Here is a 60,948-nt window from a genome sequence, read left to right as displayed (position 1 = left end):
CCTACTTTTATTTTCTTAGTGTAAAGTCTTTCATACTTTTGTTCCAAGTTTAAATCAACTTAAACCCATCTTAATCATGCTTTTAGCAAGTTTAAGCCCAAAACATCTTATTAATCCACTTAAACTCAAAACTTATATAATCTTTAATGGACCTAATTGTGTGAATATCTACAATGGCAATACACATGTAACACATCTGACCCAAAAAAGTCAATGGGAATGTTACAACAAGCCAGTTAATAAGTTCTTTTAAGATTTTAAACAGTTAAGACTTTTCAAATTGTCATCATCCCAACTATATTACAGACAATCACACAGATGAATTTCATAAACACAGTGTAGCTAACTAGGACTCACCTAACCGACCCGAAACCATAACTGTACTACGCAAATATGAACAGGGCGGTTAACGAAAATATACAGATACCTGAGGGATATCAATGTCATTCTCCTCCTCATCTTCACATGCGACCACCAAATCCACGTGGCGACGATACGGCGGTATCTCAACCTTCGCCACCTCACGCACCAAATCCACTACTTTCTTATCCAACCGGTCTTTATACTTAGGAATCATATTATTATACAACATAGAACTTCCATATGTAACACTATACGCATTAAGTCCCTTGTCTGCAAGCCAGTTAATAAGTTCTTGTAGCGTAGGGTTGCCTTTGATTGACCACCGGTCCCAAACGGTCCAGCTCATGTCGTGGTGCTTGATGACTTTTGGTGGGACCGGCTCGGCCATGGAGAAAAGAGGGAGTGCCAGGTTGGCAAATGTGTTGCGGTAGAGTTCAACCGTGTGGGCCCCATCGATGACCTTGTAGAGTTCTAGACAGACTAAACCGGTTGCCATTGCGGTTGATGTGGCGATTGCAGGGATGATTCTTCCGGCTATGAATTTAGCTCGTAGTTTGTCGACTTCGGGTATGCTGTAATTTCTTGCTCTCATGTTGGCTAGCCCGGCTATGAAATTCATGTGGTAGTTGGTATCATCATCCTACAAAATACAAATCGCGTTTTTATATGTTTGTGTATTTATATATGCATACATATAAGAGGTGAACTTATCTAAAATACGGGTCGGTGGTGTCCATCCATGGAACCGAAAAAACGACACCTAAACAAAAATCGACGGTTTGGCTTTATGTTTTTTTAAAAACCGAACTTTCGGTCCAGTAGGAATGTGAAAGAAAACCGGAAAACTGGAAAACCGAACCGTATCTGTAACAGGAAAATCTGAACCACATTGTGAGTTCAGTTTTCGATTCGGTTACCGGTTCCACAGATCTTGTTTAATTGGATAATCGAACCGAATTTAATAGATTAAACTGAATAATAACCGGTTTATCAGATAACTGAATAAATCAGTTTAATCGGTTGAATTCGATTCGGTTAGACACATTTCTAATCGAATCGGTTCGGTTTTGTATGTACTTAATACCAAATCAGATAAACTGTGATCAACACTGAAAAACCAAGCCGAACCAAACTTATGGATTTTCATTTTTAATTTATTTAAAGTAATTTATAGTAATTTAACACATAGCGTTACCTAGATATTTTTAACCCAAATGTATACTGGTTTATCAATTCATTATTTTGACCCAATTTTTTTCAGCTCAAAATTTTGAAGTCCAAATGGTAAAACCAAAAAACCTAAACCGAACTGAACCCAAACCAAAAACCAAAAAAAGCGAAACAGACAGTTTTCAAAAACTCAAACCGAAATATAGGTTTTTGGTTCGGTTTGAACCCAAAGCTGGCCCACCCACAGTGGGTCGAGTTGTGTTGGGCTGACCCGCACACTTTTTTTTTTGTCAACTTCAAAACGGATCATTTAAAAAGAAGTGTTCTCTTGTTACAACTCAAAACGGGTCAGGTAAGTTTGGCTAATCAGCAACCACTTTACTGCGCGTTTTTTTTAAATAATCGCAACCCATATTGACCCATTCAAAAGTAAATCGGTCAAAATTGGCACCACTAATGAAACAAGTAAACAAGAAAAAAAAAAGGTGAAAACCTTCTCAAATTGAATAGGTTTCATGGCAAACCCCGAAGGAAGTCTCTTTCTGCGTTGTTCTAACTTTTTGATTAGTTCATCAATAACTGCAGCGTCATCAATAGATGCAGAAGATAAACTGGTAGCATTTTCATCAGTCTCAATTTTGACACCCTGTTTTGGTTGAAAGTCGGGAACATTGACCCGGTTAACAGCTTCAGCTAGTTTCTTGGGGTTTTTGGCCCAATCGGGAACCGGGATGCCAAATGTTTCCGCCCGGAGGATGGAACCGGCCAGTACAAAGTTAAGGTGGGTCGGGTCGGAAACAGAGAATTCTAGTGGGTGTGGAAAACGCTTCGGGGCTGACCAAAATGGAGCACCGGTACTGGTTAATGCGTCTTCAGGGAATGTGTAAATGAGTTGCTTCATACGGTTAGAGAAGTAATCTTCAAACCTGAGAATAGATTTATAAGAGTAGAATAAACATAAGAACACAGGCATTATACAGTATGAATGATACGTGTCAGAAACACATTATTGTACACTTGTAGAATATAAATTATTAACAAGTAAATTTTATAAAAACAAAGTTTTTACAGTAACAGTAGAAATCTTTGAATAAAATTACTTAGAAGGTTCTAAAGTTTCATGACTTCCAACCTGTTTGATCTGTTCTTTTAGCTGTACAAAAATAATCTTACCCAATCATGATCCAACCCAAGTCAACCCGCTATGCCGCTATGGGTCAAAAACACCACCTCTCACACACTTTGTTTCAATCATGTTTGTGTGACTAAATTTTTATAAACATTTTAAGAACTTCAACAACTTCTAACAACCAATTATTTATTTATTTATTTATTTATTTATTTTAATAATATTTTAGGGTACTTTTGTCATTTTCTATAAGTAATTTTGTGATTACATATGAGAAACCACAAGTTTACATATGTGTAAAGTGTAATAACCAAATTACATACATGTGTAATAACCAATTTACATATATGTAATCATTCAAATATATATGAAAAATGACAAAACTACCCTCAAATAATATTAAATATATCAAAAGGGGAGGGATCATGAGAAAACTCTTTTTCGTGAGAGAACTAACAAAATCCATTCTAGATATATGCATATATGTAGTATGGTGTTCTTTAGTTTTCTCACAAAAAATGAGCTTTATCATGATCTTGGCACTATCAATATGCATACACATACACATATACACCACGCACACGCATATATAATGCAACAAATGAATGTAAAACCAAGGGGAAAGGGGTACTACTTTAGACGAGCCCAAGCAATGCAATCTTGAAATGTTTCACATCTTTCCTTGTCAAGACACTCAAGAACCCGCTCTAAATTATCCCGAGCCTGAGCATCACCAGAGTTCCTCATTGCAGCTGTATACTCACTTGGGTTTGACAGATAGGCGTTGACTTCTGATGGAGTTTTCTCAAGCAACCCTTCGAACTCAGACCGAGCCCAAGTCAAACAATGGTCAATGTTATGTGGAAACGAATGAACAGTGCACATGGGTGCTTGTTTCTCTGGCGGGTCTCTAGAAGCACCATAGTTTTCAGTCAAATGAGGAATAACCATCTGCGTGTTGCACTTAGCACCTAATGTACCAGATTCCAAAAGTGGCTTTTGGAAATATACGCATCTTTGGTCAACATAAAGCCTCGCATTGACATTATCCAAAGCATTAATGACAACACTTAGATTCTCCCAGAACGTATCATCAAATACGTTTTCGGTCTCCGGGCCCATGCGGTTTTGTAAAGCTTCGATGTTAAGATGAGGGTTAATCAATGCAGCTGCAGAAGCAGCGACAGTTGATTTAGCCTGACCGATATTCCAGTCATGAAACAAGAATTGTCTGCTAAGGTTGCTTTTCTCAATGACATCATCATCAGTGACGGTTAATTTCCCTTGGGCCCCACATGAAACACCCATTAAAGCTAAGTTTTTTAAGAATTCGCATCCCAATGCACCGGACCCTACAACAAAAGACCGGGTATTTTCCAGTTTCTTCTGGAATTTAGCTCCAAATACTGAAATTTGGGCGTCATAACGGGTGTTTAATGGTTGGTAGTCGTTTGGATCCAATGGTTCAGTAGGAAGTGACTCAACCGAATCAAAGTAAAAGAACTGTAGAAACATAACTAAAATAATCAGGCTAAATCGGGAATAACGTACTCATAAGCCTGTAATTCTGTAAACGAACGGAACGTTTAGTGAACGTTCGGTGGGAAGTTCATTTATCTACTAAACGGAAAAAGAACACGGACAAGACTTTTTGTTCATGTAGTTAAACAAACGAGCATGAACTCATGTCTCGTTCGTTCATATACATTCGTTTATGTTCATTAGTTTATGTTTGTTTTAGTTCGTTCGTATATATGCTCATTAAAATGTTTTAGGTGCATTACAATTTAGTCTAGTTTTAAGAAACTAAAATATCACCCATTACTATTTAGTCTAGTTTTATTAATTCTTTAAGCCCGGCAGATTTATGTTAACATTTACTTTTAATTGGTGTTCACTCAATCTCCAATTATCTTAGTTCGTTTAAGTTTATGAACTGTTCGTTTGTACTGTTAACGAACAAACATAAACAAACATTTTCTTTAACAGACGAGCACAAACAAGAAAACTCCGTTAGTTTAATTGTTCGTGTTCAATCATTTGTTGGGTTAAAGTTAAACGAACGAATACGAACATGCACCGTTCATTGTATGTTTAAAGTTTAAACCAAAGAAAGATAAGTGAACACTAACCTGAACAAGTGGATGGAACTTTCCAGAACACGCCTTGACAACTTCTTGACCAACTATGCCACCAAACATTGCAGCCATGGGATTAAGCACGGCACGGGCCCCATAAGCAAATACCCGTAAAAGTTTCAGATTCAAATCTTCCAATTTTGCATCTCCCGAGCTCTCGTTCATGGTTGTTGCAATAGAAATCAGCTTTTGTGCATCATCTTCTGACCCCGCAACAGGAAACCGCCCCAGTTCACATGTGAACTTATCAAGTGCTTGAAACGCCAGATGCAAAAGAGGCGGTCGGTCAAACTTAGAGAAATCACTTAACAGAAACTCGCCTGGAGATTTAATCGCTTCTTTCAAAGACTTGAAATTCAAGACCTTTGCTTGTTTGACTTGAGTCACCATCCCACCTTTCTCATAAGTCCCAAATTTGGTGGTGTCTTCTTCAAGAAAGAATGAATACGGTCTGCAGCTTTTGACTTTTCTTGGTTTTCCATCATTAAGTTCTGTCATCCCGTGAATTTCAGAAAATATTACAAGATCGCCATCTTGGAATTCTAAACGTTCATCATCAACACATGTTACAAGTGCAGGGTTATCGTTGCTGATTGATGCAATGATGCCAGTATGCGGTTCTTCCCCGTCAACATCGGTTACAGTAAACTCAGGGCCAAAATCACAGAAAATGTTACCAAAAAGTCCCCTGACTTCGGTTTTGATGAAAGCAATAGGAGGTTGATGGTTGTGACAGTAATTGTCAAACTCGATAGCTGTTTCTAAGTTGATGTCGGTAAAGACCACAGCCTGGAGCATTACATAAAAAAAAGTCAGAAAATTATGCAATAAATCTGATTACCAAACAGAAACAGATCCAACATGACCAAACCTGATTAACTACATGTTTCCTATCATAAAGTGAACAGATTAGTTTAGTTGTAGGATACTTATAGTTATAGTATATAGTGTACGGATCTGTAATAATGTTAAAGATTATCGTTCTTATTATTGATCAAGGTGAATCACTATCGCTTTGATTGCTTCTTGTTGCTTAATTACTTTCGTTTCATTAACAAACAACCCAATTGATTGATAAAGCAAGAGCAATGATCCAACATAATATTAAGAATATAAAAAGACTGAATTGATATTTCATGCGATAAACGATTACAATATATATAGAGATCATAAAGAACCCTAGAAACCTAAACCGGATCCGTGGCCTAATACTGATAACTCTAAATAATAATACATATCTATGATATGAAACATTTTATGTATATTGTGAAGAAGAATTGTAGTTTTCACTAAGCATTTATTGCAAACAGTGCATGTGAGGGTAGCAAGCCCAAGAGTGTTAAAGAAGATGCGAAAAATAGTTGGGACAATATATAGTTAAAAAAATTGAAAGAAAGAATACACTAATAATACACTTTTAAGTACATATAGATTTATTTACAAGTGTAGACATTGTCAAAAAACAATACACTAAATGTTAGTAACTCCATATGAGTTATTCTTTAATACAATAGTTTTTGTACAAATATATTTGTATCTGTGATCTATGAATGGAACTTTTATGGTTAATGTTTCCACTATAACTTGTACTTGTGATGTATAAATTTATATATGCCAACAAAGTATCGTGTACGTGAGCAAACAAAGTAAACAGCTACCTGAAAGTTAGAAAGTTGTTCTTTGGTTAACTGTGTAGGCAAGGCAGAAACCAGTACAGCATTGTTAAGCTCCTGCAACTTCTGAACAGAAGCTAGGGCTCTATTCTTGCCTACATCTTTCTCTGAAAAGATAAAGTTGCTGGATAGATCCCATAGTTCAACCAACCCTTCATCATGTAATGTCACAGACTTTACACCAGCAAGTATAAGATTCTTTGCTGCAAGAAATGTGAAAAATTGAAGCCATTTCAAAAAAGCCAACAGATAACCTCTACAATAATAAAGTAATATTTGATTGAAAGCAGCTATAATGCATTTGAATCAGTAACCATCATGTAACTAATAAAGAGGTTATAATAACAATTTTCTTAACAGGACAAAACTTGCAACTCAAGAAACACGAAACTTAAACAAGACTCCTCAAACTAATTGCAATCACAGAGAACTGAAGTCATATAAAGTAATGAGTAATCATCATTTTTACCTATTTCTGCACCAAGTCCTTGCATTCCAGAAATCAACACATTAGATGCAAACAACCGCCTCATAGTCTCACGACCATAAACAGCAAGCTGCCTGCTATGAAGATCCTCATCAATATCCTGCATATTCGTATCTTCTAATCCCATATCCGTCAAGGACGGTTCCACAACAGTACTGCTGGCACTACTATTAGCTTCCTCACCACCACCATTCCTCTTCCCGCCACAATCACCTATCCCAGTGGCGGTTGTTCTGGAGGTTATCAATGAAACAACAAGAAGATGTCTATTAGACAGATTATTGTATAGTGTGTGGCTGTGTGCAGGATTGCAAATGAACCAAACCTTCAGTGAACCGTTCAGCAAAAAGGTTTTCATTTAATTAGCGCATGAACATGAACAATTTTTTTAATTCATTTAGTCAAATGAACTCATGTCTTGCTCCTCATTTATGCTCATTTATGTTTGTTCGTTTATATATTCATTTAAAATATCTAGGCTCATTACAATGCAGTTTAGTTTCATGAAATTAAAAAATCACCTCTTACAACTTAGTCTAGTTTTATTATACTTTTAGGCCCAACATATTGATGTTCACATTTACTCTTAACTGGTACTCAATCAGCCATGTTCGTCCATCTATGTTCAGTTATGCTTGTTCGTTTACGTTCGTGAACCGTCCGTTTATGCTATTAACAAACAAACACAAGCAAACTCGAACACAACTCATTTTCTTACATAACAAACACAAACAAGAAAACCTCGTTCGTTTAGCTGTTCGTGTTCGTTCAGTTCATTTACAAGCCTAAGTATGTGTGTGCAGGGGCATTTCTGTCTTTTCATCATTTATACAGTTATTGATTATTTGATTATGAGGATTACATACCTTACAAGTTCCTTCAAGCTCAAACAACCGACCCGCGGCTTTTTACGCGAACCATCCGTACTATTATCACTACTGCTGTCTTTGTCAAGTTTCGCGACGTCAGCAGGTCGTTTCTTAGGTAACATATGGTGTAAAAAGCTGGTGAAAGCGCCAAAAAGCCCCATGGAAATCAAAATCAACGAAACAATGTGAAAAAACTCGAAGAAACACCCTACGGCTATAACGCAAGTTAAACGAAACCCTAACCCTAGGTATTTGTGTTGCTTGGTGGATAAAATTGGCATTGAATGATTCGATTTGATTAGAGAAGTTGAATTGCAAGTAAAGAAAGAGATATTGTAAGGAAACTTACGGATTGAAGGTATCTTTGAGCTGTATATTCTTCAGAAATGAATGCTATTTGTATGTTCTTTGCTTTGCTTTATGGAGTTGTTATGGAGAATTATGAAGAGTTGAGAAGATTCCGTTGGGTTTTCCGGTTGGGAATAATAATAATATTGTGTAGAAGGAGGCAGATTGAGGGTAGTATGGTAAATTGGATGTAACTTTATTTAAACGAACTGAACGAACGTGAAGAATGACATGTTTGTGTTAGTTTACTTGATTTTAAATGAATATAAACACTTGATTGAAATATTGGTGTTCATCTTCGTTTATTTAGAAATGAACATGGTCGTATTTGTTCTTTAAACTAAGAGTTCACGAATATAATTGAACAAAAGATAAATGAACATAAATAGACATATATGAACAACGTAAATGGACACAAGCAAATATAAATGACCATATTTATATGAACACAAAAAAAACGTTAAACAAATGATTCATCCAAAGTTTCATTAAAAATGAACATATATGAACCAAAGTAGACGAACATCCACAAACATAAATAAACGAAATATGTGTTCATGTTCGTTAGTTTAATGAAATGAACATAAACTTTTTGGTCATGTTTGTTTATTAAGTGAATGGAAATAAACGAACTTTCCACCAAACAGTTCACTAAACGTATGGTTTATTTACAACTATTTACAACAAAAACAACCAGCTTTTAAGTTCTACGGCTTTACAAACAAATAAGGTGATTTTTTGGTATGGTAAAATTTTATGGGGGTGATTCTATCACCACCGGTTATCAATCACTTTTGATGTTTTGATGTTATATGATTATACAAGGGTGTATGATTAGGTTATGTGTGTGTATAGGATTTTGTACGAAATTTTCACACACATAGTGCTTTTATATGCATGTACAGAGGTATACAACCGTTTAAAAATAATATACATGGGTACAGCGCATGAGAGATGCATTGATGTGATTAGTGTGCATTTGACTTCAACCTCGATTTTTCTTTAAACTAATTCGACTTTGACTTTTATTAAACGTTCATATGTGGGTTTGATATTCTATGTGTAGCTTGTACGATTTTGATTCCACTTAGCTCTTGCGTGTATACTTCATAAGAGGACATTTATTGTATTAAGTATTTAGGAAATTTAAAGAATGATGATTACGTAAATAATATATGTATTCATTATTTTATTTAATGATGGCAACATATTTCTAGAATACAATAACGCATTTTCATTTTTCTTTTTTTTTTAATTGTAACAAGCACAGTAAAATGATTTTGCTATTATTACTGCAAAAGTAAAAGTATATTATTACGATGGATAAAGAACGCTTATGTTGCTGTGTATTTGAGTATTTATAAGACTTTAATGCTACTGGTAAAATTATTAAATTTATAAAGTGAGCATTCATATAACGTTAAATCTTACCTTAGAAGAAATATAGCTGGTTATTTGATAACTCGGAAAATAATCAAAATTGTGGGCGTGCCGGAGTGGTTATCGGGCATGACTAGAAATCATGTGGGCTTTGCCCACGCAGGTTCGAATCTTGCAGCTCACGTTTTTTTTTACCTTAGACCTACTTGAGATGGTTTTTTGTTCACCTCCTCAACTAAATTATCAATGATTTAGGGCATAACGGAAGCATATGAGCTAATTAACATTTTGTCATTTTCTTACTAAAAATTTAATATAATGTTTAATGAAAGTTAGTGGTAGATGTCAAATTTGTTACAAATAATAAACTACCTGAACCAAACATACAACTTTGTGAACATGCACTTCAAAGAGGTGCCTAAAATAAAAGCATATGAACTATTTGTGTAATTAACACTTATGATGATGATGATGATGATACAAAAAGACAAAAAAAAATGATATTTGGCCGAAACCTTTAAAAGTATTACTTACTTTTCAAGTTCTTTTCATTCTATAAACTTCATCTTTAAATTTCAAAAGGGCAAAGCTATAACCACAAAAGGCAAAACCATAGATCTTCAAGCAAGTGGGATATTTGGGTGGGATGGATGCCGAGTTTGAGTGATCTACAATGATGTTACGAGAAAAACACCTGCTAACAGACAACCATATCTCTACAACTTCAAACCACATCCTTCTTGGTAATACCCAAAGGAGGCCCGACTTCTTCAAATGTTCTAGCTAGTCTCCTTCCTCTTCAATTTTGAGTTGGTTCGTCGAGCCACGAGCTAGCTCTATGTAACAAACGTGTTCAAGCTCGTGTATCCGGCTAAGTAAAAAAATTCCAAGACTTGTTTTAAATTCAAATATAACTCGAACTAATCTAGCTCAATTATTTAAGGTTACTTTGTTCATTATTCTCTTAAAAAATGGGATATTAGTTTTTAATACTCTCAAGTTTCACCGGTTGCTTAATAACACTCCCAATTTTCACTTTGTCATCCATCACTCCCAACTTTGACCATATTTGTTTATGGCACTCCCTCACTAACGGAACACTAACGACGTTAGTGGAGATGCTGATGTGGATGTTAAGTGCTTGATCTGGCCTGCTTACGTGGAAATTACATTATAAGAAATTAATAATAAAAGCTAAACAAACAAGCTGCATATAAGACACATGAACCGCCTTTCCGGCGACAGCAAATGGCATTACTACGTTGGCACTCCAGGTACATGGAAGCGCTACTGGTGCTCTAGACCTGATTGTTCGTTCAAGAATCGGCTTATATCTGAATAATTACAACTCTCCGACGAACCTAACGGCGGCAGTGGTTGGGGTTTCGTTGAGATTCGAGGAATTAGTTGTAGGATAATTGTTGTAACAGCTAGTAAAAGCGACGAACTTAGGGTTCCAGCAATGGACAAGCTCTTTCCGGCCGTAAAAGTTTTTCCGGCGAGCCGATATATCCGGCAAGGCCGGTATGTTTTAATGAGTTTGGGGTCATTTGCCAGGTAACTAAACCATTCCGGGCAGAACTTGTGTGAAACCCTTCAATATCTGGCAATTGACTCTGGAGTCTCAAGTTGGAAAAAAACCCGAAACCCTAGATTACGGGATACGAAAATCAGGTGGGAAATTGAGGAAACTAAATGGTGGGTTTTGCTCTCTTTGAAAAAGTAAGTACTTTAGGCTCAAGAATCACTCGAATCCGTTGAGTATTGATGGAGGTATGTGATGAGGAAGATGAAGATGGGTAGAGGTGTTCTTGGTAATTGGTATATGATGAGGTAGACAAACAAAATAGAAGAAGATTGAAGTTGTGATCTTTAAAAAGTGGTGGTGATGGTGGAGGAGGTGGTGACGAAGGTTGGTGGGTGGTGTTGGTGACTATGGTTTACTTGAAGAAGATGAAGTGGTTACGTGGGACCCACATATGACCCATGCCAACTCAACTAAAAAAAGTCCACATCGTTAGTATTTCGTTACCGAGGGATTGACAGAAACAAATAGAGTCAAAGTTGGGAGTGATGGTGGACAAAGTAAAAGTTGGGAGTGCTATTAACCAACGAGTGAAACTTTAGAGTATTAAAAACCAATATCCCTTAAAAAATAAATATCATACTTCAATCCATTTATTTAATATTTATTTATTTATTTTGAACAACCAACGAAAGCATTATATTAAAAGAACAAGTATAAAAACAGGCGGAATGGTAAGGAGCTAACCCGCACACCAAAACAGTCTGACACCACCACAACACTTTCCACCGTCACCGTTGAACCATTAAACACCATATCATAGTGCGCCCTCCAAGACACCACAACGGAACAAGATAAACCGCAAGAAATTACTTTGCCTTTCTCCTAGGGGATTTTGAAAACTTATGTAGCCCGAGGATTTCTTGATTACTAAACGCAAAGATATGAGGGCTTTGCACCATAAAAAATTACTTGCCAAACCGCAGATGATGGTGGTAAGAAAGAAGGGTCTGCTCAGGGTATTCTTGTAGGGCCCGCAAACCCGTGACGTGTTGTTACTAATTTAAGTTTTGATCGAGTTATTGTGCATTCTTTTTATATGTGAGTTTTTTATTTTTGCTAGTGTTTTTTGGTTTTAAATTTGAACTCATGACGTTTAGGATAGATTATGTGTCCTTTCAGTAGGTGTTTATGATGGATACTTAATTTTATTGCCTTTAATTCTGAAAAGTGAGAACTTTTATTCAAAAGATTTAGATAATCTCATCCCAAAAATGAAACAAGAGACGCCCAACACAACCCCGTTCAAGGGCGTGGCTTATTGATCAGCGATACAATAGTGTTCACGTCGGTACCAACTTCATCTTTTGTTTCGCTCCATCCTTATGAAATGTATCTATATACTACATTATAATAAATAGAAATAGGAGGCTTTTCAACTACCTATTTTCTCTGTCATGAAACGCGTCTCTCCGAAGCCATGAAACTGACAATTTCCTTTTAATTCTCGACACCAGTTTTAAAGAATCTCCTTTTGATGAAACCCTTCCGTTATCCTCTCTTATAAATTCACTCCCCACAACCAATTGAAGAGCAATCATCTCTCTAAATTGAAGAATGATAGCTAATTGCTTAGATTTGCTATGATTTATGAAGTGATTCCAGCAAACCTAGACGAGGAGTTTGCAATTGTTGCCGCCAATAACAACGGTTAAAGTGGTGTTCTTGGAATTTTCAATGACGATGATTAAATTTTTCAATTGTTTAGTTTCAAACTCAGTGTCTTCTAAATCACCTCTTTATGTCTGCTTCCAACTCTCAAGATTACATAATTTTGTTGTCACCGTATTGGATGGTTGTTATTTTGGGTTTAATTGAACACACTTGCCCAAATTTGCATTGGATTCATGATCCATGTATTATCTATATTTATATCTTATTTATTTTGTTTGATTCTAGGATTTCGTTTAATTGTGCATGTATGCTTTTAATTTAATTCAGTTTGGGGTTTCTTTGAAACTAAATGATGTTTGACAGGAGTTTAACGTGCTTGATGTTGCCTGTGGTTGGATTTTACAGGTGGTTCATAATGTCTTAACGCGCCCATGTTGCCACTGGTATTCATGCTGAAAGCGACAAACATTGCTCTTACTATTTTGTCGTGTTTGGTTATGTCGCATGAACTTTCTTTGGATGTTTTGAAAGTATACAAGTGATTACTTTCTGTTGGTTTGTTAATTGTTCGTATATGATCATGTTCGTTTACTTGGTTGAATACATTTGGGTTTAATTGGCTTTCGTATATACGGTTGTAGTCCTTTATTTAAAGTGGGGCAAGCATGAAATGATGAAAACTGGATTGGATTTGAAGAAACGTGGATCGACTCACTGGTAGACGATCTACTTTCCTCGGGTGTGATTATGCTATTTCACCGATGGTTCTCTGGGATCTGGATTCTTCCACCTACAAAATGAACAGCACCGTAAACTTACCCCTCAGAAAGGGACAGAGGGGTCCTCTTTGGGGTAACCCTCCGGTGTGAGAATAAGAATTTGTAGGAGAAGATAATAATATGAGAGTAAGGAAAATGGAGTGTATTGCTTAATATAGCTGAATACTGTGTAATTGTGTGTCTCTCCTTGTGGAGTTGATGTGGTATTTATAGTGCTAGGGTTTCCAATGATTGGGCTCAGACCCAATTAGGGCCTTTTTGGCCTCCTCCAATTGCTTTGCGCCACGTGTCCTTGAGACACCTGGTACTTTTTCATTGGTTATAATCACGTGGTAGCACATGGGTTTTGCTGAGTTGTCCACCTTTCATTGGCAGCTGTCAACATCAGCATATTCTTATTCCTTAAAAAGATACATTCTGGAAGGTTGTCTGACGTGCACAATCAAGGTTGCCCTAATCCTGATTTGGATAAGGACGAGGTTGATTATGTGCATGTGTGATATGCGCCTATCCTGAGGATGCGCGAGGTTTTCTCTTTATTCTCACTCGCAGATGTTTCATGCGCGGATGTGATATGCACAAGCATGTGATATGCGCCACGCGCGGATGCGCCACGCGCAGATGTGATATGCGTGAGCATGTGATACGCGTGAGCATATGTGATGCGTGAGCATATGTGATGCGTGAGCATATGTGATGCCTGAGCATGTGATGCATGAGCATATGTGATATGCGTGAGCATATGTGATATATGCCATGCGCATAGGTTTTGGCTTTGTGCCTTCATAATATCTTGATTTCAAGTCTCTTGTCTATATCTTGTGGGTTGACCCGCCTCGCTCGGTGTTGAGGCGGGTACATACCTCTTCAAGCCCCCCCAGTCTAATGTTTGTATTGTCTCGCGCGAGCGAGGTAAGATAGATATTAGACTTAATAGTTTGCTCTTTTAATAGGGTTTGTCTTTTCTTCTTATTACTCATCGGTGCGCGAAATTCTATCCTTTTGGTTGAAAACGAATCGTCCCTGTACGCGGTTGGTTGTTGCTGACATGCGTTAGTGATGGAGACGTGTCAGACTTTTCGTGTGCTCGAGGTGCTACAGTTGCCTTTCATGTCCCCTCACATAGTGTCAGGAACACGTGTCGCGCTCGCGTTGGTCCGTACCTGCGAGTGATGGCGCGTGAACTCTGGCAGCACCTGTATCGTTTCTTTTCGTGACCCCTCACACAGTGTCAGGGGCACGTGTCGCGCTCGCGTTGGCTTACACCTGCGAGTGGGGGCGCGTGAAGTCCGATCAATACCAAATTTTCTCTCTCCTGGGCCTATAAAAGTAAGCCCTTAGAGTTTTTATTCTTCATCTTCTTTGCTGTTTTATTCAAAGCTTTCCTTTCTTTCATTCTATTCCGATTACCTGTCTTCTGCTTCCAGATCTCTGTTCTTCAGAAGCATCCTTTGTCCGATTTTAAAGTTGTATGTCTGATAGCTCAGACAACACAATCTCCCCTATCCATCGCCGTGTTAAATCGTTAGTAATGTCTACATTGAAGAAGACCGGCAAGGGGAAGAGGGCTGCTGAGGCCTCATCGGAGGAGGTAGGGAAGACCAAGGCAGTGAAGAAGTGGGATGAGATCCCCTGCAAACTGAGGCAGTCCGATTTTGACAGCCTTATCGCCTCTCAGGGTTTTCTCCCTGAGTATGGCTGCATGCTGCCGGCGGCCGGGCAAACGGCGGCGGACCCGCCCACCGGCTATATATCCCTTTACTGCCATTTTTTCACCCACTGCAACCTTCGTCTCCCGATGACCAGGTTTGTGGGTGCGCTGCTTAAGTTTTATGGGATTCATATATCCCAAGTCCATCCGTTTGGACTCGTGCGCATGACTCACTTTGAGTTCATGTGCAAATCTCAGCGCGAGGAGCCCACCCCTCGGCGCTTTCAGTTTTTTTATAAGCCCAAGATCCAAGATTCTTGGTTCTCATTTATTCCTCGCAGTCAGAAGGTCAAGTGCTGCACTGTTTCATTCAAGAGCCTTCATGACTGGTCTGAGAGATTTTTCTATATCAGGGCTGGTGTGATCCCCATCCGCATGACATGCGCGCGATCTCTTCTGCGCCTGCGGATGTGGGTGTCTTCAAGAACCCAACTGGCGCCTGGGTTAAAAAGTTGACTGTCGAACCATCCCCCGCCAAGAACATTTGCGAGGAGGCGCTGGTGGGGGTTGGTATGAGCAAGAGGTGGGCTGACAGCGCGACTGAGCCCGTTATCCAAGTTGACGGCTTGTGTAAGTTAACTCATTGCATTACTTCTGCGCGAATATAATTCGTTTTGCTGATATCATTTGACTTGTTTTGTGCAGTCAGCAAGGAGTATGTCCATGCCGCCTATGACGAGCATATGGAGGGTGGCTCCGTCGCGCTGGGCGCTGGGGAGGTTGGCTTCCCCGATCGCTTCGATGACATGTTCATCCCTGTTGATCTGGGATTTCTCTTTGACAGCGATGCGCCTGGTAAGCCTTTGTACTTATGCTTATGCCTTTATAATACCACATTTGGCTAACATTTCTGTTGCACGTATTGTAGACGCGCTTGAGAACTACGAGCTGGAGTTCGCGGAAGAGGAGGAGGAGGAGGAGGAGGTTGAGGTGCCCCAACTAAAGCGTAAGGCTAAGGTGAAAACTGGCGCAGGGGCCAGTAAGAAACAGAAGAAAGATGATGCCCCTGTTGTTCAGGATCCTCCTACTCAGGCGAAGGGACTTGAGAAAACCCAGGTGTTTACCACCAAGTTTTCCTTGTCTTCCCTGCCTCAAAAAGTGGGCAGACCTCCTGTCCACACGAGGTATGGTGCCACTACCTCCTCCCTTCGCGCGGCGGAAAAGGGGAGCGGCGTTGCGCCTGCCGTTTCCTCTTCGACAGGTATACTTTGCTTATCCTTTATGGTTCTATGAGCGCGATTCTGATAGAGTTACTAATGAATATTTGCTCACTCAAATGTTTGTAGAGCCGGCGACCTTGGTGGATCAACCTCAGGCGCAACAAGGTGCCGAGCCTGCGCCGGAGGTCGCTTCGAAGTCCCCTGTTTTACCCTCGAAAAAGGGGATAATGGACTTCATGGCGATGTTTGACTCGCGAACGGAGTTGCGCCAAGGTATGTATTGCGCTTTTATTTTCTGACTTTTTTCTTTTAGATCAAGTCATGAACCATTTCTTTTTGTTGATTTTTTCATAGGAGTCATTGCTGGCGTACAAGCTGCTGGCGGCACTGCTGGCGCCGGTGCCAGCGCCGTTGATTCTGCTCCTGCTCCTGCAAGCGCTGAATCTCCCCTCATCGGGATTACTAAGGAGCAGGAGGCCGTTTTACGCGCCGACCTGGCGGCGTCGAGACCTCCCTCACCTCCTCCTGCGCGCAGCCCTCCTCGCGAGACTGATTTTGGTTCTAGGTCGCAGGAGAAAAGGCCTGTTTCAGAGGAGGATGAAGAGGTTCAACTTGAGGGCTCCGACGGCGGCCGCGCCAGCCCTGTAGCGCCACGAGGTTTCGCGGCGCCGTCTTCTCGTGGGGCTGGCGCTGACTTTTCTGCTTCATCCCCGCAGGTATTGGTTCGTTTTTGCTCCGCTGCGCGGAATTCCATATTAGTGTTTTGATGACTTAGATCATTACTTTGTGTTTGCAGGAAGCCGATCACATTTACCGCCCGAGATGGAATATTACTGAAGACAGCTCATTTCAGTCCATGGGTGTGTGTGAGGACTTCTGGGCTCATTCTGTGCCTCCAGCTGAAAGGAGGTTTCAGGAGGGCCGCGCTCGCGATGACTTGCTCAACGATCATCTGCTTGCTGGGTCGGCTTTCTTTGCTGCCTCCCAAGAGCTTCGCTATGATTACGTAAAGGTACGTGATGCTCTTGCGGAAGCCAAGCAAGAGGCTAAAGTGTCTGCTTGGCATCTTTCTGATGCTCGAGAGAGAGCTGAGAAGCTCCAAGCAGAGCTCAGTGAGAACAGAGCAAGTGCCAATACCGCCTTCGTGAAGCGCGAGCATGAGCTACAGGCTGCGCGGGAGAAGCTACAGGCGGCCGAGGCGGACGCGGCCAAGTACGCACGTAGAGTGCGCGACTTGGAGCTGGACGCGGAGGCGCGTGACCAAGCTCTTGTCCAGTCTATAACTGACAAATCATCGCTGGAGAGTGAGGTTGCGCGCCTGAAGAAGGAGCTGGCGGCCGCGCAGGCCGAGAAAGATGAAGCCTTGGCGACGGCAGCGTCTAGCCAGGAAGCACTCGAGCTTGCGCGAGCGGAAAAGGAAGAAGCCTTGGCGGCAGCAGCGTCCGACAAAGAAGAGCTGAAACAGACTAAGGAAACTGTTGAGTTGTTAAACTCTCAGATTCCTGCTCTTGAGACGTCTGTTGCTTCCCTCGCGCAGGATCGCCAATGGCTAATCTCACAGGGTATGACTCGTTGCGCTTACGCGATGAAATACTCAGACGAGTTTCAGGCCCTTGTGATGGATTGCAACGCTGCCGCGCGCTTGGTGGGTCGAGCTGAAGGGTTTAAGGATGGCTATGAATATGGCATGCTGAAGAAGAACCCATCCGACTACCCTTATCAGAGCGACGTTGCCTGCACGGACATGGTCGCGATGGGGGAGAAGTATTTGAATACTCCCATTCTCATCCTTGGGCAGGTATTTTAACCTTAATGAGATTACCTTGAGTTATTTTCCAAGTCTTTTTTTGTACTCATATTTTTCCATATGATTTGCAGATATCCGCGCTTACTGACCAGCCCGATCTCGGCGCGCTAAAGAAATTACTTGACGAGTGCGAAGGGGCTGGTGACGGCGATGATGGCGCGGGGAATGTTGCCCCTGCTAGCGGCTCTGGCGTGGCCAAAGGATCCGTTCCTGACACTATTGTGATAGAAGACTCCATTCAGGACGAACAACTTGACTATGGTCAGTTTGGAGATGACGAGGAGCGGGCTGCGCCAGATGCTGAGGGCGATGATGAGGACTATGAAGAGGCTGACGTCGACGTGGAGACTTGAGAAGCCCTTCATGTTTTTTATTTTTATTTGTAGTTTGTATCTCATCATCTTGTAAACTTGTAAATTTCAATGCTTTGGAATGAAATTTTGTTTTTCCCTTCTTCGCATCTTGCGCATTCCCCATTCATCTCTTTATATTGCATGTTTGCTTGTTGAATATAAGATATGCTTGCACGTTGAAATAAGAACAAGGTTGTAAGGAAATTATTATACTTAATCCTTGTCATATTGTAAGTGATTTTTGCCATATCTTGATTATGTTGACACGTGCCTTGGCGTTTTCATTATTCCTCTTTTGCGCGACGTTATCTCGCATTTATTATATGGAATTATGATTTTTTTAGCCTTTACGTGTCAGTATGTGTTACTCAGATATCCATTACAATTTCATGCGCGACCTCGACCTGAGACCTTAACAACTATGTTTTGGCATTTGCTTTGCCTTAGTTGTGCTTAGGTATTTTTATGGTCAGGCTGCGCAGTATGTAGGATGGATGTTGTGAGTGATTTGAGCTAAGGCTCACATTATTGGGCTAAGGCCCTGAGCTAAGGCTCATATTATTGGGCTAAGGCCCTGACGTTTTAGAGTTAAGACTCGTTAACGAGTTTGAGCTTGAAGCTCGCGCATGTATGTTTTACTTCGTTTTATTTCGTTTTGATGTCAATACAATGTTGTCATATTGCTCAAAATTAATAAAGGGAAGTGTGAAACATGTATGCAAAAGGTAATAGAATCCACATTAAGAGAAGATAGCGCGTATCATTATTCATAATGGCTTAAAAAGCCTTGTTTACAAACTTGACAATTTTTACATGAAACATTTTCTAAGCTGTGCCGAGTTCAAGCGCGCGGGATCTTCTTTCCATTCAAATCTTTTAAAGCGTATGCGCCTTTTCCCAATTCTTCCGAGACTTGATAAGGTCCCTCCCAATTGGGGGACATCTTTCCCGGGGGTATCGCGCGGCTAGCTTCATTGTTTCGAAGGACAAAATCATTCTTCTTGAAGTGGCATTCTTTCACGCGCTGATTGTAATATTTTTCCAGTTTTTTCTTGTACCTGGCTTCACTGATAATAGCCGCCTCTCTGCGCCCTTCAAGTAAGTTGAGATCCAACCTCCTTTCGCGCTCGTTATCAATCTTGTTCATCATGAGCACTCTGTGGGATGGGCATCCAATTTCTGCTGGAATCATAGTCTCCGTTCCATAGGTTAGGCTGAACGGGGATTTGCCATTGCTGGTTTTGCTTAATGTCCTGTGTGCCCACAGGACATTAGGTAGCTCTTTGACCCAAGAATGGGATTCACCCTCCAACCTTTTCTTCAGCTCATTTAACAAGCTTTGGTTCGCGCGCTCCACTTGGCCATTCCCCTGAGGGTGGTATACTGAAGTGAAGATTTGGTTGATGCGCAATTCCTTAAGCCAGCTGGATATCTTCCTGTCAGTGAATTGTTTGCCATTGTCGCTCACAATTTCCATGGGCAAGCCAAAACGGCATATGATGTGGCTCCAAATAAACTGCTTCATCGCTTCTGCTGTGATTTTTGCTAGTGGCTTGGCTTCAACCCATTTTGTGAAATAGTCTACTGCCACTACCAAAAATTTTACTCGCCCTTGCGCTTGCGGTAGGGGTCCCACAATATCGATGGCCCATTTGTGGAAAGGCCATGCGGAGGTCACCGGAATCAAGTTGTTCTTTGGCCGCATGGTGTTTGGCGCATAGCTCTGACATGCTTTGCATTTTTGGATCTCTTTTAAAGCGTCCAAGTACATGCCTGGCCAATAGTAACCTGCGCTCATTGCCTTGGCAACCACCATGCGCGGGCCAGCATGTATTCCACAAATTCCTTCGTGTATCTCTCTGATCACATAGCTTGCTTCCTCAGCATCTAGGCATTTCATGAGCGGTCCAAGATAAGAGCGTCGATACAATGTACCATCAAGCAGTTCATAGTTCTGCGACTTGTGTCTTATCTTCCTCGCCTGTGCGCGATCGTCCAGTACTTTTCCCTCATTCAAGAATTCCATTACTGGAGTTATCCATGATGAAGGGGTTGTATGAGTTACAAGGACAGACTTCGCTCCCACCGACGGGTTGCTCATTACTTCTACCCTGACATCTTTGCCAAAGTGATCGAAGCTGGTTGATGCCATCTTGCTCAGCGCGTCAGCAGATTTGTTTTCACTGCGCGGAATATGAATGATTCTGAAGCAGTCAAATTGCTCGATGAGCTTTTTCGCCTGCTCTAGATACAGAGGCATGGTGTTCTCCTTGGCATCATAAAGGCCATTGACCTGTGCTGCTACCAAGTATGAATCAACATGGGCCTCTAGCTTTTTAACTCCGAATTTGTGCGCGATGGCAGGCCAGCCAGCAGGGCTTCATACTCAGCTTCATTGTTGGTGCTCTTGAAGTCCAACCTGATGGCGTAAGTTTATTCCTGATTCTCTGGATCCACCAGCTTGAGGCCTACGCCGGATCCTTCGTTGTTTGAAGCTCCGTCGGTGAATAATCTCCACACATTTTCTTCATCATTGGCTCGCGGAGGGTCTACCTCGCGCTGAGCCTCTTCAATTTTTCCTTCGGGGATTTCTGCAATGAAATCAGCCAAGACTTGTCCCTTTATTGCTGGACGGGGCTTATAGGCGATCGTGTGCTCTCCTAATTCCAGCGCCCATTTTGTTAGCCTTCCCGAGAGCGCGGGGCGCCGCAAGACTTGCTGGATGTTGTACCCAGTTAGAACTTCAATAGGATGACCATTGAAATATCTATGTAGCTTGCGCGACGCATGTGTTAGTGATAAAACTAACTTTTCCATGATGGAGTAGCGCGTCTCAGGATCTGTCAGCACCCGACTCACATAGTATATTGGCGTTTGGATTCCCTTGCGATCCACCAACAATACTGCGCCGATGGCGCGCTCTCCTGCTGATAGGTACAATGTCAAAGTTTCACCAGGAAGTGGAGCTGTGAGCGCGGGCAGATTTATCAAACATTCTTTTATCTCACTGAAAGCTTGCTCGGCCTCAGGAGTCCATTTGAATTGGCTTTTCTTTAAGCAATTCCTCAATGTGTTGACAAATGGGGTAGATTTGCTTGCATGGTTCGCTAGGAACCTGTTGATTGAAACCAATCTACCATTCAGCTTCTGGACTTCTTTCATGGTGGATGGCGAGGGCATGTCAAGGATGGCCTCCACCTTTTCTGGGTTCACCTTGAAACCATCCTTGGTGACCATTACACCTAGAAATTTTCCCTCTTGTACGCCGAAAGTGCATTTGCTCGGATTGAGCTTCATGTTAACTTCCTTTAGGCGCCCAAGGGTTTCTTCGATGTCTTTGAGCATTTGTTTTTCCTCCCTGCTTTTGATCACCAAATCATCCACGTAGACTTCTAGGTTTCTTCCAATTTGCTCGTTGAAAACAGCATCCATAAGTCTTTGGTAGGTGGCTCCCGCATTCTTCAAACCAAAGGGCATTTTTGTGTAACAAAAAACACCCTTGTCGGTTCTGAAGGCGGTCTTGTCCTCGTCTTGTGGTGCCATTTGAATCTGGTGATAGCCCTTGTAGGCATCCAGGAAACATTTGAGCTTGAATGGCGCCACGGAGTCCACCTTTGCGTCGATGTTTGGGAGGGGGTAACAATCCTTTGGGCACGCTTTGTTGAGGTCCTTGAAGTCAATGCACATCCTCCACGACCCGTTACTTTTCTTTACCATCACAGGATTGGCTACCCATGTCTGGTATCGTATCGGGCGGATGATATTTGCGCGCAATAGATCCTCAACCTGCTCATTCATGGCCCTCGCCTTCTCATCCCCCATGACTCTCTTCTTTTGAGCAATTGGCTCTACAGATTTGAACGCGTTGAGAGAATGTTGCGCCAGGTCTAGCGGAACCCCAGTCATATCAGAGTGTTGCCACGCGAAGACCGACATATATGCTGTGAGCAATCTTTTCATTCTCAACCTCGTGTCGTCTGATATCGTAGCGCCAATTGTGATTGTCTGCTCCGGGAATTTTGGGTTGAGAATCCATTCCTCTGGCGCGTTGTCTGCCATTGGAAGTTTCATTCTCCCTTCCCGCGGAGTACTTGTCACTGCACACAAATGATCTCGGTATAAAAAAGTTACACCTGTTGGTGTTGGGAACCCCAATGCGCCGTGAGCTGGCGACGGTATGGCGTTGAATTGGGCAATCGTTCCTCTACCCAAGATCATATTGTGGCATGAAGTGGTTGGCAAGACCAAGAAGTTGACAACTTCGGCTCGCTTGTGTTTCTCATCCCCCATAGTTAGTTCAAATTGTATTTGACCTAGGGGATGAATGATTTCATTTGAAACACCAGAGATTGGTGCATTCACAATTTCAAGCCTTGCTTGGTCTGCCGGATCCAGTTTCCTGAAACATTGCTCATACATGATGTCTGATTCGCTGCCAGTGTCCACCAGGACTTTTGACACTTCATAATGAGCAATGTGTGTGGTGATGACAAGAGGACTGCTGATAGAAGGGCCTCCCCTGATTCTTGGGAAGATTACTTGTTGCTCGCGCCAGTCTCCTTGGATTGCGCGCTTCTCTTTCTTGATCTTTGCCCTTGCGTTCCTCCCTCGGCTACACAGATTCTTTTGAACTTTTTACTGGCAGAGGCTCCTTCTGGTTGTTCATTTTCCGGTCTTGAGTTTTTCACCAGGTGAGCCAGCTTGCCTGATTTCACATCTTTTTCAATTGCATCCTTCAAGTGGTGGCATGCATCAGTGTTGTGTCCTGTAGACTTGTGAAACTCACAGTACTTGCCACTATTTGATGGTCCCTTGTAGTGTAGTGGCTTGGGGCTTTTGAACTGGACATTCTCAGTGCTTAACACTTGTGAAGGCGTTTTAGTGAGGGGAGTCCATATTCTTGGCAGAGGTCTGTTAGGATCTCTGCCGCCTTCCCTCTTGTCACCCTCCCCGCGATTACGAACGTCTTTTTGGGGCTGTGGTGAGCTTGGTTGCGCCTGCTTTTCTGCGGAAGAAAAACTGGTTGGTTGCAACCTGGACCATACAGAGTTCTGTTTGCCCCTTCTTTCGTTGCTGCGCGGTGTCTCAGCTTGATGCCCTCTTTCTCTCGCTCTATCTTGGGCAATTTGTTTTTCATTTCTCGCGAAGACTCACGATGCTTCCATAAGCTTGGCCCAAGTGGTTGGCATGCCATCTCTGCTTACGAGAGCTCGGCGGAGTTGATCATTGCGCGCGCCTTGTATAAAGGCCACGCGCAAGAGTTGCTCAGTGATACCTCCGATTGCCAGAGACTCCTGATTGAAACGAGTTATGTAATCTTCAATCGTTTCATCATTCCTACGCACACAGTGCATGATGTCGTCAGGGTCACGCGTGTGTCTGCGCTGCTGTACTAAGTGGGCTTGGAACTTTTCCAATAGTTCCTCGAACCCATCGATTTGCCCAGTCGGCAAGCTCTCGAACCAGACACGCGCCGCGCCCGTGAGGCAGCTAGCAAACATGTGACACCATGTTGGCATCGTCCAGCTTTCTAGGTTTCCAGTGTTGTAAAAACCTTGTAAGAAATCGTCTGGATCCGTTGTGCCGTCATATTTGCCCAAACCACTTGGCATCTTGGTTTTGTGCTGAATGGGAGCCTTCGCGATGCGCTCAGTGAATTTTGAATGTTTCACCAAGATGGCTGGCCTATATGGTGTGGTTACGTCCACTTGCCCTCTCACTGGTGGGCTGTACGGCGTGTGCAGATCCAGATCTGCTTTGGCTCCAGGCGCCATGTTCACGTGCGCACGGAGCTGAGAGCCTCCTGCATGAGTATCTCGCGTCCTCCTCATGCTGTGCACTTCTTCATCACTAAACTCAGCGTGTGCAGTGTGAACAGAATGACCCTCTTCCGGCGCGCGCGCCCTTTTTGTTCCTTGAATGGCTTGCTTATCAAACGCTAGCCTTTGTGTTTTGTGTTTGACCAGCTCATTGTACTTGTCCATTAGACGTCGTTGCTCGTTTATGAGCCATTCTTTGGGGTCATTGGTTTCATCTTCTGGACCCATTGGTCCTTTTTGTTTCGCGCCGGTAAGATTTTGGAACGTGAGATCGTCTGGAGGAGTTTCAGTCTGGCCATGAGGAGTTGTGATGAAGGGACGGTTACTGGTGGTGCGCGTAGAATCACGCGGCACCCTCAGAAACTGCTGTCCCTCATTAACATCCTCACGTTCAATATCCTCCAGAACTTGATCGACGTTACGAACACCAGAAACCATGGTGAAAATTTGTTTTTTTTAGATAACTGATGAGATTTTGTTGCCGTTGTAACAGGTGATGGCGCCAATGAAGAAACGTGGATCGACTCACTGGTAGACGATCTACTTTCCTCGGGTGTGATTATGTTATTTCACCGATGGTTCTCTGGGATCTGGATTCTTCCACCTACAAAATGAACAGCACCGTAAACTTACCCCTCAGAAAGGGACAGAGGGGTCCTCTTTGGGGTAACCCTCCGGTGTGAGAATAAGAATTTATAGGAGAAGATAATAATATGAGAGTAAGGAAAATGGAGTGTATTGCTTAATATAGCTGAATACTGTGTAATTGTGTGTCTCTCCTTGTGGAGTTGATGTGGTATTTATAGTGCTAGGGTTTCCAATGATTGGGCTCAGACCCAATTAGGGCCTTTTTGGCCTCCTCCAATTGCTTTGCGCCACGTGTCCTTGAGACACCTGGTACTTTTTCATTGGTTATAATCACGTGGTAGCACATGGGTTTTGCTGAGTTGTCCACCTTTCATTGGCAGCTGTCAACATCAGCATATTCTTATTCCTTAAAAAGATACATTCTGGAAGGTTGTCTGACGTGCACAATCAAGGTTGCCCTAATCCTGATTTGGATAAGGACGAGGTTGATTATGTGCATGTGTGATATGCGCCTATCCTGAGGATGCGCGAGGTCTTCTATTTATTCTCACGCGCAGATGTTTCATGCGCGGATGTGATATGCACAAGCATGTGATATGCGCCACGCGCGGATGCGCCACGCGCAGATGTGATATGCGTGAGCATGTGATACGCGTGAGCATATGTGATGCGTGAGCATATGTGATGCCTGAGCATGTGATGCATGAGCATATGTGATATGCGTGAGCATATGTGATATGTGCCATGCGCATAGGTTTTGGCTTTGTGCCTTCATAATATCTTGATTTCAAATCTCTTGTCTATATCTTGTGGGTTGACCCGCCTCGCTCGGTGTTGAGGCGGGTACATACCTCTTCAGGATTTTTTTTTCTTAACGAAAAAACTGGATTGGAGTATAGTTTGTTGTTGATAAATGAAGTTACCTGTTGGTGACCTGATGATACATTTAGATGAGATAAATTTGCTTCTGGTTGATTTGGAAAAACCTCTATTTTCAATTCACCAATGGACTTCTTGATTTCTCTTCATCTATATCATTGTTATTAGTTTTTATTAATTGTGTTTGTTGTACCGGTCACGGTTGGAGCCTGGGTGTTAAGGCCATTGTAATTGCCCATGGGTGTCGGACATACCAGTGGGTTTCGAGTATATCAGTTAGTTTGTTAAAAACATCCGTTGGGTATACCAGTTCTAAAACCCATCGGGTATCTATCGAGTTTTGACAAAATATTTCAGGATTGGGCTACCTTAACGAACAATGAAATGCTGACTTCTGGGATACACAAGCTTTATTGGTTGTTTTTGTATCAAACAACTGACATCTTGAAGATTGGAAACTGGTATAGAAACTGGTTCCATAATTTAAAAGGCTGGGACAAATTAGTTGGTGTGTCAGTTATTGTAACATCCTAACATATTATAACGTTAAATAAAGAAAGTTACGTTTAGTGATCTCGCGTTATTAATTAATTAATATCGAGTGAAGAACGGATCATGGACTTAGATTAATTAAGGTGGATTAAGTAGTAATGGGCTTTAGGTCCATGGGCTTCAAGAGGTATAAATACCCTCTTAAACCACCCTTAAACCCTAAACCATCATTCATTTCCATCTTATTCTCTATACATTCAAAACACACACATACACTACACTATATTTCGGCCGAGAGGGAGAGAGAGACGTCCGAGACCAAAATCAAGCCAACCATTATTAGATCTTCGATATACGAGCTAGATACGAGATAACCACGCAAACCGAGCACATAAAGGTAAGATTTCGATCTTAAAGTTCATGTTTTTATAGACGGTTTGCCATGAAACTTGAAACGATAATAGATCGGATCTAAACGAAGCGTAAAGTAGCGAACTTGATGCTAGAACGAACATAATAAACCCATAAACATGTACGGTTTGTTTAAGATAAACCGTAGATCTTGTATTAAACGTTTCTAAAATTAAAGGTCCAAACTTTACGTGTTTTCGGGTCCAATCTTAACCAAAAACGACTATAGGAATAGTCGCGGGTTAGTCAAATACCATACCCATGGATTTCTCAGTAAAACGATGATGATTTTGGGGATTAAGATTGAACAGAGGCGCAGCTGGGCAACTTCGCCTGCAAGCTTAACTTCGCCTGCAAGCTAAGTTCGCCCAGCCATAACTTCGCCTGCAAGCTTAACTTCGCTTGCAAGCAAGTTCGCCTAACTGATAACTTCGCTTGTTGACAAGTTCGCCTATGATTAACTTCGCTGGACCCCAAGTTCGCTGATGTCTAACTTCGCCTGCAATTAACTTCGCCTGGTGATAAGTTCGTTTAATGTTAAGTTCGCTTAACACTAAGTTCGCTTACAGTAAGTTCGCTTAATGTTAAGTTCGCTTGATGTTAAGTTCGCTTATAGTAAGTTCGCTTAATGTTAAGTTCGCTTATTGTTAAGTTCGCTTAATGATAAGTTCGCTGGAGTTAGCAAATTGGAAAATAAATTAAAAACCTAATGAAAAATGTGTTAAGACAGTTAATGGAAATAATTTTTTTCCAAGCTGACCTGGCAGCTTGACCCCAGCCAGGGGCTCTGCCCCTTGGACCCTGCTAGGGGCTGCCGCCCCTAGACCCCGCTGCCAGGGGCGCTGCCCTCGAACCCCCGTTCGTTGTGGGTTATATAAAGATAGAAATACAACATGAGTAGTAGTAGTTAATTGATACGTGTAAATATTATACAGTCATCCGTGCACAACTCAAGAAGGGAATAACGATTAACGGAGAGCGTAACAGGACTCAGGTGAGTTTCTAGCCCCACTTCCTTGTTATGTTTTCGGGGCTGTGTGCATACTCGATGTGATAGTTAATACACTTATCTTAAGTGATAAGTGTATGCCTTGTATGATTTATGTATGATGATTGCTTGACGGTGCGTGAACGATCTTCGGATATTGCATGAACCGTCAGGTGGTAGTTAAGATATGATTGATAAGCATGATGAGAGATATGATGTATGTATGAATATATGATGTATGCATAATGTATGTATGTTATGATGATGGTACGGGAACGCTCTTCGGAGATTGCACGTATTGTCAAGGAAAGTATGTATGAACAGGTATGGTACAGTTGCACGAAACAAAGGGACCAGACCCTAATAATATCTGTGATGTTAGGGACCAGACCCTTATAATATCTGTGATGTTAGGGACCAGACCCTTATAATATCTGTGAGGTTATAGAGCGAAAGGCTCTTTAAAACGTATGATTAGGTATGTAAAGAAAGTATGAAGGTAAGAATGAAAGTATATGCACTTATGTGTGTGTGAAAGAAAGTTAAGAGGTTAAGTATGAAATGTAAGAAGGTATTGTATGATTATGTGATTAACTCGAACTCACTCAGCGTAGCTGACTTTTAGTATGCACGCAGGTGAGTAGAATGAGGCAGGTAGCTTGAGGAGGACACATGGCAGAGTTGGACGAAGCTGGCATCTGAAGATTTTGCTATGATGTTTTATTTTAAAAGACTATGTTTTGTTTTTAATGACTATGAATGCCCGATAAGACAAGAATTATGGTTATGGAATGTAATGGTTTGAATTTTTTTAATGTTCCGCGAATGTTTTAATTAACTCTGATATTTAGAACTGCGTTTATGAGTAAATCCAACACGAAAGTAGGGCTACCGGTAACGGGGCCTTACAGTTATAAACATTCATATATGGTTAGACAACCCTTTCAATATAATGCAAAGCCTTGTAAGATTATAATAATCCAGCCCCCTCACATTTTTTTATTCTTTACTCAATTTTCAGGTTTGACAGGAAGCTCAAAAACACATATGATCAACATGTCATCTCTTATTTCATGCAAAACATTTAATTATTTTCTCACAAAAAATTGTTGTCTTTTTTACTATCTAGCAGGTCACCTCTTATTATGCCTAATTGCTACTAACAAGTTATTTTTTTTCTTCTTTTCCAGGAGCCCTCTTCTTAGTGTATATGCTGACACGTCTGTTACATGTAAGGTAATACTTGTATGACAGTAGACACATACTACGTTATAAACATCAATTACATGACCTTTTATAAGGAGAAAAATAATTGTTAAACACATTGCTTGTATTATGCAGGAATGTTATGATCTGAATCGGTCAATGTTGGAATTGGTTTTTACATCTGTAGAAGAATGGGTTGCAGACAGTGACTGGCATTATTGATGCCATAATGAGTGAATATTCTAAACTCTTTCATGATGAAATTGCAGCAGATGAGTGCAAAGCAAAAATACTGAAATATCATGTAGTAAAAGCACCAAGGTTAGTGTGTCTAACAAGTAGTTAGCAACAAGTTAACATTTTGTAGTAATACTTATTGTGGTTTTTTGGGTCGGTTTATAAAACTGTGCCAGAATATGATGATTAATAAGTTGAGAATTGAAAAAAATAAAAATAAAAACACACACCTATAGGAATTGAGTATATATTACTTCATACACACATTGTGTAACACCCCAACCCGGAGCGGGCTGACGTGTCACTATTACAGATATCATAACAAAATTCGAATAAGCCTAAGTCAAATTATATTTACTCAAATAACCGAAAATGAATACTCTTTAAAAAGCTTGAACTTAATTATTCTCTCTCATCACTAATTTCCCCGAGTCCTGGATTACCTGAAAACAAAATAAGAAAAAAAAACAAAACAAGAAAATACGGATGAGCCAAAAATTGCCCAGTAACGGAAAGAACAATAGTTTAGGTAAGGACAGACGTAAGAAAATAAATATACGGACTTCAATTCAAAATCGAAACCAAACTTTTTACCGAAACATATACTTAATAAAATTCAGAGGTATGATCCGACACTTGGCCAGAACATGATCAAACGTATACGGAAGCATATCAGAAACATATCATAATATATACACACATCAAACCACGTGACTTCACATATAAAAGAAAACTCAAGTCACGTGAAACGGAAGCACCCACGAGCCAAAACATAACAGACTGGTACATAGCTAGCTAGTCCATGCACCTATGAGATGGTGAGCGTGGCGTACACCCATTATTCCATCTCCACACAACAAACGCAAACTCAGAGCTAAGATCGATCTATCCGCCTCTAGGGGCCAAAGTGCTACACGAGCACAAGCTATAGACGCCATGAACTTTTATTACGCACTGTCATGATAAGTGCATGCCGTTGACGCCCATACGACATTTCAGACATGCTCGGGTGACAGAGTACAAAAGCTAATTTCATATAATTATGCAACGAAAATGCTACTAATGGAACATGCAATAATGAGTACAAAATACGGAATCTATTGCATGCTACAAAAATCATTATAAAGTATAATATGCCAATTAAACCGAACTCAAACTATAACTAAAAGATAACGAAAAGTCCGCACTACAAAGTGACGGAAACCGAATATAATATGAAATATTATTAATAAAGTACACGAAAACAGAAACCGTACTACGAAGTAACAAGAAACAGAATCCGTACCTTAACAAATCAAACGTAAACAAAGTTGAGTAGTTCTCAAGTCGTGTTAGCACCTACATTAAAATTATCTTCCAATTAACTTATCAAAGTTCAACTAATTGGTTAACTGACTTTTCCGGCGACGTGGACTCTTAAAAATATGATTTATTGTTAGAAGCTTATTGTCATGCTTGTTTTAGTAATTATTGTCAAGAACGTTTAAGTTTCCAAAAGGTGACAATTTTACTAAACTTTATTTATTCAGGTAATAAAAAGAACAAAACATAATAATACTTTGTTTATTATATATGCTTATTTTATATGCATCTACTATACATGTGTGGGTAAAAGAACAAATCAAAAGAGATAATACTTCCATACCCAAAAGCATGAGTAAGAGACGTACATGAGTTGTTTTCCTTTTTCTTTATTATTATTATAGATATGAATTCAATATAGAGATAGCTTACGTATTCTCTTTACATACCTACTTATCTTCTTCCAAATCAAAATTCTATATTAATCATGTGTTAGTCGCCGGAATAATCAAACTCACACAAGCATATTTGGGGAATGCGTAGCAGCAGAGAGTCGGAAGTCCTTACCTCAATAACTGAATGAAACAGAACGAAGAGTTTGACGCGGGAATCGGGTTCCAATTTGGCAAGTTAAATCGGGTTGGTTTCCGGTGAGTAGCGGTTTAATGCAGTGAACGGAGAGGCGGGTTTAAGTGGTGTGATGCGGTGGTCTCCCGCCAATGGCTCAACAGATTCGGCGAGAGGGTCGAGGGCAGTGGCGGTAATGATCGGGTTGGCACAACGGAACCGAAGTAGAAAGCGATTTATGTTGGCAAAATTTTTATGAGTGTAATATGAGATTGAGAGAGTATATATATATAGAGCCAAGAAGAAAGCGTGCATGTTTGACAATAATTTCATCTCGAAGAATGCGGTATTGAATCTTAACGTAGATGCATTAGAAGGTGATAAGTAGTTCAAAATTTGTATCTAGAAATAATAGGATTATGTTCCCTTCAAATATCTGATTACTTATCTATTTGTTTAAATTATATTGAAGTGTTTATCTATTTGAGCTTTCAACGAAAAGTTAAAAAGAATACTTTCATTCAAATTCAACTTCTAATAATATATCGCCATTTAACTATTATTATCAGAAAATTCGGGTTATTACACATTGAGTATATCCTCATAATCATAATTGTAAGTTTCGTATTTTTTTTCATTCATTTTATGTTTGTGGTTAGAAATCACTAAGCTTTGTTTTTTCTTATGTCTTATTGCAGGTAGTTAGATGCTTACTGATCGAACCATTTCCATAATCTGCGTTAAATGAGCAGGCTGGCAAAATGCTGTTTGAAAATTATTAGTATGCAAGACATGCCAGGTCAGCAGCTATTGCCATGCTGTCATTTGCAGTTTTGTTGTTTGTAGTTATTGTAGTGAAAAGCCTTGTTCTTTTTCATGTTTCTAAGTTCTACTATGTGGCTTCAACTCTGAGTTCAAGAAATTTTGGAATATTGAATAATGTAACCCGAGGGGTGTTCACGAATCGAGCCCGAGTCAAGCCAGGGTGGGTTCGAGCTTGCTCAAAATTAAGCAAGGCAGCTTGACTCGGCCAACGAGCCGAGCTTAGATCGAGCTCGGCTCAGTTACAAAAATGAGCCAATTTGGTTCAGGTCGTTTCAAATAAAAAACACACGCACACACAATAGGAATTTAAATGAAACTCATTTTGTATATGTTAATTCATACACACACTGAGTGTATCAATTAATCAGTAATTATAAATGAATATGGACATTTGTTTACGATTTTTGAAGTATTTGGAATAACAGTTACTTGTGAAATTGGTATGTTACAGATTCATTCGTCGACTCATCTGGTCTTTATGTGGCCCCGTAGGAAGGAGGTAAGTCAGATTTAGTTTAAAATTCGTACTCAATCATCACTAAAGTCGAGCGGGTGTTATTGTGCGGTTTACGAATTGCGAGGCTAATAAGCCCTAGGTGGTAGGTTATTACCAGTTGTTCTTGATGCATGAATATACAATGTGGCTACCACATTTGCACATTTGATACAGGCTGTTGCTCAAATTTATCTTTAGTTTTACCAGACTTCTAAGGCTCATGAAGCTCTGAAAAAAGCCACCAAAATTGATCCTCGAGATCCTAAGGTTTGTTAGTTACCGTTATGATTTTGATGAAACTTAATGTAAGTAGCACATGATCCTAAAGTAATGTCACTTGTAATTTTTTTTATTTGTTTGCATACTGTGCAGGCCTTTCTGAATCTTGAAGGATAATCAATTTCAACAGGCCCTGGACCTGTTTTGGATGCATTTAGAAGCGTATAAAATATCACCATCTTTTTTTTTCTCATTTTTATTACTATTTTGCGTCTCTTTGAGTTTGACTTTTCATGTATGGACGTAACATCTTTTTATAGAATAAAATAATGTGTAATTTGGTAAAAATTGATGTGTGATAGATGTTTTTTGTAATTCAGTTATATAGGTAACCCAAAAGTCTTTTTCCAAAACTACAACATACAAGGAAAGCCACGGTAACCTATTTTCACCAAATTCCATTTATACCATTTGTTATTGATTTTGCTCCAATCTCAGTTTGTTGAACTTTTGATAGTTCTGTCATAGCTACACAATGACTCTAGCTAACCTGAATAGCTTTTGAGATTGATTACAACGATATTTAGCCTTGGATAAAATAAGTTGTCCGGTCCTTAAATCTGGTTTAACAGATCCGACTGGTCCTATGGATGTGCCATGTAACATAAGTCAATAGCTTTTGATGTTGGATGTGCCATGTAACATAAGTCAATAGCTTTTGATGTTGATTACAACGATATTCACACAACCCCGCCGATTGTATTGTAGTTGGTATTGTTTCTTACGTTCTCATTTTTTTATAAATTAGTATTATTTCCAATGTTCTCATGTTAAGATTAAAATGTACATGAACCTTCCTCATGATATATAATCGTTTGTTATGCATTCCCGCGTCAACAACCTTAATCACAAATTGTAAATTGCATCGAATATAAATTTAGCTATATCAAATGCAAGTACCATAACGAACCGAACAAACTTCAACCGAATTCTCATTGCGTCCCCGCCGCAACGCGCAGGCACTCCTACTAGTTTAAACTAATGACTAAAATTATCTAATTACGATCCTTTTGTAAAGTTGAACGAAAGTTTGAATTTACAAGTTTACTAAACTTGAATTTTAATGTAGCAAGTAATTAGTTAAGCAATTTTTTGTGTTATCTTTACTAAATTTATTTATTTATTTTTAATTATCTTTGCATGGGTGAAGTCTGGCTTTGAATCCACGAAGGAGTTGTTGGATTACCCTTGCAAGCTCAAGAACAAGGAAGGCGAAGTGATTCAAACTATTTTTTTACGACATGTTTAATGATTTGATTAACTAGGAACGACATGATCTTCAATAACAACTAAGAAGGCACTCTTGATAGCTAAAGTGATTAATGACATTAAAGTTGTATCTTTCCTTTGGGTGAGTCAACGGAACAAAAGTTTGGGCTTGGGGTGGGAGAAATGGAGTCGGTTCAATTTTATTAACTTTCCGTTGCAGATGGTTCTTGATGTAGTTTGCGTTTGTTGATGCAGTTTGTGTTTGTTGTCTTTTTATTTCTTTTAACTTTGGACTCATTAATTATCCATTTTTGGTTTTTATATAAAGTTGGCTTTTAAAAAAAGTAATATTTTGTTATTTGTTTACGTGTCTAGAGTTCAGAGGTTTTATTACTAGAAAGCTGGCTTCAAAGATTACACAAAGGTAATATTAACACGAAAATCTATACGTCAGTTTCGAATAGTCAAGCCATTAAAATCAAACCAACACATGACCTATTTGTCTAGTGGTGCAATATCCCAATTCCCATGTTATAAGATTATAGGTTCAAATCCTTGCAAACACAAGGTAAAAATGAAATCAATGGATTTGTTATGTTTGTTCGGTTTACAAACATCCATAACTTCAGCTCAGATTCCTCACAAATGTCTATTCGAGTTAACCAATTCGAGTTGAATTTTGTATGAGTTTTCATCAAATTAATTACAATTACAATCAAATTAATTACACACAAGCTGTTGGTCAGAAGTTAAATGATCCAACTATTGAAACAGTTTGAACACATAAGATATTGAATAAAATGAGTATTAGTTTTAGAGTGAACCTAGTTTGAACCTTTACTGACGCAAACCACCATCTATATTATAGGAAGATTCACAACCTGTATTCTTGCAAAGCATCATGGTAGAACAAAGAAATTGAAATAAATAAATACACCAAGCGATTATTAGTAACATACACAAGGTGTATTGCTGCATATCCTAGAGCCGAAAATGATAAACATAACCGCATAGTTTGAGTGAAAACAAACTTCATCCATGTGCATTAGGATGTTGCATGTCATATGGGTATTGAGGATTAACCATATGATGTTGCATGTCATATGGACCATGGGGCACGGGTCCAGGACCGTAATGCGGGTCCACTCCACCATGTACCTGAATTTTGGAAGAATGATAAATTATTATCTATTTATATGAGTTAAAGTTCATTTTTCGTCCCAATGGTTTAGTTATAACTGTCACTTAACTGCAAAAGTTAACTTTTTGCCTAGGAGACATTCTGATTTATATTTTTCTTATGTCATTTCAGTCAAGATGACCAACACCATCCAAATTTTTGCCAAACTCAAAGGGCACTGTAGTCATGAAGTATAAGGTTTGCATGCATTCCACAATCTCTTAATGACTATACTACAGGAACAAATAATTAAATATCTTTTATAAACATTTAACTATTTTTTCATGTATTATATTCATCAAGAGCTTCTACAATGCATTAAAATCTTATATCTAAGCTAAAAAGACCGAATTGCCCTTCAAGTTAATAGCCAAAACTGAATTGTGTCAGTCATCTGAACTGAAATGGCAAAAAATGGAAACCACGGTGTTTCCTAACATAATATAAACCTTTGGACTAGAGTGACAAATTTGACCAAACCACATACACAAAAAATGAACTTAGCTATTACAAATATATTCCAGACAAAAATTGTTATGAATATTACAAAAAAGAGTTCTGGGTCAACACATACCTGATGGCCAACATACGGGCTGGGATATGCATTCCCACCATAGCCCATATCATGGTTCATATATCCTGCACCATATCCTGCTCCTGTTTCAAACCATTCAATCCAATTTTAACAAGACATAACTATAATAATGTGACTTTTTGTTTGGATAAGGTTTAACAAAAGTTAATATATCCAAATATCATTGAGTGACGATAATTTAACGCAGACCACCATTTTTAACTAGTTCGGTCTAATATTGAAACCTTCAACCCTTTTGAGTCACTATGGTTTCATTTCTTAAACCGTTTTAGCCCCTAAACCTAACGCCATTAACAATGTTTCTGTTAGTTTTCATGAAATGACCAAAATACCCTTCTTATTAAAACTAATATAAAGTCAACGTTACATTTAGAAATGAAAAGGGTAAAAAGAACGAAACCATAGTGACTTAAACGGTTGAAGCTATTGAACCAAACTATTAAAAATGGCCAAACATTTGCAGAAATCTTGTGGATACATTCTAAAAAGAACTTGGTTAGCGGTTCGACCCATAACTTTCATCAAAACAAGCCAAACCACATCATGAACATATCAACAATTATAGGGCATCATGTCCATACATTGCAACAAAAACTAGTAATCAAAGAGACAACTTTGACACTATAATGCTACCAAAAATCTAGCAAATTATATTAATTACCCGGGGTATTCTTGCAGCTGCAGCAGCCGCTGCCATTGCTTTCTTAGTTGCATTAGCAAGGTCCGCTTTCAGCTTCTCTATTTCACAAACCATAGAAACCCTACTTTTCTCCATTGCTTGACCCTGTTCAATGTTTGCAGCATAAACCTTCTTTTCATACTCAACAGCCGCCCTGTAAATATCAAATTATTCAATCTTGATATACAATTTCTGCTTTATAAGTATTTTATCTGTTTGTTTAAGTATCTAACAATAGGACTGTAAATGAACCAAACCTTCAGCGAACAGTTTGTAAACCCTTCGGTGAGAAGTTTGTTTAGTTAAATAAACGAACATGAACAAAGGTTGCGTTCATTCATTTGTGTTTGTGAATGTTCAGTAATGGTAATGCGTCCATTTATGTTCGTTAGCTAAAGACTTGTTTTATTATTTTATAACATTTTATTTGTAATAACCAACCAAACACTTAAATTTAATAACTTTATCATCTATGTACAGTTCGTTTTGTTAACGATTAGCCTTACTTTAACCAACAACAAATCTAATTTGTGCTTCTCAAATGCTTAAACTCTATACTTTAACTAAGGTGATTATGTCTAATGCTTTGGACTAACAATCTTAGTTTTTTTCGTTTGTGTTCGCGAACAAGTTCAATTCCTTAACGAACGAACACGAACCATGTACATATCATCATGTACTTAATTTATAAGTACTTAACACATCAAACTATTTGCACACAATTGTAATAATAATAACAATAATAATTTGGGGTTTGTAAAGTACCTTCCTTTTTGTATTTCTTTGCGCATTGCTTCGATTTCCGCCTTGACCATCGAAACCTGATGCAAATTCGACCGCTCTTCCGCAAGCTCACCATTAATACTATTCAGCTTCTCAGTCAACTCCTTATTCTCAGAACCCAATTTCTGCACATCACCTCTAACCTGAACCAATTCAACCCGTAACTCATCAAGCAAACCCACTTCCTGTTCCAACTTAACCGCCTTCTCAAACACTCCTCGGACTTCTGCGGCCCGATCGGCTTTTATTTTTCCGGCAAGAGCGGAGTAGTGGCGGAGGTCCTGCAGGGCGACGGAGAGTTCCTGTTTGAGTGCCACGTGGGTGACGGCCAGGCGTTGGTTGTCCACGATCAGGGTTTGGATTTTGAGATGGTGGTCGCGGTGACGTGGCGGAGACTCGATTAGCGGACGACGAGAGTGGGTGGTGTCTCGGTTAGGTTTTGATCTGTCGGCCATTGTGTTTTTCTTTTTTTAAGGATTGTTTTTGTGTTTTGTGATTTGGGGTTATGTATATCTGTTGGCGGCGGGGACGTTATGGGAATTAAGTCGGTTTAGTAATTTAGGGTTACGGTTATAAAGATATTTTGTGATCAATGTTGAAAGCTAAAAGGTTTTTTACGATCAAGTTGTAAAGTTGTAAATCACTAAAGGTGAAAAGCTAAAAGTTTTACATGATTTACTTGTGTTTATTTTTACAAAGTTTCAAATATTGTTTAAATTTAAAAAGAAGAGGGATTTTAATATACCCTATGTGTGAAAGAATTTTGAATTGAGTTGGATTTGGTGACAGGTCAGGGCAATCCGGGTTGCACATGCAAAATATGAACTGATGGATTGTGTTGGACTGATCTCAAAGATTGTGATGTCTAATGGCTGGATGTTTGGGTTTGGAAGGAGGAAGATGGTTCTTTGTGCAATTATTTGGTTAAAATTTTAGAAAGGAATTGGATAATGTGAATTAGGGATGAGCGTGGGACAGTACCCGTATTCGTACCCGTACTTGTACCCGTTTGTACTCGTACCAGAAATCAATAAAAACACGTACCAATACTCGTACCAAATTTTTTGGTATGGTACGAGTACGGGTACGGGTATTGGTACGGGTATTTTGGTACAATACCCGTTTTTGTACCACTTTTGCTTTTTTATTTCCAAATTTTCGACGATCGTGAACCGGTACCGGTACAAGTAACAAACAACCTGAATTAGTCCGAGTATCAGTACTTGCACATGTACGTGACGGGTACCAAATTAGTATAGGTACCAAATTGGTCATCGATTTAATGATAAGATAGTATTGAAGAACCCTAACTCGGTCGTCGATTTTAAGTTATTTGTTTGTTGGTTTGAGTCTTGGATGTTATATTATATAATTTTGAAGAAACGTTTGGTACTTGTTCAATAATAACATGATTGGAGAATTTATTTTATATATTAAATATGAAGAATCTCAATTAAACTCTTATATAATCCAAACAGGTACAAAATACCAAATGTACCCGTACCGTACCCGTACCCGATTGTACCCGTACCAAAATTCAACAAAAATGAGTACCAATACTCGTACCGAATATGCTAAATCGGTACGGGTACGGGTACGTGTACGGGTACGGTACGAGTACACGTACGGGTATTTGGGACAAAATACTCATCCCTAATTGTTAGTGATGCATTATAGGGTGGCAAGATTGGTTTGGGCCAGTATCTTTTCTTGGGTGAAATTACCGGAAACAGGTGGCTTTGAATCCGTGAAGGAGGTGTTAGATAACCCTTGCAAGCACAAGGAGTACGAAGTGATTCAAGTTTTTTTTTTTTTTTTTTTTTGACAACGTGTTGGCTGATTTTGTTAACTAAGAACGATATGATCTTCAATAACGAGGCACTCTTCATTGCTAAAGTGGTTAATGATATTAAGGCCGTATCATTCCTTTGGGTGAGTCAACGGAACAAAAGTGGGAGAAATAGAGTCGGTTCAATTTTATTAATTTTCCGATGTAGATAGTTCTTAGTGTAGTTTGTGTTTGTTGTCTTTTGTTTCTTGTAACTTGGACTCCTTGCTCCTCGTGAGTAGTCCATTTTGGTTCTAAAAATGTTGGCCTTTCAAAAAAATAAATTTGGGTTGAGGAATTTTTGTAAGCGAAATGAGAAAGTATATTGATTTTTATGGTATTTGCCATTATATATATTGTTATCTTGGATTAATCTTAATTATACATATCTAGCACTCACATAATTTAATCCCTATTTCACCCTTGTTTATCCTTTTTTGTTTATATTATTATGTAATAATAGTTTATGTAACAATTTAAATCTTTATACATATTTAGGGTATTAGCTATTATACATGTTTTGGGCTTTTTATATAGGTTTTTGGATTACTAAAGCACAATTGTGAAATAAATTGAAACTAAACCATTAGTGAAGGTTTGATTCAGTTCGGTTTTAAGTTTTAATGGTTTGGATTCGATTTATAAAATTAAAAAGTAATAACTGGTTTTTGTGGTAACTTATTGTTTTTCTTGTTTACTCATAATTGTTTCATATTATATCACATATACTTAGCTTTGAATTTCCTCTATATATGTTCAACAGCACTTTATCTGCGCAGGTTTCTTGAATAAACCCATTCATTAACCTTTTTATCCCCATGTGGTTTTATTATTATGAACTGGTCTTACATGTTGGGAATAGTTACCCTACGTAGACTTTAACATATTAAAAAAACAATAATGATTTTGCAGATTTTATTCCTCTTATTTTATCACACATAGGCATGAAATGCTTTCAAGTTATAAAATTACTTAATCAAACACCGTTTGTAGCTATAGTCCTTAAAATATAAAATCTAAACCAACTGAGAGAGAATTACTAGGAAGTAGGAACAATACTTTTGATCGCTTTATATTAATTTTCATTGATAAGTTATACAATATTTGATATATCAAAGTGGCCTATTAGCTCAGTTGGTTAGAGCGTCGTGCTAATAACGCGAAGGTCGCAGGTTCGAGACCTGCATGGGCCAACTATTTTTTATTTAGATCAATCTCCGATTATCAGCCAAATTTGAAGTTGAAATCTAAGCAATCTCCCACCAAAATTCTCAACATGAATCTATGTCCCTTTTAATTCCTTTTTTCAGTCAAAATTTGTTAATTTCGTGTGGTTTTCTTATAATTTGCTCTTTTCATTTGTGTGTTGGTTTTCTTAAATTGAGGTATTAAAATGTTTTAATGCATGAGTTATGAAACAACTTCATAAGTTTGGTTATACATTTGCATACATCTCTATATGCATATCTTTCATGCCTCCTACATACAGAGAACATGACCGGAGTTTGCCTATTTATCTTATAGAAATTATTTTAGAATTTCATAATTTCATTTATTCAGTAGGCATGTGAGAAAACACTTGCATGCTTTCAAATTCACAATATCCTTTAAAGCTCAAGCAAAAGATTCAGACGCATCATCTGAAGAGATGGAGAGACTGAGGGACAATGCTATGGTTAGAGCTTCTTTACAATTCGGTATGATTTCATAAGGTACAATCACCCGAATAACAAATCAACACACCGAATAACAAATCAACACACGCCACATGTCCCATCCACGTAAATCTTGCACACTTTCACACCCAATGTCCTATATCTAGGTCTGGATACTGTTTGTCATATGTTTAGTGAACTGTTCATAAGCTATTTAGTAGAAAATTTGTTTTATGTTTGCACATTTAGTAAACAAATGAAAATGAAAACATTATTTTTTTCATTTAATTAATCGAATGCAAATTTATGTTGTTCTTATGCTTACATATTCATTCAATTTGATTTATTGCTAACATTTGTTTAAAATCAGTTTGATTTCATATTTACAGCACTTTGTTTAGATATCTTTGTTTACTTTAGAAATCTAGTTGTAATGATGATGGTATTTTAGACTTTAATATGGATAATCAAATTTACTTTTATTTGGTATTCGTTTATGTTTGTTTATTGTATTCGTTTGAAAATGTAAATATATCACAATATCACATGATCTTTTCTACTGATTACTTTGGGCCACTTGTAGGATGTCTGAGTGGGCCTGAGCATCTTGGGCTCAACCATAAGGTATTAGGAATTTAGGATAATTTATAAACTTTTAAAGTATGAGTCAAATAATTAGCGTATGTTTTATCTCTGCCAGTCAAAAGCGTTATTCATTTACAATTGCAATTTCATTTATTATCCAACCAAACATGTAATATACGGAAATCTAAAACTCTAAAATATTAAAATGTTGAATTAATATGTCGAATATTAACGAGTTGATAATGAGGAAAACGGAAGGAATATTAAAGTATACTAACCGAACATGATAAATAATAAAACTTTAATAAACGAATAACCATGATTAAAATATAAATATTATTTTAAACTGTAAATGGTATAATTAATAATAATAATAATAACATCAACGGATGAGTGTTTTGAATAAAATATGAAATTTAAGAATTTGAGTTTTGAGCAAGTTTACAACTCGTAACATTCCAGCGAAAACTTGAGCAACAAACAACTAACTTATTTAGGAATTTGATCACGCTTATAACTCGTTTAATATATATATACACAAACGCGATAAGACTCCAACATAACAAAACCTTAAATCTCTGTATCTCTCTGCCGTATACACCGCCGCCGCCCTGCAACTCGCCGGAGAAACCGCTGGCACCGCAGCCACCGCTACACGAGTTCTCGCAGACGCTACCAATAGCCGACAACCGCCGCCACTGCTACCTTTGTCACCGGAGACGCCCGCAGCCGCCCGCGAATTGCCGGGAACCGCCACCACCGTTTTCTGTTTTTCCCGGAGATAACCAGTCACCACTGCCTGCTATCTTATTCTGTTCTGATTGTTCATCTTTCGACCTCAGGTAACCGAAACGTAACCACCATGAAAACTGAACACTTGAATTGTTTTTGGATTTTGGTTTTACTGGTGTTCATATTGGAGAAGATGAACATTAACTTGGCATATTCACACTTATTTCTTTTTTTTTACGTGTTGTTGCACTTTCTTTTGTGAACTAAAATTTGGCCAGATGAATATGATCAATATGAATTTGCCAATTTTCTTTTTTTAAATCGATTTGTTTTCTAAATAAATATAGCCATAGAAATAAGTTACCATAACTAAATTGGTAATGCTTATTGCCCTACAGCTTTTACAAACTCAGATATTCTTTTTTATATATATAACATGCAAACAAGTTTGTCTATCAAAGAAGACAGAATTACAAATTTTGTCCTTTAAAATAAGACGAATTACGGTTCGTGTCCTTTTCTTAGTTTCCTTGCAGGCGGTGTACTTTAAACTTTTTTTTCCTACAAGTTTTGTCCTTTACGCTAACTGGGTTAGAAAAAGTCAGTTAAATCCCATCACGTGAGGCGCATGTGAGGGTAGTTTTGTCCTTTCATATATCTCTGCAACTAACCACATCTTCTTCAATCACCATCATCAATCTCACCAACCAATTACCCATCACAGAATCCACCCTAAACACCCCCGCCGGACTCACCACCACCACCGTAATCACAACCTCGCCATCATCAATCTCACCAACCAATCTACCGCCCACAGCCTCGCTGGAGCCGCCGTAGCTGCTGCCGTAATGGTGGTCGAAAAACCGACTGTGACGGCGATGGTGATTCTAGGGAAGTAGAAGTTGCCGTAATGGTGGCCGGCGAGGAAGACGGCAGCACCATCTCCGGTCTTCTTCTCCGGCGAGGAAGACGGCAGCACCATCTCCGATATCAAAATATTGATAATAGTTAATTACTCTACTCCATCTCTCTTCTTTATATCTTGATATAACAACCACCGGACCATCACAGCACCACCACCACCACCACCACCTTTAAACCCCAGCCTCTACCAACCTTCATCTCATAATCTTTTGAAACTCAACATCAAGAACTAAACTTGAATTTGTGAGACAAACTGTTGCCAGACTTTAATCCTCTCCAAAAAAATTACCAACCACCCTTTCACCTGCAGATCCAATCACTTACTCCGCCGCCACCACCAGCACCAAATATACACCCCCCACCCCCGCCACCGTACACCGTAAGACAAGGCCTTCAGATCTGAGGCAAACCACTAACAATATATTGACATAATAGGTTGGTCGGAAACATGTATGCAGATCAGAGGTGCGATAGTTTTAATGGCATTTCAGATGGTGCCTGTGGTAGCGGTATCAATGGGTTTTCAGATGGCGGCGGCGATTTTAGTATAAATTTTTATATGGTGGCGACGACGGTGTGGAAGTGGTGGTGGCTAGGGTTTAAAGGGGTGACGGTGGTCGGGTGGTGCTTTGGTGACGGTGGTCGCCGGCGCCCGACTGTGGTGTAGAGAGAAATAAAAAGACGGAGTAGAAAGAGAGAATGTTGGTGTGGAGAGAGAGAGAGAGAGAGAGAGAGAGAGAAGATGGGAAGAGAGAGAGAGAGAATCATTTTAATATATATTAGACAAATTACAGGCGAAAAGACAAAAATGCTCTCACATGCGCCTCACGTGAGGGTATTTAACTGAGTTTTTCTAACCCAGTTAGCGTAAAGGACATAACGTGTAGGAAAAAAATGTTTAAAGGATACCGCCAGTAAGGAAACTTAAAAAAGGACACGAACCGTAATTTGGTTTTTTTTAAAGGACAAAATTTGTAATTGGATCATCAAAGAACATATAATAAGATATTTCATGGGGTACACCTTTTAAATAACTGTGGGTTGGGTTAAAAGCTTCTGAACACGAACATAATTAGATAAATATGTTTTATTTGATTTAATGCATCAGTATTCTTAAAGTTCGCGACGACCTCTTGGGTTTGTTTTATCATTTAACGAAGGATGCAAATTTTGCATTATAAAAGTTGATGATTCATTCGGTACAACTATTTTGTTCTTGTGAATTTTAATTTTATATTCACACATGGTCCACCATTTATCCCTTCTATACTATAGTGAGGGTATGAACTTTTAAAAATAAGACATTAATAGGATTGGTTGGGTTGATGAAGATACACTAAGTGACCCCGGTAGATTAAGGATAATCTTAGGGTTAAGTAGATGTTTCCCACGAGGGTTAGGTCCGGCAAAGATGGTTATTCTTCTCGACCTGCAAAACAGACACCGTGAGCTCGTCACTGAGAAGGGGGGGTTCCTCCTTGTGACCACCCTCCGGCGTGAGAATCAGACTAGATTGCTCTGAATATAAGTGTATATTGAGAGAAATGGCTAGAGAGAAGATAAGATGATATAAGATAATGATACCGTTCCAAGGTGTTGGAGTATTTATAGCCGAAGGTAGGTTTCCAAGCAGGTACGGCCAGCTGTATAATATTCCTTTTCCACCAACTACGGGCTATGTTCGTGCCACGATGGGAGTTGGTGGGTAGGCAACGACTGATAGTGACATTTTGTACTGGAGCGTGCTCCTCCTGGTACTATTGTCTGTGAGCTGTCACCCTGTGATTGGTTCATGGGTCGCTTTAGTCAGATCTTGTCTATTTGTCCATATCCTGGTAGGTATAGTACAAAAGATCTTCTGGAAGCGTACGGACTGGCTCTTTTGGGCGGGAATATTCCCGCCTTGCTCATTCCTTCTTCAGGTGACATTACTGAAGTATGAGTTAGTGCCTTATGCGTGTAGCTTTACTGTTAGTGCGGGTAGCCTTCCCTCATGGCTTGTATCCGCAGCTGCGGGAACTGGCGGGGTACTGTACCACTGGGAGGCTTTCCTACGGGAACAGCTTGCTTACTGGTTGTAAGGTCTTCATCTCTCTGAGCATGGTGGGTCCTGCGGAACCAGTTGATCTTTGCGCAGACGTACCTCGTGTGTTGCGGGTCCAACTGGGCTTTGCGAGGACCTACCTCTTCAAGTCCCCCCAGTCCATTCTTCTCATGAATTGTTAATAAGTGAGGTGAACTTTTGGACTTTAAGCAAGGGGTTTTAAAGAGGGGTTTTTGTTTTTTAAGGTTTTCCGTGGGGATTCTTCCCGCAGTTTTCCTAATGTCACTTGCAGAAATTCCCGACTTTTCTGCCTGATCTTTGGTTATGATGCGGGTAGGTGTTTAACCTCTTCGCGTCGGGAGCGTTGAGTTTCACTTGTATAGATTCTTCACGAGGTTTTGGTAGTTTTGGACATAGTGATCAGTTATGTTAAACCACCAATTCCACCTTGAAGCTTCAAACAATCTAGTTCTCAACATTCCCGCCATGCGGAGGTGTTATTTCTCTTTCCGCAAGAATGGCCCATAAGATCCTTCTTGGGTTCAATTCCCTGCAAGTGCTGAGTATGTGAAGGGTTTCGCCTTGACACTGTACCCGCACTTGTCTTACGGTTCCTTGTTTTCCAAGGTATCTTGGCTTCAATTCCCTGCAAGTGCTAAGTATGTGAAGGGTTTCGCCTTGACACTGTACCCGCACTTGTCTTACGGTTCCTTGTTTTCAAAGGTATCTTGGCTTCAATTCCCTGCAAGTGCTAAGTTTGTGAAGGGTTTCACCTTGACACTGTACCCGCACTTGTCTTATGGTTTCTTGTTCTCCAAGGTAAGGGGGTATATTCCCTCTTATTTTTGAATCTTTTTGAATCTTTCTGAAATTTGAAGAGTTGGTGAAAGGATAAGGACAGTCCAAACGGCTGAAGGGACGTTGGCGTCTTCTGACGGCTTCAGGACGTGCAGGAAGTTATGACGACGTGACAGCATGTGGTCAATCAGGACGCTTTTTCAGGCGCGTGGGCGCGAGTTTCACGTCACGCGCCATTCTGACACCTGTTGCCAGCTTGCTTTATCCACGTGTCGCCGTATCATTGCACCTGCGCTCTCTCTCTCCTCCGCATTAAATTCATCGCATTCATTGCGATGAGTATATAAGGGGGTAGAGGGTGCATCTCATCCCATACCTTCACTTCACTCTTCTTCTTCTAAGCGATTTCCGGCGAATACTCTAACTTTTCCGTCGAGCATTCTCCTGAAATCACTCTCTTTAACATCTAAAAAATGTCGTCTACACATGATCCCGAGGTTAACGTCGAGGAGTCCGATGTATACCTCGAGAACCCGACGTCCACGTCTGATAAGGACGATAAGAATACTGCTGGCGAGTGCCAGTGTACTCTTTCTGTCGATTTATACCACTATATCGTCAAGAAGTTCATGCTCGATCCTTACGAGCCTGAGTTTCCGGAGCCCCACCAGACGGTGTATGATGCCCCTAAGGGCAAGATAGGGGTTTACGTCTCGTTCTTCATATATGGGAATCTCAGATTCCCATTAACGAAGTTCGTATACTGTGTTTTGGAGAAACACGGTGTACACTTGACGGAGGTGCACCCGATGGCGATTGCTAAGGTTCGCCATTTTGAATGGGTATGCTACATTCTGGGCATCCAGCCCCGCGTCGACCGCCTGATGACCTTCTACTCCTGGAGGTGCATCCAGGGTTGGTATACCCTGGTCACTCGGATCAAGGGGTTGAAGATCTGCGCTACTGAGCGCAGTCTTCGTTCTTGGAAGCGGGAGTTTTTCTATATCTCCGCTCGCGTCGTCCCCCTCGCGATGACGTTCAAGAACGGGAGGGCACTCCCCAACCTTCACGCCTCCAATTACCAGGAGACGGAATGGTTCGCTAAGATCTCCCAGATCCAGACTCCGGTTTATCGCTTCGTGGAGTCTGGGATGGTGATGCTCGGGATGAGCCGCGTATGGAAGGATGTCGGGTCCGGGACACCGCAAATACCCATCGTCCTTGAATACGGTTTGAGCTCTATTCCTTACGGTATGCTCCATTTTTTGTGTTGGTTTAGGGTTTATCTTCTAACATTGTTATCTTTTTTATTTCAGAGGGGAACGACTTACAATCGCTCCTGCATCCGCGGGAGACTGTGGTCCCGCACGGTTGGGTACTCGTGACCTCGATGAGAATGAGTTGCCCATTCTGGAGGAAATGGCGGATAGATTCGTAGAAGTCTACCCGCCGGGCCACGAAATTTTGAGTGCCACCCGGCCAGGTAACGAGTTTTTTAATCCTCGTCCTCTTCATGCTCAAACTTCTGCTGGAATTCCTCTGATTTTGTCATCTTCTGATGAGGAATCCGCAGATGGGCCTTTCTTTGTGAGGAAGAAGAAGGCTGCTGGCGGGAAGGGCAAGGCGAAAGTTACCTCCGTCGTCGACCTGGGAAATCAGTCTGATTCCGAGACTGAAATCAAGGTGGCGGCGGGGAACCTTGGTGGTGACGACACCATTGCCTCGGAGGTTGAGACGACTGTCACCTCCGAGCAACCAAGCGTTACGACGGTGACTGGCGTGAAGAGGCTAGTTCCATCGGGCTCGTCTCCGCCCGTCAGGTTTTTCAAGATTAAGAAAACCCGTAAGTATATTTTGTGTACCTTTTCCGCATTTCTTTCTGCCATTGTTTTTAATGTTTTGTTCTTTATGCAGGAGTGGACGTATCCGCTTTCCAGAGCGGTGCGGGAGGAAGCAGTTCTGGACCCACGACGATAGGTTTGGTCAACCTATCCGAGGCGATGACACAGGCGCCTGCGCCTGTTTCCGGTGCTGGTTCAGTTGCTCATACTGTTGAGTTAACTGTTCCGGTTATGACTTCATCTCCGCCGGCCGTCAGTGCTATCTTTACCACATCCTTCACTGGGCCGGCGGTGACTTTTTCTGCAAGCTCATCCGCAGCGCCGACCACGGTTGTGAGTTCATCTCCAATGAGTTCACCTCCGATGGTCTCTACCACGATGGCTTCTACCATGCCCCCTCCGGCGTCAGCGACTACCTCGTTTATGGCCGGTTCTTCAGGTATGTTCGGGGTTGGGACCTCTAGCCAATCTTTGCCTCCTTCCAATCTCATTGACCTCTTGGATGGATATCCCATAGGTTCGGGTGACGGGTTCGGCGGCTACCGGCCTGTTATCGACCCTACAGGTGCGTGGGGTTATTTGGGCCTATTATCCATTTTTGTCATTTTTTTCCTAACTGTTTTTTGTTTTTGCAGTTTCGGACTCCAATGAGGCGTACGCTCCACGGTGGAATATCCGCCAGGGAACGACCCTCCGAACCGCTGCGGACTGCGTCGACTGGGCGCGCCATGCCGCCCCAAGCGGTGCGTTGGGGGAGGCAATGGCCAGCTACCAGGAGGGTAGGTTGTCCAACGAGCTCCGAATCCTCCTTGCCCGGATGCAGCCGCGCGTCGAGCTACTTTGTCGTGAAAACGACAAGTTAAAGAATGCGCGTAGCCTGGAAGTGGCTCAGGCGCGAGCATTGCGGGAGGAGAACAAGAGGCTTGCTGCCACCGTCGCGGAGAAGGAGAAGGCCTTCAAGGACCTTGAGGTCGAGATTCAGGCCAGACATGAGGCCCGTTCCAAGGCTACCCAAGCTGTTAACGAACAGCTTAGGTTGGCCAAGGAAACTGCGCGTAATGCGACCGAGAGGGCCACCAAAGCTGAAGCCGTTGCTGAGCCTCTGCGCACTGAGAACGTAGAGCTCAAAGCCAAACTAGAGAAGCTTCAGCAGGCTCATGATGCTTTGGCTTTAGAAGATGCCAAGAAGCTCCAAGAGCTCCTGGATCAGAAGGGTATGCTTGATCTCACTGAGCGCAAGCTCAAGGGCGTTGAAGAGGCTGCTGCTAAGGATGTATTGCTTGCCAACCTCAACAAGAATGAAGCCGAACGCGCCCGCGATCAAGCTCAAGCTACCCTCCAAGAAGCTCTGATCACTAAGGAATGGCTTCTACGAGAAGCGTTGCCGCAGGTACGCGTAGCTCCATAATTTCTTTACGCTTTTCTTTATACTTAGAAAAGTTCCTTTATATATACTTTTTTTTGTAGGTTGTGCATCGGATTTTCGCGAACACATCTTATGACGATGCCATGAGTGCAGCCCTCAACGCTTCTCATGAGGACGGGGAGAAGGCTGGTTTCCTGCTTGGTCTAGGATTTGCAGAGAAGGGCATCCCGCCTTCCAACTTTCCTTTACACGATGCAGACACTGAAGCTGCCTACGACCAAGCTGTGAACCAGTATGCTGCCTTCCCGCATCCGGTTGTGGAGAAGGTGAACGAAATTGCGGCTGCTGATGACGGGCTAGCTGTTCTCAAAGCTTTCCTTGAACCGCCCCAGCCAACTGATGGTGCGGGTTCAAGTGGGTTTGGAGGGAGTGGTCCCGAAGCTTGAACCTTGAGATCCCTTCCAACCGTTAGGATAGATTTGTATTTTTGTAGGCGGGTAGATACCTAGCCCTTCTTGTAATGTTTGAATTTTTATTGTGAATATAAATATTTTGTTAACACCTTGCCATGATTTGCTCATGCATATTTTAGTTTAACTTAGCAATTTTCTAAGTGTTTCGAATAAGTTAACCTTTCGACGCGTGATTGATAATAGGTTAATGTTCAGTTTCCTCTATCATGATTGTGCGGGTAGGACCGTCACTTTCACTTAGTAGGATGACCAAACTTCACCTATATCTGACCCGCGTGAAGGTTTACCTCATCTTTTCTTTAGAAATTTTCTAAGTGTTCTGAATAAGTTAACCTTTCGACGCGTGATTGATAATAGGTTAATGTTCAATTTCCTCTATCATGATTGTGCGGGTAGGACCGTCACTTTCACTTAGTGGGATGACCAAACTTCACCTATATCTGACCTGCGTGAAGGTTTTCCTCATCTTTTTTTAGAAATTTTCTACCGTTTGTGTTTATGCGGGTTTTTCCGCTTTCCACACGCAACGACTTACTTCCTCCCTCACTTATTTATGCGGTGAATACCGGCATATCAGTGTGGTCAGTTCATAAGTATAAAGGTAAGGCTATCAAAATCAATGTGATAAGGAGAATCATTTCCATTAGAAGTGGCTCTAGGCCTTTTCTTTACAAGTTTGGAATTGATCTACATGTGGCATCTGCGTAATTGAGCTCCATTTCAAGTTCTTGGGATGGCGGTGCCATCGAGCCTTTCGGGCCGGTATGCGCCTGGTTCGGAACCTCGTTGTTACGCAGTATGTAGTCTCCGACATTGAAGTTGCAGTTTCACCCATGTTTTCCCCAACTTGGGTTCTACACGCGTTAGCCTGCTCAGCATCCATTACGCCATGAGGTGTGTGAGTTTCCCATCTCTGACGAATGCTTCGACGACGTCCTTCAAGGATATGCATTCCTCTGTGGTGTGGCCTTTTGTCCCGTGGAAGTCACAGGATTTGCTTTGATCAGCGTTTAGACACTGTTGGATTATTGGAGCCTCTGGCCATGGGAGCCTTTCGGTGGCAAATATCTCGGTGACACTTTTGGTGAGTGGCGTCCATCTGGGATTCCGGTTCGACTGCATGTTGTCCCTTCCGCCTAACCGAGGGTGAGAGCCGGATGAGGTGTCAAAGTTTACCCTTGACTGCCAAATACCAAGCTTCCTCTTTTTGTTTTGTCGGGCGGTAAGGACGTTATTTTCTCTTGTTTTCTGGGTGTAGAGGTTTGTGCTCTAGAGAAGATCTCTACCCAGTTGCTTCTCCGTTTCCGCAAAGCGTTTAGCTGCCGTCATGATGGCATCCCACGTGGATGGCATGCCGTCTTTACCCGTCAAGGTGCGGATGAGCTCTGGGTCTTCAGCGCCCTGGATGAAAGCAGCGCGAACAAGATCTTCGCTAATATTGCCAGACTTAGCTTCTTTGAGTTGAAGCGCGTGATGAAGTCTAGCAAAGTCTCATCTTCCTCTCGGATGAAGTTGAGGATCGTCCACTGCTCTTCAGTATATTTTCTTTGTTGACTGAAGTGCTGGCTGAACTTGTGCTGGAAGTCTGCCCAATCGTAGATGTGGTGGACCGGTAGACGATCAAACCACGCTCTGGCTGCCCCGACGAGCGTCATTTGGAACATGTAACACCACGTGGGTTCCGTCCAACTACTGACGGTTGCCCCCGTTATGAATCTGTTCAAGTGATCGTCTGGGTCGGATACGCCATCGTAAGTGCCTTTGTTGGACATTTGTTTGGCACTCTTTGGAGCAATTGCTTCCGCAATGTCTCTTGCAAACTTGGACATTCCCGCATTTGCAACAGTCGGTCTGAAAGTTTTGGAGAAGTCACGTGGGTTTTCCCCTGCGCTCTTTGGCTTGAAAGTTTCTCCAAAATTTCTTTTCGAGCGGAAGTCTACTTCTTTACGCTTCCCTTTCGCTTTATGACGAGGGTTTGCGTCTCTGTCAGATTCTTCCCAATCATCATCCGAATACTCGCAATCATTGCTCATGTTGAGCTGTTGTCGAGTGCTTCCGAATTCGTCATTGGCCTGTTGGAGTGAACGTAAACGTTCATCCAACTCAGCTTGGAATTCTTTCTGACGTGCTTCCGCCCAGGCCTTAACTTGATCTAGTGTTTGGCGGGGAAGCCTCGTCTGTTGCTTCTCCACCTGGGTATCAATGAATCCCAGGGGAGGATTGTTTACTGCACTTGCCCCCGCTTGGGTAGCCGAGGTAGTGTTCGTAAAAATCGTGTATTCACCGGTGTTCCCCCCAGTGGCTGGGGTTGTGGTTACCGGAATTTCTTGGTCACTCGGGCCTTGGCATCTGAGTAACCTTAACCATCTTCCCAGAAGTTTGAAAAAACTGAGAGAGAATTAGTTCTAGCTTAATGCACGGATGGCGCCAATGAAGAAACACTAAGTGACCCCGGTAGATTAAGGATAATCTTAGGGTTAAGTAGATGTTTCCCACGAGGGTTAGGTCCGGAAAAGATGGTTATTCTTCTCGACCTGCAAAACAGACACCGTGAGCTCGTCACTGAGAAGGGGGGTTCCTCCTTGTGACCACCCTCCGGCGTGAGAATCAGACTAGATTGCTCTGAATATAAGTGTATATTGAGAGAAATAGCTAGAGAGAAGATAAGATGATATAAGATAATGATACCGTTCCAAGGTGTTGGAGTATTTATAGCCGAAGGTAGGTTTCCAAGCAGGTATGGCCAGCTGTATAATATTCCTTTTCCACCAACTACGGGCTATGTTCGTGCCACGATGGGAGTTGGTGGGTAGGCAGCGGCTGATAGTGACATTTTGTACTGGAGCGTGCTCCTCCTGGTACTATTGTCTGTGAGCTGTCACCCTGTGATTGGTTCATGGGTCGCTTTAGTCAGATCTTGTCTATTTGTCCATATCCTGGTAGGTATAGTACAAAAGATCTTCTGGAAGCGTACGGACTGGCTCTTTTGGGCGGGAATATTCCCGCCTTGCTCATTCCTTCTTCAGGTGACATTACTGAAGTATGAGTTAGTGCCTTATGCGTGTAGCTTTACTGTTAGTGCGGGTAGCCTTCCCTCATGGCTTGTATCCGCAGCTGTGGGAACAGGCGGGGTACTGTACCACTGGGAGGCTTTCCTGCGGGAACAGCTTGCTTACTGCGTGTAAGGTCTTCATCTCTCTGAGCATGGTGGGTCCTGCGGAACCAGTTGATCTTTGCGCAGACGTACCTCGTGTGTTGCGTGTCCAACTGGGCTTTGCGGAGACCTACCTTTTCAGGTGACTTTTTGTCTAAAATAGAAATCAGCTTAAAAAGTTTAGTATTTTGATAAAGAAGAACCATTTGTTCAACTTTATTCCGTTTTTCATAGGGTTTTTTTAAATAATGGTTTGGATTTTCGATTACATTTTGTCAAAATTCAAGTTTCATCGTTCACCCCTTGATTTTGCTTTTGTTTTTTTTTTTTTTTTATCATTTTTGACACACTACTAAAGGCCAAAACTCTAAACTCGAGTCAATAAATATTTTTCGAAGAGCTCTATTTCAAATACGCGATAAAAGCAAAACGTAATTAGATAAAATGTTAACTAAAAACGTGTAAAATTAACATATAACATCATGTGGGTTTTTTCATCTATTTACAACAAAGTTGTAAGCTTACACTTCCCACTTGGAACAGAGTCGTCCACCAATATACGATTGTGTATTTGTGTTTAAAAATTAAAAATCTTGGTTTAAAATCATTCAAACAACTCAACATTAAATAGTTTATAAGAATGCTATTTGAACTCTTCTCTTTTGCATTAAAGTTGTCCATACATTTAATAAAACATGGTTGACTAGCATCAATGTATACAAGAAAATGTTTAAATACAAAGAGCGTTAACCTAAAAAGTGTAACAACGAGTTTGGACCCTATAATCAAGAAATCAATAGATAAGACAAAGGACGCGCATCACTAATATTTTTAAACGTTAATAACTTTTTTATGTGACATTATTTACGTGCATATACCATGTGTAAATAAAACATGTTGCGTAATTATCATATAAGTTGCATAATTATAAATATATATTGCGTAATTATTTACATTTATGCATATTAATTGCGGGCGCATATACCTTGCCCGCATGATACATTCTGGTGGGTCGTATTTTTTGTACGTTAATTCCCTTTTATGCATTAACCCACGCCTGCATATACATATAATAATAATAACAACAACAACAACAACAATAATAATAATAATAATAATCTACGTCTTTATTATGTATGAAGACAAATTACATACAGTTTCACTGGTTGTCTTGGTCCCTATATCCAAAAACAATGGGCACATGCATGTTTGATCAATCGTGAAGAGTTGAATTAATTTGAAAGAGTTCCTTTGGCTTTAATCTAACACTTTGTTTTATATGTATAGATTAATTAATATCGTAAAACATAATTAAGAAATGATTAATATGTCCCCTGTGTAACCATGTGAAATATAAAATGAGCATGTTCATGGCCTAAAGTTAGGCATTACAATTTCTAATGATTTATTTCTCTTTTACAAAATATAAAATACAGTATTAGACTTAACATAATATGACACCCTATGGCATCTTATAATTTGTTGGTTTGTTCTATTGATGAAGATAAACCAAGCATTTTTAATAATAGAGTCTTTCTATTAGAGAATAATATTGCACTTAAATACCCTATAATTTAATAATTATATAACTAGTATACTATTTCTTTGCACGCTAAGAACAAAAGCGACATGTAGCTTGAAACGTAAAGCGAAATGACAACTAATAAAACCAACCTGACAGTGCCTTTGTCTAATGCAAGTCTTTGGAAACTCCGACCTTTATATCCCCTTACATATCCATTAGAGTGTATACTTATGCAAACAATGATGGTACGAGCAGAAATCGGAACTAATACCTAAATTCGGCTAGAATGCAAAGCAACAACTTCAGTGCACATAGCGTCCAGTCATACTTGCCAATTATAATCCTAAAAGAAATTAAAGTAGTAATGAGTTCAGTAGTAAAAGCAGAAGTGGCATGCAAAACAATACGACTAGAGAAGTGTCACAATGAGAACATGAGAAGGGCGAGGGAAAGTAGAAGGAACAGAATTCGGGATGTGGTTGGAGTGGGGCGAAGATCTACAAGGAAGCATGGATGAAGGATCAACATTATATGACATAGAAGGTGAAATAACCAAAAAGGAAGATATGTTAATCAAAGAAGGATTAGGAATATGGACTAATGATAGAATTGAGAAGTTAGCCTATGAAAAATGGCGTGTTTAGAGTGTATGTATGTAGAGTATTGAAGATGTCTATCCCCTCGAACTGAAATTAACTTAAGTGTTGCCATTTCTAAAATCAAAAGGGCTCCTCGTACACTTGCAATGGGTCAAAGTTGAGTAATTGTAAGCAACTTTTATGCACTTTAGTTTCAACATTATGCAAATACATTGTAACTTGGAGTTAGTCCTGGAAAAATCAGTATAACTAGTGTCTCATCAATGCCTGATTCTCTTGTTGAGTTAAATTTCTTTGAAGAATCGTAATAAATGCTTACATACATATTTCCTTGTTTAAACAACTTGAATTGAATTTTGTGTTGTCACTTCATGCAGACACTTGTGAAAATATTTCCAATGGTTAAATGGGGTAATAGAGGCGTCCATAGTAATGTTAATGCAGGATGAGACATAGCCAAGTTGTTTCTTCCATTAAGCAAATTCACCGGCCCGATTCATGAACTGTTGGAGAATGATTCAAAATGATGAAATGTAGTAGCCCATAATAGTTATAACTGTTCGAGGGCTTCCAACTTATGTAAAGTCTATAATGTCTATAATGCTTGAGATGTTTGTGATGTGATAGGATGATCTCTATGTTGAGAACTTTTAATTATGCATTGCTATTGTTTAGTGTTGGAAATCTGGCTCAAGAACACGGACATAAAATCAGTCCCAAGAACACGAATACGAAATTGATCTCGACACACTTACAATGGCCCGTAACCATCTATCTATAGTAAAATAAATCATAATAATGATAATTATAATCCCGATTCGTTAAAGATAAACCGAGGGGTGGCTAGGTTGATCTCATGGGGAGGATAAGGAGGAGATCAAAACTCAAATATTTTATTATTTAAGTTTTATTTATTTAAATGTTTATGTTTATCTTTTTAGTTTCCTAGTTCTAGTCAAAGTGTGATTGTTAGGGTTATAAATACTTGAGTTGTTTTTCATTATTAATAAAAGAAAAAGAGAATTAGTTAAGTTTATTGTTTTGAAGGCATAACCCATATTCTGTTCTTCCGATTAGTTATTATTCAATCACCACAGCCTTCCAATTCCATTATCAATCACAATAATAATTAATTCCTCGTAGGAATTATTGTTCCTTGTTCTCACCTACCAACCCATAATATTCACGTCGGATATTTTCGTTTCCGTGTTCACAGTTCAACGACGCAACAAAGGTAAAGGTTGTAAATTCCATTTGTTTCTCCAACAATTGGTATCAAGAGCGTAGGCGATCTACGATCTCTGGGAAAGAGCGGTGTGGGACGAATAACCACATCCGATTGACGGGAAACAATTCAGCCGTAAGGAGTACGGTTCACGTTTTCCGATCAATCAACAAAGAAGACGGTGAGTATGGGAGACGCGGTAGCGGGTGCGAACCAAGTTGTGCAAGCAAGGGAACTAAGTTCAACTTCGTTGCAGTGTCCGAAGTTGACAAAAACAAATTACAACACGTGGGTTGTAATTATGGAATCGATCCTTGATGCTCAAGGATTATGGGAGGTGGTGTCCGGTGAAGCCCTAGACGAGAGAAAGAACAAGGTGGCTAGGGCTATTATTTTCCAAGACTTACCGGAAAACGTGTTGATGCAAGTTGCAAGAACCCGTGATGCTCAAGAGATTTGGGAATCACTATGGGTTAGATTTCTTGGTGCCGATCGAGTGCAACAAGCTCGCTTACGATCGTTAAAACAAGATTTTAATAAATTGAAGATGGGAGAAAAAGAATCCGTTGAAGACTTTGCCGGGAAGGTAACGGAATTCGCCTCGCAATTTGATGGTTTGGGTAGTCCGATGGAAGAACATGAACTCGTAAAAAAAATTGCTCGATAGTGTTCCGGACCGTTTTATTTCTATTGTAGCAACTATCGAACAATGGGCCGATCTTAACACTATGGTGTTTGAAGATTGTATAGCAAGGTTAAAAGCTTTTGAAGAGAGAATCAAAGGCAAGGAAGCTATGGCCGAGATGAGAAAGTTATTGTATGTCAAAAACGATAAACAAGAAAAAAAAGACACCGATCATGACCGAAAAAGTTATGCTCGGGGTCGTGGCTCCTCGGGTTATGACCAACGGGGCCGTGGTCGAGGTTCGAGTAGAGGAAGGGGTCGGTTTAATCAAAGCAATGATAACTGAAGAGACGGTAACCAACCGAACACGAACAACCAAGGAAAAGATGGCAATCAAGGTAATAATCATAATCATGGTAGAGATAAAAGCGGTGTTCGGTGTTATAATTGCAATGTTTTGGGCCACTTTGCGTGGGAATGTCCGAGCCCACCGACTCAAGAAGCGAATCTTAACCAAGCTGAGGCTAAGCCGCCAACTCTTATGATGGCCTCAGTTGAAGTTGATAAAGATCAAGTTATGTTAAACGAAGAGAAGGTTCATCCAATTCGTTACTCAAACGACTCGGTAAGCGATTCAATTTGGTATTTAGATAATGGGGCGTCTAATCACATGACCGGATGTGAAGCCCACTTTGCCCAAATTGACTATCGAGTGAGCGGTTTGGTGAAATTTGGAGACGGGTCCAAAGTGAATATTAAAGGGAGAGGTTCCATTATTTTCGATTGCAAGAATGGTGAGCAGCGGGTTATGAATGATGTTTATTACATACCCGACTTATGTAGCAACATATTGAGCATCGGTCAGTTAACCGAAGAAGGGTGTAAGGTTTGGATAGCAAACGACCACTTGTGGTTATACGAGGAAGGAGATCGCTTGCTAATGAGAGTCCCGAGAAGTCCAAACCGTCTTTATAAGATCGAGCTTAGAATCGGAACCCCGGTATGTCTTTTAGCTTCCTTTAAAGACCAAGGATGGCTATGGCACGCTAGACTTGGTCATGTTAGTTTTGAAACATTAACTAATATGAAGTCTAAAAATATGGTACGTGGTGATATTGAAACTTTACATGGTGAGCATGTTTGCAATGCATGTATGCTAGGCAAACATAGTAGAAACCCGTTTCCTAAAGCCACCATGTTCCGTGCCACGAGACCATTCGAGTTGGTTCACACCGATTTATGTGGACCAATCTCGCCTCCTACCTTAGGAGGAAACCGGTATTTTATGCTTCTTGTAGATGATCATACAAGGTACATGTGGGTTTATACCATTAAAAATAAGAATGATGCTTTGGGTATTTTCAAAAAGTTCAAACAAGAAGTGGAGTTAGAGCATTCGTTAAAGGTTAAAGCTCTAAGAAGTGATCGAGGTGGCGAGTTTCTCAACAAACTTTTCACCGAATATTGTGATCAAGAAGGAATAAAAAGAATGTTTACGGCTCCTTACTCTCCTCAACAAAATGGTGTAGTCGAAAGGCGAAACCGAACGGTCCTAAATACAACAAGAAGTATGATGAAAGCCATGGACCTTCCACAAAATTTATGGGGAGAAACGGTGAGACACTCGGTTTACGTATTGAATCGGGTACCAACTAAGGCATTGAAGACGGTAACCCCCTACGAAGCCTTGATGGGTCGAAAGCCCAACATAACACACTTACGAGTGTTTGGGTGTTTAACGTACATGAAGATACCCACCGTCAACCTTCAAAAGTTAGATGATCGAAGTATGGAGGTTGTACATCTCGGAACCGAACCGGGATCAAAAGCTTATAGGTTGTACGCCCCGGCTCAAAACCGTATTTATGTGAGCCGGGATGTTCGTTTCGAAGAAAGTCAAAAGTTTGACTGGTCTCGACATACCGACTCGTTTCAAGTCGGAACCGGACCTGAATGGGTTGAATTTATAATCGAGCATGTCCAAGAAGAAGTTCAACAAGAAATTCCAGTTGAAAACAAAGACCCAACAAACCTTAACGTGCCTGAATTTGAAGACCAACAGGAAGAAAATCCCAAACCTGAGCTGCGAAGAACTGGTCGTCAATCAGTCCCACCGAAAAGATATGAAGATTATGTAATGTTGAGTGAAGGAGAATGTCTTCTCCTAGATGAAGAGCCAGCTACCTTTGAAGAGGCAAAGAATTCAATGAAACGGCGAGAAGCAATGAGATCTGAATTAGTCTCAATTGAACAAAACAATACGTGGGACTTATGTAACCTACCAACGGGTCACAAGGCGATTGGTTTGAAGTGGGTGTTTAAAACCAAACGTGATGCAGACGGGTCAATAACAAAGTACAAAGCACGACTAGTCGCGAAGGGGTACGTGCAAGAGCACGGGGTAGACTTTGATGAGGTTTTTGCCCCGGTGGTGAGAATGAAAACCGTACGTTTGATTTTAGCAATCGCGGCAAATTATGGTTGGTTCGTTTACCATTTGGACGTTAAATCGGCGTTCTTAAATGGCGAGTTGAAGGAAGAAGTGTACGTGAAGCAACCTGGTAGATTTGAAGTTCCCGGAAAACACGGTATGGTTTATAAGTTACGAAAGGCTTTATACGGTCTTCGCCAAGCCCCACGAGCTTGGAACGAAAAACTCGACAAGACGTTGAAAGGTTTGGATTTTATTCGATGTCCAAGAGAACCTGCGGTGTACATGCGGAATACGAGAACCGACATTCTCATTGTTGGTGTATATGTCGATGATCTTATCGTGACTGGTTCGAGTCAAGCCGAGATTGAGAAATTCAAAAGTCAAATGAAGAATGAGTTCGAGATGCAAGATCTCGGAATGTTATCTTATTATTTGGGCATTGAAGTAACCCAAAAGAAGCATAAGATAAAGTTGAAACAAGAAGCTTATGCTAATAAAATTTTGATGAGTGCAGGTTTAAACGAGTGCAAACCGACTCGATTTCCTATGGAACATCGGTTGCAAGTGATGAAAGATGAAGAAGGAGAACCCGTTGATGCAACTGAATATCGAAGAATAATCGGTAGCTTAAGGTATTTGACACACACGAGGCCCGATTTGAGTTACTCAGTTGGTGTTGCTAGTAGGTTTATGCAAGAACCGAAACAATCCCATATGCAGATTCTAAAGTATATATTAAGATACGTACAAGGCACGAGTGAATATGGTTTAACGTATGGATGCGGTAGTAGAGAGTTGGTTGGTTTTTGTGATAGTAGTTACGGTATGGATCAAACGGATGGACGAGGTACCACCGGAATGGCGTTTTATTATGGTGGTGCATTGATCTCATGGCTTTCACAAAAACAATAAACCGTAGCCTTGTCGTCATGTGAATCTGAGTACATGGCAGCTGCGACCGCGGCTTGTCAAGCTATATGGTTAAGGGGATTGTTAAGCGAGTTGACTGGGCATGAAGAAAAGGTGATGACTTTACATGTGGATAATAGATCCGCTATCGATCTGATGAAGAATCCCGTGTTTCATGGAAGAAGTAAGCATATTAATATTAGATTTCACTTCATTCGTGAATGTATTGAACGTGGTGAAGTCCAAGTTGAGCACATTAGTGGAGAGAAACAAAAGGCGGATATTCTTACAAAAGCACTACCGAAGTTGAAGTTTGAAGAGATGAGGAAATTGCTCGGGATTGAAGATCTAAAAGGAACGAATCAAGATTAAGGGGGTGAATGATAATTATAATCCCGATTCGTTAAAGATTAACCGAGGGGTGGCTAGGTTGATCTCATGGGGAGGATAAAGAGGAGATCAAAATTCAAATATTTTATTATTTAAGTTTTATTTATTTAAATGTTTATGTTTATCTTTTTAGTTTCCTAGTTCTAGCCAAAGTGTGATTGTTAGGGTTATAAATACTTGAGTTGTTTTTCATTATTAATAAGAGAAAAAGAGAATTAGTTAAGTTTATTGTTTTGAAGGCATAACCCATATTCTGTTCTTCCGATTTGTTAATATTCTTCCGATTAGTTAATATTCAATCACCACAGCCTTCCAATTCCATTATCAATCACAATAATAATTAATTCCTCGTAGGAATTATTGTTCCTTGTTCTCACCTACCAACCCATAATATTCACGTCGGATTTTTTCGTTTCCGTGTTCACAGTTCAACGACGCAACAAAGGTAAAGGTTGTAAATTCCATTTGTTTCTCCAACAAATAATCCTACTTGAACTAAACATACACTTAACATACTCAAACTGAAGACGGTAACTTCTAGACAATCAAACAAACTAGATAAACTTGCAAAACATTCAAAAACTAAACAAAAAATTATTCTAAATATTCAAACTAATAATTAAGTCCTATTTAATTACTCTTTCGAAATACCTCTTCAATTAACTTTCTTTCAAACCGAGCTGTTAACTTTATTGATAAAGCCATGCCTTCATATTTCGGAATTTATCATGTATTGTTAA

General features: G+C 40.4%; 2 protein-coding genes, 1 long non-coding RNA gene and 2 other non-coding genes across 7 annotated transcripts; 3 read left to right on the top strand and 2 right to left on the bottom strand.

The window, feature by feature from the left end:
• Positions 1-276: 276 nt before the first annotated feature.
• LOC143546110 (ubiquitin-activating enzyme E1 1-like) lies at positions 277-8,389 on the bottom strand. 3 transcript variants are annotated; one of them, XM_077037845.1, is made up of 8 exons: positions 8,179-8,389; positions 7,827-7,964; positions 6,943-7,193; positions 6,459-6,676; positions 4,795-5,589; positions 3,297-4,165; positions 2,027-2,459; positions 277-1,003 (listed from the first exon to the last, which is right to left on the bottom strand). In XM_077037845.1, exons 2-8 carry the CDS (start codon positions 7,949-7,951, stop codon positions 407-409), a joined length of 3,288 nt encoding a protein of 1,095 aa, XP_076893960.1. In that variant the 5' UTR covers positions 7,952-7,964; positions 8,179-8,389; the 3' UTR covers positions 277-406. The 3 variants fall into 3 exon arrangements, with proteins under 3 accessions (XP_076893960.1, XP_076893959.1, XP_076893961.1); XM_077037844.1 differs by having other exon boundaries at positions 7,827-8,389; XM_077037846.1 differs by lacking the exon at positions 7,827-7,964.
• A 1,270-nt stretch (positions 8,390-9,659) lies between these two features.
• TRNAS-AGA (transfer RNA serine (anticodon AGA)) lies at positions 9,660-9,741 on the top strand. Its single transcript has one exon. It is a non-coding gene; the product is annotated as a tRNA-Ser (tRNA).
• Positions 9,742-13,121: 3,380 nt separating this feature from the next.
• Positions 13,122-32,065, top strand: LOC143546088 (uncharacterized). Its single transcript, XR_013137550.1, has 3 exons — positions 13,122-13,338; positions 31,754-31,854; positions 31,943-32,065. It is a non-coding gene; the product is annotated as an uncharacterized LOC143546088 (long non-coding RNA).
• A 3,754-nt stretch (positions 32,066-35,819) lies between these two features.
• LOC143546087 (protein FLC EXPRESSOR-like) lies at positions 35,820-37,781 on the bottom strand. Its single transcript, XM_077037829.1, has 2 exons — positions 37,084-37,781; positions 35,820-36,472 (listed from the first exon to the last, which is right to left on the bottom strand). The coding sequence occupies exons 1-2, from the start codon at positions 37,554-37,556 to the stop codon at positions 36,280-36,282; spliced, it is 666 nt and encodes a 221-aa protein (XP_076893944.1). The 5' UTR covers positions 37,557-37,781; the 3' UTR covers positions 35,820-36,279.
• A 2,267-nt stretch (positions 37,782-40,048) lies between these two features.
• Positions 40,049-40,122, top strand: TRNAI-AAU (transfer RNA isoleucine (anticodon AAU)). Its single transcript has one exon. It is a non-coding gene; the product is annotated as a tRNA-Ile (tRNA).
• The last annotated feature ends 20,826 nt before the right edge of the window (positions 40,123-60,948 follow it).

The sequence above is a fragment of the Bidens hawaiensis genome, unplaced genomic scaffold, assembly GCF_021521415.1.
Source record: "Bidens hawaiensis isolate Kalapana, Puna unplaced genomic scaffold, B.hawaiensis_p1.1 tig00014205_1, whole genome shotgun sequence".
NCBI classification, from domain to species: domain Eukaryota; kingdom Viridiplantae; phylum Streptophyta; class Magnoliopsida; order Asterales; family Asteraceae; genus Bidens; species Bidens hawaiensis.
The sequence above is the reverse complement of the archived record's forward strand: the minus strand, read 5'-3'. Positions and strand labels throughout refer to the sequence as shown.

Bases quoted from the DNA above. Each gene is read 5' to 3' on its own strand.
- LOC143546110 (XM_077037844.1), bottom strand. From the start codon at position 8,110: ATGCCAATTTTATCCACCAAGCAACACAAATACCTAGGGTTAGGGTTT. The intron at 7,194-7,826 runs GTATGTAATCCT...GATAACCTCCAG, and splicing joins AGCTTGAAGGAACTTGTAAG to AACAACCGCCACTGGGATAG. The intron at 5,590-6,458 runs GTAGCTGTTTAC...GTAATGCTCCAG, and splicing joins AACAACTTTCTAACTTTCAG to GCTGTGGTCTTTACCGACAT.
- LOC143546087 (XM_077037829.1), bottom strand. From the start codon at position 37,556: ATGGCCGACAGATCAAAACCTAACCGAGACACCACCCACTCTCGTCGT. The intron at 36,473-37,083 runs GTACTTTACAAA...TGATATTTACAG, and splicing joins AAAGAAATACAAAAAGGAAG to GGCGGCTGTTGAGTATGAAA.